We start from the raw sequence: 72,089 nt of genomic DNA on the forward strand, positions 1-72,089 counted from the left end.
ATCCTCTGCAAACAATGAGGAGCTATTATTATTCAAGTCCATCCTTACCTGGTCTTAAAAACACCTTGTGGCAAAATTAATTTACTTTTAAAATTCCAGTTGCTATAACAACTTCGTGCAGTTGTTCATGTGACTTAATGAGATTCCAAAAGAGCTATTTCGTGAAGAAAAAGCCAGATGAATGGAGAGCAACTAAGAGAAGGGTTTTTTTCCAATTACCATATTTAAACATTAATAGGTAGTAGATGAAGATGTTTCCAGTAAAAGGAAAAATACTCTTATATTCAGAACTACTGTATCTAATTTCTATTATACAATCTGTAGAGCCTTCACACTTTGCAGCAAATAGTGACTCAGTTTGTGATAGCTGCATACGGTGAATCAGTTTGATAAACAGTTGATCTTCAGCTTTGTTCCCATTACCCTTCTCCTAAAAGGATAAATGTTCATGGTGATCTGTTCCTTAACAGGACAAATACTGTTGTGTCGAGACCTACTGTCAAGTATGAACCACACAGCAATGTAACGCCAAAGCTGTTTCATGGTCTTAACGATCATCCATTTACCTCCTCTTTATTAATTATACGTTTGCAGAGAGACAGATAAGTAGATAGATCAGAGGTGGTCAGCAGCCCAGAGTGGATGCATAGGGAGAGCAGGTGCAGCCTCATCTCCTGCCTTGCCCAGCCTGCCTGCCTGGAGAAGTGCTGCCAGACACACAGTCCCTCTTCTTACCTGAGAAGCAAAAGATGACGCTGACCCTCCTTATTGCCCATGGGAGGACTGCTTGTGTGACCTCTAATCTTTACCAGACGTCACAAGTCTGACCTGAAGACCTAAAATTCCTCCAGGCTGAAACATGCTCTGTTGCATTATCTGCTATGAAACCAAAACTCTTTAAGCACCTGAGAAATTATTACTAAAAGTTAAAGAAGGCGCTGTATTGATCCCTCATGCACATATGTATAAACACTAAATGCAGGAAAGAACTTATCCTACATTGATGACAAGCATAGAAGTATCAGGACCGATGAACTATATCATACAGAATCTTGTATCTCTTATGACAATCTTTGGGAAATCTCCTACTACAGTCCTTTTTCTAAACAGTGAAACAAAAGATTTCTGGTTAGGCTGTCTACCACTGCAGTCAGTTGTTTGTCCCTGGCTGTGACAGGATAGATACCGATCCTGTCTAGGCAGGACTGAAAGATGCTCAAGTTATGCCTAAGTTATATACCACAGAGGTCATTAACTGTTATCATTATTCTTACCTTTTCTACCACATCAGGTCTGGAACTGAAGGGAAAGGAAAGCTATAGCGTTTTGACATCGATCTGATTTACACAGGAAGAAAACGATATTTTAATACAAATCTCATTCTTTCCAGTTTTATTGCTTCATGTTAACAAAAACAGGCAGAAAAATTCAGAGGAAAAAACAGATAGTTACAAATGAGGCTTCTCTTTTATGTTTGTGAATTATCTCTGAACACTCTGCAGTTAGTTTTAATATATTTATTCTTTAAAAATATTTTGCAAATAATTCGTAAGCTACTGAAGGTTCAAAGAAAACTTACATTTATTTCATATAATCTGGATCTGAAGTATGTGGTTAGCATTGTTTGAATTGGTAAATAATGTGATACTATTTAGATATAAAAAATGAAAATGGTTACAGATGCAAATATTTATATTTATTGGAGCCAAATTTGTGAATATTTGTATTCATTATAATTAATTTAAAATCTGACTGCTAAGAAATACAAATGGAAGTATACTGGTATTTCATGCAAAGCAATTTTAGAATAGATTAATTCAATATTCAACTGAATTGTCTTAGCCAAATAATTTCAGCATTGACTTAGACATAAGTACATTTACCATAAAAACTGGAACAATTTCTCCACAGTTTCTTAAATAATAGTATTTTTAAAAGTTAACATTATAGCAATAATAAACAAATCAAATAAAAGAAGAAATAAACATCAGGCTCATTAGTTGTTTTGTTTATGGCTGTATGAATACATTACAGTTATTTTATCTCTTTTTCTTACCACAAGATTCCACTAACCAAAAGCTAATTTAATCAGTCAAATAATATTATCCAAATGTCATTCATCCAGTTTTGATTTATGTTGCTTTTTAATTCTAAATAGCTTTCTCAGTAATTTGGTTTTCTGGGAATTTATCAGGCTGTTATCTCTGGCCTATAACCTATCCAAATTATTACTTTGATTTTATTCATATTTGGCATACACCATATTCTGACTTTGCATTTTCTCTTTTAACTTCTTTTATTCTAACATTTATTAATCTTCTGCTAGTCTCATGTGCTTTTCTGCTGTAACAGCTGGGAATTTAAGCAATTCTTGATGCTTTGAAATTTGGCACTGATAGTGTGCCAAGCAGGAAAAGATTTTTCATCTGGTTTTGTTGTTGTTTCTGGTTTTTTTTTTCCCTGGTGAAGTTGTTTTCATTTTTTTGCCTCTATGTACTGGTTGGGACAATGTGTATAGTATCACTGCCTAATATTTCATGAATATGTAAGAGAAATCACCACAATGAGCATTAGTAAACAAGATGAGGATAAATACTCAATTTCATTAGGCCATACTCTGATAGTTTTACCCTTGTTGGGTAAGTAGTCAGCGAAAAATAATGTGGTGTCTTAATAATGTGGGAAGCAGCATGCAGGTGTGAAGAATCAGTTGCCAGGCATAAGCCGCAGCTGAAAGACTTAAATAACAACTGACAGCAAATTGAGGAGCATGGGGGCTGGTGGGGGAAATAGATATTGCAGATGGCTTTGCCTGAGCAAAGGTGGAGTGGTGTCTGTTGTCCTTTGGATTTGTTCTTGCTTGTGTTTTGTGCGAATGGTAGGATTTTTTTATTTTTGTTTTCGAACTGGCTGGGACTTTTGGTTGGTTTTGTGGAGATTTATCTAGTTTGAAGTATTGTTAAAGTAGTTGTGGTAGTCTGGAGGTGGAGCTCAGCCTTTAGTCCTGTTACAGGGAATAGCAAATGTTTGTGTTTCTGGGAGTTTTTTGCTGCTTTTTTTTTTTTTTTAGTTTGTTTTCTTTCTTTCCTTCCCTTTTCAGCAATGTTTGGGCAAAGTAGTTTTTCTGTCTGGTGCTCCTGCTGGGTGATATTGCTATGTTTTCTTATGCAGCTGCTGTACTGTATATAGGGTTGGCTGCACAGTCTAGTAGGTGCATGAATTACTGTAGGTAGCTTTGGATCCTGTGGATTTTTATTTTTTTAATGCAATCTGGGGGGGCTAATCCACATAATGATTTAAAAAAAAAAAATGTTTTATGGCAGAACAAAGGACAATGCTTGAGTTCTGATAGGCTTCAAGATAACTCTGTCCTGAGTGTTTTGTGGAAGCCTAATAGATGGACTTCAAATAAATATTACGGTTACAAGCAAGTATTTCATAGTAATGTATGCGGTGCATTATTTAAAACAAACTTAAATATAGCTAGGCTTTTTTTCATCAATTGTACTTAGTGTATAGAAAGATCAATACTGTTTTCAGAGTCCGCTTATTTATTGCCTCTCAGCTCAGTGGCTGAAATGGTCTGTATTAAATTATTTGTCTGCCTTTGTTCATCCTGCTTAGCAGCACGGCGCTCCAAGCGTGACCACCGGATTGGGATGGAAGGCAAAGCAACTAAGTGATCTCCTGTTCATACTGGACTTGTGAGAGCTCAGCCACTGTGAGTAAACACTTACTATGGCCTTGATGTGCTATTGCTGCAAGGTCACATAGGGAGGTCTGCTGAAGGTCTTCAGCTTTGCAGTCTTTCTGCCCTCCGACCATGTCTGGTTGGGCTGCATTAGTCAACTTCTGCAGAGACAACTCTCTCTGGTTTGCAAACTCACTGGTTTGCAAAGCTGCTTGTACCCAAGCTGCGGAACACTGCCAAGGTTTTGGGGGTTCAAAAAGTGGGTGCACAGATATTGATAGAAGTGGTTATAGCATTTAGTTTCTGCTGGGGAGTAGAAAAGTACTTCCTAGAGAAATTCTTATTTCTAAAAATAAATCTATTCATAACTTCATATATCCCTCAGCTAAACTACTATATCTGGCCCATCTTCCCCTTCTGAGAGATGGGAGAATCTTAGAGTGTGATAGTACATCTCCCCTGATCCTTGCCATGATGAGGAATGCTTCTGCCTGCTCTTTGCTTCCCTGGGCTGCAGGCAGGTCAGACAAAACGGCCCGACTCCTTCTGTGCCTGTGAGGTTAGTGGGAGGCAACAAGGAAGAGAAGAAGAAAGCAGCTGGGCTCCTTGGGAGAGTGAGCGGTGAGACTGGGGACCAGAGCACCGTATCTTTCATAGCTCTGTCATTTCTGTAAATATTAACAGTGGGAAGGAAGTCTTCATTTTTTTTACTGAACTGGTTACAGCCCAGATCACTGTGAGCCACAGTACACATACTATTTGGCACATGGAGCTTCAATAGCAGTCTTGATATCACAAGTGCTACTCAGGGAATTACAGGGACAGATGGTTCATCTTCTCCAGGGTTTTTGGTCACTTTAATGGAAATGCTTGGTTGCTACATTAATCGTATAAACAGAAGAAACAAGAATGAGGAGAGTCACTAGACTGACTCAAAAGAAGCTTCCTGAGAGAAGAACCTCTAACTTACCTTGATTTTGGCCTCATTAATGGGACTGGGTAGAAATCATACAATCATATACTGCTATATACAACAGGCAGTACGCCTATTTCCAAAATCTTGTGACCCTAAAGCATGATGTAAGAAACAGGATTATACACAATGAAAAATAAAAAAGCTTTAACAATAGCTGCCTCTTCTTCAGTAGCAGACAGATGTGGGCCAACAGTCTTTCTTTTTCTTCCTGGAGATCATAATGAGATTGGGGGAAGCGGTGATGCTGCTGGTGTTTCTTAAGAAAAATTTTCCACATGGATTAACAGCGCAAACTGGCAAGTGAGAAGCTCATCCTCTTGATTTCCCAATCTGACAATCTCTGTGTCATGCCAGTGGAAACAGATTTCTGTAACATCAATTATGTGCAATGTTAAAACTGAGGTTTTTGAATATGCGTGGTACTTGGCTGGTTAAAAAAGATTTTATTACATTTAAAGATAGACCTTCAGAGATGAATATCTGAGATCTACTTAAAGATTGCACAAGGAACTTAAGCTCTGAGTTAATACTACATCCTGCATGATAACCTTTGCTTGACTGAAAGTGAGGACTGGTGCCTGAACTTCTAGAAATAACGTGGAAATAACAGTGCTAGTCATGAATGAGCACTTTTCTCATTTAGAAATTATAACAAAACCAGATTTCTGATTATTCTTTTTCTTACTTGAGTTTATTATTTATTTTGGAAGTAAAAATAATTAAATCCAGAATAAAATGCTGTAGCATGATGGCTTATATATGGAACAGCTCATGTTAATGTTGGCCTTTGAAGCTTTGAAAAATTGTTCAGCTATATAATCTGTAACTAAATCCTCTCTCTTGTTACTTGTAATGCTTTGTTGGGCTAATGCGTCTGCCTAGTTTGAGACTAGATAGATTGCACCTCAAACATTGTTTATCTGAGAATTTAAGTTGTTGGTAAGAAAATTAATTCTTGATATTATGTGTAGACAGGTTTTCTTAAGTATTTCACCTACTGATCCTTTTTTTTCGTGCCTTTGCCATTTTTGCCAGTAGCACTGTTGTGCTTGTGAATCCGTGCTGTGGTTCAAGTACCACAACAGATATTTTTTTTCAAGGACCATGGCAACGCTGGCTTCCTATTGCAATCCCGTGTTTTGGGAACCAGAAGGCTAAAGTCTTTAGGTTACTCTGCTGTTAGTTTCGCTGACTTTCTTCAGGTAAGGATCTAGCCCTTAATTCACAGAATCGTGCGTTATTTGAATACTTAGCCCCATGTATTCCTCTGTTGCCTTCAGGTCTCTGCTTGGCAACGCACTGCGGTTCTCCTCCTAGTGTGAACCACATGCAAAGTAAAGACTTCATAGGTAAAGTGTTAATAGCGGTTAGTTTGCCCTAAAGTTCACTGCATTTTAAAAACAACTTGTCTTGAAATTAAGTTATTTAGCTCAGTTAAACCGGCATTTTTCTGCTTTGCAATCAGCTTTCCATTAAGGTGCTGACAGTTTTATTTCAGATTCCTTCATCCACTGCCCTTTCTGTGTCACTTCACACCCCCTGTGTTGCTGCTCAGCATTTGAGCTCTACAGAGGTATTCATACAGTTACTTTCTTCAAGGGAAGTATCTCTGGATCCACGTCTTTGTAAGACTATGTCAGCGCAAACAAAGGCAGGGGGGCCTCTGCAAACCTTGGCCTCCGCGTCTGAAGGAGTACTGGCAAAACCAGGAATGAAATCCTGGCTGAGCATATGTTTGTGCTCTCAGGAGTAACTGGACTGTGTACTTTGAAGTGGTGCTACTGGTGCCAAACACAGCATCAAGACAGCTAATGCAGAAATCTCACTACCATCTCTTCCTCGACCTGAGTTGTCATCTGAGAGTGAGATTTTTTTTCTGCAATGTAGAATCCTATAAGCTAACATACTCCAGCTCTCTATTCACAGTTATATACTCAACTTGCTCTTAAAAAGCCGGACATACTGCACAGTTATATTGAAGTGGGGCATCTTGGTCTTGCTAATTTTTTTTTGTTATTATTTTTTCTGTGACTGTTTCTACCCTCTGCCCACAATTTTTCAGCAATATAGGAGTTAAACATCAAATGTTGCACAATAGACATGTATGATAGGCTGTAGGAGGTAAAGAAAAGAAACAAAATAATCAATAGAACAGATGCAGTGGTGTAGTCCACGTTTATTAAGCTTGAGTTCCCTTGAGGTGAATGGATCAAATCAGATTATAAAGATGTTTCAGGATGCATAGACCTAACACTATAGAAAAGGAACTATAAACTATTCCAGCCCCTTGTTTTAGCATATGAATTTAAAGGTTAATGGGCTCTCTCAGGGACTCCCTGAACAGTCTTTTCCTCGGCTCCTGTAGCAGCTGCAGGAATATCATCCTGGCCAAGAGAAATGCTGCACATCTTCCCACCTTGACATCTGGAGACTTGCCTTGGGCAAAGTAACAACCGCTATTGTTAAGAACAGCCTGAAGATCTCTGCATGCAGTGATGAAATGGTACCTCTTTCCCCTACCTGTTTGTGTTTTTGAAACCAGCCTAGCAAGCTAAATTGCAACCATTGATGTCTTCTCTCTTGCCCCTTTGTTATCTGTCTGTTAACTCTTGTGCTATTTTTCCTTTGATCTAATTTTGCATATTAGATGTTTTATTGAAACCCAGCAAGATTAGATCCTTTCTGCTTTTTCCTCCTCTATGAAATCAGTTGTTTTATCTCAAGTTTGTTTCTACGGAATGGTGGCATCCTGCTTTGCTTTCCTTTTGTAGTTGCAAACTTTTGCTGCTTACTTTAGATCTGATACATCTGGCTGAAGAATCAGCTGACTCAGTCTGCTTAACTCTTAGAAAGCTTAATTTTTTTTCCTCACACGCAAGAGAAGGAGTTACGTGCCGGTAAGTGAGCTGAAGTGCACCATGAATTGATCAGAGGAGTTTTGGTGCCAGAGCGAGGCATTGCTCCGCCAGACCGAATGGTGAAAAATGTTCTCAGTGCTGGCAGCATTAGAAAACAATCGGGTTAATTCTTGGTAAGCCCATATTGTGGTTTACTCTGCTTTCTTTTTGTCTTGGTTTGTAACTTGCTTTTCAAACCATTTTTCTATTCTACAGTCTTGTTCCTTGTTTCAAAATTGTCTAACTGATTTCTCTTGATGTTTTTCAGACATCTGCACCCCATTTACTGTTCTCCAATATGGTACTACTTGATGCATTACATGTGTTTAACCAATATAGTACTTAACCAGTAGTACTTATAGAATCCAGGATGGAAATTATCTGTCTTTCAGCTGGAGTATGTAGACCTCTGGATTTTTTTCACCTTAAACATCATAACTCTGACTTTAGTTGGATATCCTGCCTTTGCCTGTGCTCTTCATAGAGTTGCGGGAGTCACAAACATAAATATCATGGGAATTGTCAGGAGACACTGAAAAATGAAGATGAACTGCAGCATAACATACTAGGGAGTATTGCTTTTAAAGTAGTACATTTTTAATCTGAACAAGAACAAAATTCTTTGGCAAAAGTGACCAAAGACAGTGGTGGTAATAACCAATGGGGTAGTTACAGCTTAGTTTAAGTGCTTGTCCTTTGAACAGACTGGACAGATTTAGCATGTTCGCATAGCCACGGTGCAACTTCACAGCAATTTTCTGGCAGTGGGGAAAGTCCTTACTGCAGTGGCATTACTCCTTCATCTGAGGAGTGCTGTGAACTTCCATCCATTTACCAAAAGCTATTGCGGAACTACTGGAAATGTTAGACCAACTGGGATGAAATGGAATTGAATGCCAGAAATATTTAGACAAATATTCCTATTTTTATTTTAAAAATTTTAAGTATGCCTCATTGCTAAGGGAAAACATCAATGCAAAGCTATTTATATTAACAGGAATGTAGTATAGCTGCATGTCAACATTGAAACTTTATCTCAAAATGAAAAATACATAAAATCAGAATACATTCGGCATATTCAGGGATATTTTGACCTGATCTACTAAGACCTATATGTGTGCATCTCATTAAAAGTAAATAATGAAATTAGATGGGCTTTGAGAAAAACAATGATGAAAAAGTTGTTGGTGAAAAATCAAATGGGCACAAGAAACTAGCAGGTCTTGTACTTTACCTGTAGCTGGGATTTGCCTTCATTTCAGAAGTGAAAGCTAGGACCTTCTTTGAACATGGAGAGCTAATGAAGTCCAAAGCACTGAACTTTGTAGGGAAGTTTTATAAAATCCTTTTATTTTTCTACATAAAGCCTGAGCGAGCCTTACCTTGAAATCTCAGCGAATTTTTGTCGACTTTGCATTTTGGGGAGCAAAGACATTTTTCTTTTTCTTCTTTCCTTGCATATGAGAAAGGACAAATTAAAAAGTAAAAGTTTAAATTAAGCTCTCCTTCAAGAATAAGTGATTGCATTTTTCTCCCATCACTATGACAAAAGGTAAGGTCATATCTCTGTTCTTTCCCGCCCCACTCTGAACCCTTCCTATGCATACAAGTATTTTTTTTCAAAATTAAGTGTTGATTTGATCTTAATTCTGCTTTGTTTCCAGATGTGCCAGTTTGGAAGAGCTCTGGTAATGCGAATCTTTCTAGAGTCAGTTCTCCTATGTTAGTTCTCCAGATCCTAAACATTGAATTCTTAAACTCTTCTTTTTGTGCTTATCAAACATGCATTGACTTTATCTACATTCCAATAATAGCCTTCATAGGAAGGGAAATATGGAAGTTATTGAGAATATTTGTGTATTGTTTCTTTACTGCTCATCTATAGTCTGAATCGGAGAATTCAATTACTTGAAGTACTTCTTTAAATGAAAGGCTTTTTTGCAACTACACAGAAACTTGTGCAAAATATTGTTTTTAATCTAGTCTTCATTCACTATCAAAATATATTTTTAATTTCTGGAAAATAAATTAAGAGGAAAGGAGGATAAATTGGAATTGTAAAAATTGTAAAATCATAAATTCCAATTGTATATTGGAAAAAGGAGGATAAATTAAGAGGAAAAGATATATTTAAAATGAAAGTGTGGCTTTATTTTTTACATTTTTTAAAAAGAAATTGGGAGAAAACACTTATTTTTCTCCGAGCATATTAATTTCTAATTAGTTCTAGTAACATGATGTTTTACAGCAGTGAGTGCTAAGCTGCTCCCAGTCAGAAGCTGATTTGGTTAGACTAGTGAGTCCCAAAACGAGGTTAAAAAAACCCCACAACATATGGGACTCGTGAGACTTTTATAAGCAAAGTTGAGGAATAACAGCAAATTTCTCTGTTCCCAAGAAAGATGACATTTTTGTCTTATGTTTTTTTCCAGAAGTCGTATAAAGGTTAGCCCTCAAGGAGCTATAATATATTCGTTTTTGCCTTGTGTGGCATGAGAAGTTTTCTTAGCCACGGAAAACATAAGTTATTCCCTTCTTGCCCATAGCTCTCTGTCAGCTGTTCAGTCTTCTTGGTTCATGCCTAGGTATTGGCCTCAAAGTCATTTAGACCAGAAACCTTAAACTTTGCAAAGTGCTGAAACCAAAGTAGTTAATCCTAATTTCCAACTGTATGGAAAGATTTTATTTCATTCTGGGATGTATAATCCAGTACATACTAATGCCCAGTTTTAATACAGCTTCTACCCTCTCATATAAGCACTGTTAAACTGCACCTTATGGTGTAACTTTTTTGTTGCATCCCACTATGTGTTAAGGAATTGAGGCATAGGGGTTGTGTGCTGTACTTAAGAAATTTGGCAGACAACTGAGGATAAGTTGTTTTATTAAGTTCATATATACTATTCAAAGCACAAGTAAAGAAAACATGATTTTTTTTTTTTTTGTTCTACTTCAGTATTTCATTTACCAAATAACCTCAAGGCAATCTTCCTCTTAATCTAATTTTTTCCATACTTTACAAATGTTAGTATTACAATGATGCAGCTATAGAGTACTACTGTTGACTGTAAGAATGGGAGGAAAATACAACAAATGGAAGCCCTTAACTGAATGCAACAGCAGTTTTCCAAGACTCTTCCAGTCACTGGTAGTTGCTCTGTGGAATATCTTTAGAACTTTCATTTCCAGAATTGCTTTAGTTGTTGAATCATTCTTCCTGAATGAGATGCTTGATTAAATTACTGCATTTCTAATTTCTTAATTCAAGAACAGACTTCTCTTTGCTTTTGTCTTGCCAAGCAAGGTACAGCTTGTTCAGAAGAGGAAGGAATAAGCCGTGCATATTTCACCATACCACTGCAATGTGTGAGAAAGAAACTAATGTTTTGTTTCTCCAAAACAGAATAATTACGCCAAAAGGAATGGCTGCATGCGTTATGTTATGCGAGATCCAGGATTTCATTCTGCTTTCCACACAGACCTAAAGGAAAAAGAATGAAGGAACGGCAGGGTATGGAGAGTCTTCAAAAGACGCCATACTGAAAATTCTTGATGAAACCCTTCTTTAGGCTCATGCATGGATTATCTCGGTCCTTAGGAGCCACTGTGAGTTACTGGGACGGAAAGTCCTTTGTTGTGATCACAGGAGTACTTGAATACAGAGCAGAGGGTCATCAATGTCTGTGAGATCAGTGATATCAGCTTTGCTTTTCCCTTGTTTCCTGGTTGATTACCTGTTTGGAGAAGCAACAAGCTCAAATCAGGATTACAGGGAGAAATATTAGGATGATAAATGCAAAGGTAAACTAATACATATTGAGAAGAAGAAATATTAATTCTCATTTCTAGAAAGCAGGAGGAAGAAAGATGGCTTTGGTCTTCATGATGTAAAAAAATTATGCAGTCAAGACAAGAGCTTTCTTAACTTACAGCACAGGAAAATGAGAGGACAAATCTTGACAAAAAAAGAGTCAGTGGAAACCTTACTGTCTCCTGATGGGCCCCAGGAGAACAATTGTGAAGTTTGCCGTAGGAAACAGGTCAGCAAAGGTCAGGCTGCAGGAGAGACCGCAAGCATGGAGCATCCAAACAGCAGATTCCACTGAGCAGCTTGTCACCAGGAATTGGCGGAATCCAAAGTCAAACACATAAGTATTCATTCACTTCAACAAGCCAAAACGTTTGATTTAACTGAACCAACATTATTTCCCACCGTTGGAGCATCTATACATTTTGAAAGAAAATTAATTTTCTTTCTAAAATAATTTTGAAATAAAACATATACTATGTTTATTTGAGCAGGAAGTTACTTTCTTTAAAATACTTTTTAACTTTTTTTTTTATAAACAGCCCTTCTAACATGTCTCTGCCAGCATGTGGTGTGGGTGCTGGTCTTCTCCAAAGTAACAAGTGATAGAATGAGAGAAACGGCCTCAAGTTGTGCCAGAGGAGATTCAGATTGTATATTGGAAAAAAATTCTTTACTGAAGGAGTGGTCAAGCATTGGAACAGGCTCCCCAGGGATGTGGCGGAGCCCGTTTCCCTGGAGGTGTTCAGAAAATATGTAAATGTGATAATTTTTGACATGGTCTAGTAGGCATGGTGGTGTTGAATTGATGATTGGACTGGATGATCTTGGACGTCTTTTTCAACCTTAATGATCCTATATTGTTGTATGACTTGGACTGGAACTATAAGCAAATAACTCTGCTCGCCAAGACTTAAAGGCAGAGACAGTAATATTTATCTGAGGTAGTCACTGTGAGTCTAGTCAGTATAATCAATGTTATTGGTTCTGTTGAGAAGGTAGCTAAAATAGATTGGATGCTCAGAACTGTATTCCTTTCCCTCATAGGAAGAGGCTTGCAGTTGATTTACTCGGTGAAAAAATGTGATATTCAATTTGACATAATGTATCTTTTTAGCTATTTGTGTTGGATTTTTTGTTGTTTGTTTTTCCAAATTAAGATCGATTTCTACTCCCAAGACTTCAAACGTCAAAATCTGAGATACCAAAGCTTTTTTCACCATGTATTAATGTTGTCACTAAAATAAAAACAGTCCCTGGACTCTACAGCCACCCTGTGTCTTCCCGGGTGTCAGTTTTTCCGTATGGTGGGTGTTTAAATCTTCTCCAACCTCTTCCGTAGTGAAAATGTTTTCTCCACCCCAGGGAGTTAGAGGACCTGCTGGCATTCACTGCAGAAAGCATTCACATGTAGTGCTATAGAGCTGGTAGTCAAGCCCCATTTTTCCTGGGGGTTCTCACACTGTGCGGTCTTATCTGCCCCATGAAGCTGAGTGCTGAGTCTGCTGAACAGACTGCGCTGCCTTGGGATAAAGTACTCCCAAACAGCTCTTTCATTGCCTTCAATGAGTGTTAGTACAGATTCATATTGCTGTGCAATTTTTCTTTCCACAGTGCTTATGTGTGTCTGTTTGTTTAGCCCTTAATTTTACTGAAATAAAATGTAATAGATAAACTGAAAATGTTGGTGACCATAGCATCCACTGCTCACATATATACATGTATGTGTGCAAACAGAGAGGATACTCAGTACTGTATTACTCTGGCACAGTAAATATTAAATTCTTTTTTCTAAAGTGTCATCCACAAACAGAAATGTACTAGATGCTATTGCAAAATTATTTCAGCATTACAAGTTTGAGTTATGCTATAGAAAAGGGAAGAAGTAATTGAGACTTACTGAATGTTTTCTGCCTAATTTTTCTTTCATAAATCTTCCTTATTGCACAAGTAACCACAGAGTATTTGCTTCCACAGCTGTTTCTCATGCATGATGTAATTTGTTTTATTAAGCATTATTTGTTTGCATAGATCAGACTGTTTTTACCGTGGATGCTCATTAAAACATGCCACTGAGGCTGGGAATTTCAAAAGTTCACAGTATTAGCTTAACTCGGCAGCAGTGACCTAAATGATAGAGGCTCTCATTGGTTCACTTTCTGTGTTTATAAACAATATATAGTACAGTGTGTAGACAAAGATAGTCACATTAATACCAAGGACAAGTATAACCAGCTAGTACACCTTTGGGATGAAAATTGTAGACATGACAAAGAAATGTCAGTGAGTATTTCTGACAAATTCATAACTTAAAAAATAACATTTTGCTAGGGATTTTAGGCACAATATACTGTTCCTGCAAGAGTTTATTTACTTTTTTTTCTTGAACACTTACAAAATACAACTTGGTCACGACTACTTTGTGCCATTTTAAGATGACTGGTGGTGTCTAGAATTGTGGTAAATAAACATACCCCACTTTCAAATTGTATTCAATTGCTCATTGTAGAGAAATTGTGATCCCATGCTGCCACGGTTTGACAAGCACAGTATTTATAGGCTGTGAAGAAGAAAACAGGCCCAGGGCATAGTAAATAATGCTATCCATTGGCCTGTCTTAGTGCTTCTGGACTACAAGATGGTCACGTGGGCTTGCTTGAGATGCATTAGTATGGTTAGCGTGCTTGTTAGTCAGCATTAAGAAGGCTATCATGTAAATCTAATTTTGTTGAGATTGTATGAAAATACGGATTTGCCCGTCAAGAGAGAACTTTAAAAATCTGTCAGAGGAAATGGATGAGGAAACAATATAATGTATACAAAGTAAGTGTAAAAAGGCAGATCTTGACCTTTTACTCATCTGGCTTTTTTTTGAAGTATAAGTAAAGGTTACCTAATGGCATTCACAAGTAGGTAGTAGAAATACTTTTTCATGCAGCTCATGATTACCCTGTTTAAGTCGTTACTGCAGCTAATGGTGGGTATAAGGAGGACTGTAGAAAGCATTTCATGTTTTTACAGATAACAAAAGTACCTATGTGATTAAATTTATCTGCGGAAATATTTCCATATCATTCAGACAACAAATCAAATTACACTGATCACTTCTCTTGTGGGTGCGTTATTCCATAACTGCTATTGATGGATGGCTGATATCTTATTCTCTTAAGCTCCCTGGTCCCTTTCCAACTATATTATACCTCTCTTTCAGTCTGAGAGCAATAGTGAAATGCAGTTAAAATTTGTTAAATTTAGTCTCTTGCCCACTCCTAAGAATTCCTTCTTTTTCCACTAACAAGTGAAAATTCTTCTGGGAACTGCTGGTCTGGGAGCTGTTATGGCTGTTGTTCCCAAGCCATGAAATAAGTCTCTCTGATGAGGTATAAGTTTATTAACAGTGAGGGTCAAAGTGTTTCCCTGACTCTCTGGGATGCGGTCACTTGGCTCTGCTGGCTTTAGGATGGTGTAAAGCTACGGGGGGGGGGGGCAGGGCTTTGATGCAAAAATGGCAAGAACGCTCCTCCAGAGCCTCTCTCACCTGCCACTCGCAGAACTAAGTATAGGATGAGCTAGGACACAAGTCTCAGAAATTGTGACAGTGCTGTATCCTTACTTGCTGTCTCTTTGTTAACAAGATAGTTCTAGAAAGCCACAGCTAGAGCAAAAACAAAAATTGATTTTAATGTCGTATAAAGCATATTAATCAAGCAGTTTTCCATCTTCTGAACTTTATATTCTGATTTCTGGTCTAATTTTCTTAAACAGACAGATTTTCCTCACTCTCCCTTGTAGCTTTTCATTCCCAAACACAAAAAAATTTTGTGCTCATCTATCAATCAGCATAAGATACCTTGTGTATCCAAATTGCTGTACTGACAAGATTCAATCTTTTGTGCTACCTTTATATTTCAGCAGTCCCATTAAGGACCTTTCATGATGTGGTGAAGCACGTACTGAGTGTCAAACCATCGCAAGTACATAAAGCCACGTGTGCAAAGGATGATGCTTTACAGTCTTAGAAAAGGTGTCAGGCATCGAGCTGATGCTGCAGTGCTGAGCTCAATGGGCAAGTAAAGAAAAACCTTGAAAACAAAAGACACTCTCTCTCCTGTAAGCTTTTTGCTCTTTGTGAGCTTGTGTTTTGTGTCATTACAGATTCTCTCAGTTGGATCTCTAGGCCTGGAAGGGTGAGCTGAGACTGACATGCCGAACCACCTACTTTTCAGGTGCTTCTTCACTTAATGTAATCCACAAGTCCAATCAGATACTTGACTCTTCACTGACGAATAGAGACAAAAAGTTGACATAAGTATCTAAAAATGGTATGGAAATCTAACTAGAAATCATCTAAACAGCCCTCTGGGAAATGGTGAGAAGCAAAATAGAGCCATGAAGGCCCCCAAGGTAATTTCTACTTGGGCTTTGCCCCTGTATGAGAATATTCTGCTAAATACATAAATAAATAAAAACTCTTCAGGAAAAATAGCTCTTTTAAACCAAGAGCCATACCCCTCCTGAAATGAGAGCATGCTGATAAAGTGATGTTGCATTTCCTAGTGGGTTCAGATGAATAACCAGTCAATCAATCATGCCTGGCTCTTTTCTAAATTTGCAATGTATCTGACTTGAGTTCTTTACCCATAGAATACAATTTTCTGTTTCTCTGTCTGGTCCGATAACAGCTTATGTGATAGACACATAGTGTGCTTGGATAAAATGAAGGGAGAGAGTTGCAGGACGACATCTGAAACCAATTTTTAATAAAAAGTAGCAAGTAAGACTATTCTGGTTAATTGCATAGTGACAGCTCTGTCAAAAAATTAATGTCTAATGGTTAAAGGACACACTAGGAACCTTATGCTCTTGAATCTGCACTGACCTACTTTGCAGTCTCATATGAATTATTAATTTCTTTTTGGCTTTACCGTCATTCAGCAAGCTAACTTTGGAAATGCAGCAATGTAAAACGTTTCTTTGGGTCCGTTTGAGTTTTTAAGAGATTTGGCTGTTAAAGATTTATTTTTCTTCTCTGAGGGGATATACATACTAGTTTTGCACACTCTTACTAGATAAAAGAAGGTATTCACCTTTATGTTTGGAGAATGCTGTGACTGAACTATTCATGTGGCATACTGATATATGAAGGTCCTTGAACCTTTTACATTTTCCCTCTCTTTACACTGTTTTATTTTTAAAAAGAAACCAAAGAAAAGATTGAGACTATTTCTCCAGAGATTTTCTTTGCTTAGGGTACGGTCTTTACCAGTTGCTTCTTAACAACTTTGTCTCTATTATGAGTTTTGTTTTTATTCAGACTTTACCATGTACTTTAATGCTACTTCTTAATTAAGGTCTTTAGTCATCCCCACTAACTTTTTACCTTCTCCGTTAAACGTATGCAGAAGATCCAATACGTTTTCTCTTGCATCTGCAGAATGGCCAACCTGATGCTTTCAAGCAGCGTTCAAAGGTTGTCTGAAGCAGCTGATCTCACCTCAGAAGGTTCAAAACAGGAGATGATATCTCCCTTAATGTTAGTCTTTGTTTTATTCTTATGGAGCTATCTCTTGCAAACCCCTTTGGACAGTCCATAATCCAGGAATATAGTGTGGAATAATATTGTACACACAAAGTTGTAAATCACACTGGCAGCTTCTGCTTGCTTATTTGCTCTTTGCTGGAGTCTGTCCAATACCACTGAAATCTAATGAATCATTTACCAAATCAGGATAAGAGAAGGATCTGGCTTCAGAAAATTCAGACACCTTTGTAATAAAAAAGGTATGATATGACTCCACCCAACCAAAATAAACATATTCCACCCAACATGTTTTTTTCCCTTCTAATTTATTTTTTTTTTCAGATGTGATCTATGTGCCATTATTTGGCTACAGTATCAGTTTGAAAAAGCTCAGCTTTTCATCAATCACAAAAACATGAGATATCTAGTTCTTTAAAATGGGGTGGTCATAGGCGTAAAATATTCTATAGTCCTTTTACTCTGGGCTAGCTAAAATCTGTCCCCCACCCTGTATTCTGTTTTGTCAGTAGTCCTACTCAGAGGTATTTCACTAACTTACCTATTTTTATTATTGTTTAAGGGGAGAAAGTATTTCCAGTTACCAGTTGATAAAATAAGAAGTGAATGGCAGCAATCTACAATTTTATGAAAGAATCTGGTTTTAAAATTTAAATGTAGCCGGCGTCACTTATCTTCGTATAGCTTCTGCCTATGTGGAAAAAAAAAAATCTCTCTTTTTATAACTGCTTGTCAGCTGAATAATAGAATGGGGGGAGCCAACTTGAAAGACATGGCTGATTGGTGCAATTGAAAAGGGCTTTACAATTAGAGTTCTGGCAGAACACAAAAAAGAAATTGTCTGGCCGTGAAGAACGGAGCCTACTTTAGAATTCCCTTTTCTCAGCCAGATAGCATGCATCACTGTTCATGCATTCTCTTGACATTGAATAGAGGACTTCAGAACTACCACCCCAAATTATCCCTTACTGTTTGGTTCTATTTGTGATATTTGTTTGGGGGAGGAAAAAAAAAAATCTCTATTACTGACTGTAATGGCATGTGGCTAAATTCCATTCCATTTATGCACTTAATCTCTTAAGCTCGTTTCCCCTCCCCCCTTCTGTATTGCAACACACATTTTACTTTGATTAACTCTTTTTAGATAATGGAAGAAAAACAAGATTCTTCTCTTATACTCATCTTCCCTCCCTGTCCTTCATTTTGCTTCCTTGTTTTTCCCCCTTCGTTTTATTTTCCCTCTACAAAGGCTTGTGTATGTCAGAAAAGGAAGGAAGCCCTTGCAGGTGTTTTGGATTACAGTGGTAGAACAATAGGGCAGCCTTCAATTAACTCCATACGTATTCACAGGGAATATTTTTTCCCTTGTCTCCAGTGTTATTTAATATTTGAAACCATTGTCTACTATGCAATGTACTTGGTGACGAGAATAGGCTTTCAATTCCATTTGAACTCTTCTGTGCCACACAATTAATGTGCCAGATCTTATTTATTTATTCGTAAATAATGATTCATATGAGCGTCTACGGGCACAAAGGAATAACAGAATACTTAAAATGGTGAGGTGTGTTTCGCTGCCTTGAAGATATTAGTGGGGGAGGGAGGAAAGGTGTTGGTAATGGCATGCATTTGACTCCTTCTTGCATGTAAAATCAACATGCTAAATATTTATTTTATATTTCCATAAATCTTGCAGACTTTAAAGCACTCCTGTCAAGGTAGCTTTCAGCATTTTTACACTATATGTTTTTAAATTGCTGTTATATATAAAGACAACTGAAAGTTTAACAGTGACGTTTCTTTCTGACTGAAATACTTGCTGTTTGTAGTTATACAGCTACTCATAAGAGCTATTTTTATCCTTTCTTTTAAAGAAGTACTGGGAAGTTCAAAACTCCCAAATCCTGGCAGTGGCTAAAGAAGGAGAAAGGAAAGGTCAGACTTTTTTCTCTTCTTTTTTTTAGCACTACCAAACCTGTTTTGTGTAAAAAATTTGTATTCCAATAAAGTAATTTTTTTTAAGGATCGAAAACACTGATGATCCTGGCAAAAATCAGTGGTTTTGTTAAAGGAAATGTCACTGATCTTATGATAAGTACCTTGATTTGGGGTGGGGGGAGACAATTATTTAAAGACTGAAGGGGTATAAAAAAATAAAAATTTTCCCACGAGAGACAGAGAATAGTTTTGGGGTTTTTTTAACAGCTTTCCTCATGAATTCTCATGACTTGCTGCAGCCCTTTAAGAGAGTGTGAGATGGCTGGCATTGTTGGCTATGTTCCCTGATCCTAACATTTCCTATGCAGCAAGGCTGCAAAAGAGGTGTACCAGTACTTGAATATTTAGATTATGCTATGAATATTTTGTGGAAAGCCTTAAAGCTTTAGCATATTTTGAGGGCATGTCTGCATTTTGAATCATGTCAAACAATAAGACAGATTCATCTTTTACAGTTTTGAACTGAGGACAACGTGATTTATCTGGCAAGAGCTTCGTGGAGGAAGGTATTTTATTATGGAGGAGGTTTGGCCTTGATTCAGTGTCACATTGAAGGCTTTCCCAATAAATATGGCTGTATATGAGTTAATAAACGAGAGAAAAAAGTAAGTTGAACTGAGAAGACAAAGGTGTCACACATGAATTTGGTAGCCAAGTTATTTTCACTTGTGCTGTTGCCTGACACTGGAGCGGCTTAACTGAGGTAATCTGTTGGGTCATCTGTTCTTGTACAGACTTTAGTTTTATTTTTCTATCACAATAGTTGATGTCAGTCTAAGATCAACTTCTAGGCTAGCTAAAAAAATGTAACTTTAATTATCTAGTGGCAGCGTCCTTCAATGCGTCAGCTTTATGTTGTTCAACCCCAAACAGCTCTGTGGCAGACTTGCAAATTTTGACCCCAGGATGTTTACTCTAAAGTCTGGATATCCGCTGTTCATTTCCCTCTCCTTCAAATCTAGGTCAGCCCAAAGTGACAGAAATGCAGGCAACAGGAATTGCTACCCACTTTGCAAACTTCGGCCTGAGTGTGTAATGAAGGATGATTGTGCTACCTGGTGTGAGCAAGCGGATTTATCTCAGAGGTATGTTATTTTCCATGGTTCACAGTTGAGATTTCTTTGACTCACTTCAAATTCTGAGTGTTTCCTATCGCTTTGTGCACTATCACTGAGCTGCCTTCACCTTTTCAAGTATGTTTTCTTAATGCAATAGTCTTGTAAAGAAATTATCCCCCAAGAAACTAGAGAAACAGGGAGATACAATAACAAATAAAAATCCAAAGGCAAGTCTAAATCTTCATTCAAACTCGCTGTGAAAGTGACCTTTGCTCTGATCTGGAAGACTGTCTCTTGTCTGTAAATGGTATTTTTCCAAAGTTAAGAGTACTGTTTAACTGTACAAAGGTTTTCACTTAACAGTACCACTTTTATGCTGAAGCTCATAGGAAATTTAAATCCTTCTGCAAAGCTTTAAATCCTTTCACTCCTATGCAGATTTCTTCACAATTTAATCTTTCCTTCCATGGCCAGAATTCAGTTTTCCCTGTTTCTCAGAGTCAGAAATAGTATTTCAGTGACCTTGAGAGGTCAGTTAGACCAATTTCTCTCCCCGCTCAAGTTCAGTTCCTGACAGTGTTTTTGAACTTTTAAAAAAACATCAAATAATGAAGATACTGTAGTTGCCTTAGAAATTCTGTATATCAAGCTATCTATAAAACTATATAGTGGGGGTTTTTTGAAGTCTCTTCCAAATCTCTGCTGTTGCAGTTGGCGCAACTGTGATGATATCTCCTCAAACATTCTCAGCAGGGGGTGGTCCTCGTGGTTCAAAGCCACAGCTCCAAGGAAGCACTGATCTGTCCTGTTCATCTCAATGAAGGGTCCACTCTGGCTATTGAGTGTTAAGTGTCAAATCTACTAATGACTTGAGTTCTGCCAGCCTGGGCAGGAGCATCATGCATTTAGCTTTGGTTGTTAAGTGCTGCTGAGGAATGGTGGTATAAACTAGTGAAAGTTGGTCTTTCTTTCACCTACTAATGTTCTGTAACAAACTTCAGCTGACGAGCTGTTTTCATTTTCATCTTTGGAAAATGAATGAAATAATTCTGTGTCAACAAACAAATATAATTTGGTATATCTATGGATAGAGGCCTAAGACTTGGGGCAAATCCATTTTTTGTGTGTGTTTACTAATAAACCCACCCTCTAGTTTGGGACCTCCCACCAAAAGAAGGATGTGGACCTATTGTAGGGAGGGTCACAGAGATGACCAGATGTTTGGAGCACCTCTCCTATGAAGACAGGCTGAGAGAATTGGGGTTGTTCAGACTCAGAAGAGAAGGCTCTAAGGAGATACTATAGCAGCCTTCCAGTACCTAAAGGAGATCTACAAGAAAGATGGAGAGGCGCTTTTTACAGGTGCATGCATTGATAGGACAATGGTCTCTTCCAACCTAGCCCATTCTGTGATTTGTTACCATAATGCAAATAACTAGTAATTAGCTTCATAATCAAAGTAGATGAGATTCTTGTTTTCTATGAAATTATTTGTTCTTTCAATTCCAGGCAGAGAGCAGTTTCTAATAAATAATTTAGGCTATTTTTGTACCCTCTAAGTATTTATCTGCTCTTTACAAATTCCAGTTCAACACCTTTGAGAAAGTGGTGGGGTTTTTTTCTATCATTAAACAAACAGGTCAGACAACTGATCATGTGAACATTAAGAGCAGCAGAAGGAAAGAATGGAAGTTCTACCTCATAATTTTAGTTTATCACTAAAACCACATCTCAACTCTGTTTATACTTAATACTAAGTGTTAAATCTTGGTGGATTAATACTGATTATAGTCTGAAGTGTTTAAGGAATCTCAACCGAAAGTAGAACTCTGTCTGCCATTAATTTGAATTACTTCCACTTGTGTCAGCACTATTTAAAAGGAATCAATGAAGATTTCTGAAGAAAAAGCCTTGTCATCTACTCCCAAATGGGCTAAACTAATTAAACTGTTGGAGCCAAATCTATGACATGTTTTATATATTGTTACTTTTTATGGATTTGCTGCCGACATTGATTAGATTGAGAAGATGAGCTTTTCTAATAGGACAAAAAGGAGATTTCTTGGGGTTCTTTTGTTTGATTTTTCATGTATTTGTACAAATTAACGTCATAGAGATAAATACGAGAACTGTCCTAGCTAAGCATGCCAAGACCTTCACACCTCCAGAACAAAGCTGTGAGAAGATTTTTTTATTTTATTTTAAATTTAATTCATCCATTCCCAAGAGCATGACCTATGGAAGACAGCTCTTTCAAGAAGTGTGTTAGTGTGGTGAGAAATCAAACCCCTCTTTGAGTCAAGATGTGCTCGCACACCTATCTTTTCCTCCTCCTAAGGACTGTAAGTAACGAAAGAATAAGAGGAAGGAAGAACTCGTAATTCTTTGTCCCAGTCAATAGAGAGGAAAAATATCTCTTAGCTTAGCTGTTGTAAAGCTTTAGGGAGAGATACAGAAAAGTTAATGTTAGTCCAGTGAGGTTAATCTCCCTAGGCTCCTTTCCATAACAAGGAGAGAGAAAAGTAGTCTGGACTTTTGCCTGATGGAGTTGAAATCAGTTCATTCCCTGAAACCCCTGCTGGAGACCTATTTCTCGTCTCAGCCATGCAGGTGAATGTCTGGGAGGGGTGGTGTCATAGTCTTCAACTAACTTTTCAGAATACACACATGTATGCTCCATGTAGGACTGAAACAGCCTGCGGTTGATCCAGGCTTTGGCATAAAGGGTGAAGTGGAGTTTCCATCCAATATCTTATGTGAAGAGCAACCACTATCTTTTGTGACTGATAACTGGCTTTCTATTCACTTAGGACACAGTCTCTACATTGCAACTGCACAGGCTTTGCCTGTAGGTCCTCAGGTGGGGTCTTCATTCCTACCACTCTGCCAGTAGGGCAAAGGGCACCTGGGTGAGTGGCCTCTTGACGTTTGGGCATCCCCAAGTGCAGGGCCAAGCTAGCTGTCCTTGCACATTTCAGCCAGCAATTAATCTTCACTCTTACATAGATTGTGGAGTGCAAGTGTGGCTGATTGAACAGCAACAAGCAATTCCATTATTCTTGCAAAATTTGTATCTGTTTCTAGGTTATAAGAATCACCAGCCATTTGGCAGACACCCAAAATCATATGTTTAAATCCTCATGTCTGTATGGAACATTTTAGAGTGGGAACTTGACCTGTGACTCAGACACTTAGGCAATGCAAACAAATAAAGTTTTGAATAATGATTAATAATTAACTATATAAGAGACTTTGGATCTTATTCCTATTTACAGTAAAGACTGGCCTCAAGTTGCACAAAGATGCTATAGCATAACTGAAAGTAGTCTTATAGCCTGTAAAATATTCCCAGCGAGCTTTCTGAAAATGTTTTTTACCTTTGAATTTTTTTTGGGAAAATAGTATTTGCAGCCTTGGAATTTCTTTCCAAAGATAACAGGAAAGAAGAAAAGAAGAAAAATGAAAAAGAATGTAAATGTCCACTTTAATTATTTCAGTATCTTTTGACTAGATAGGCTTGCACAGTTAATTGCAAAAATGATTAAGACAAATGCTATTAGTCACCATTTAAATCCTTTTCAGAACAGGAGAAATGTTGATAACAGGAATAAGCTTATCCAAGGCCAATGCACTTTACCAATAATAGATTTAGTGACTAAAAGGTAAATGAGGGAGTAAAACAACTGAAGAGCTGTTAGAAAGTTTCAGTTCTCCCAATGCTCAGAAGGAATAGGGTAGTTAGAAGAACATGTGTTGCGATTTTCAGAGCTTTGATCTTCTCTTTTCACAGGGAATGAGTTGTATTTGGAAAAAATGTTTGTTCATTTCCTATTATTGTGCTAACAAAGTGACAGTACCAGCGCAGGCATCTATGCAAACAGTGAAGGAAAAGATATTGTTTCTTAGTGAAGAGAGGACTGAGGAACTAATTTTCCCCCATGTATATTCTGATATTACCTGCGACATGAAATGCTCAGCACTAATGCTGGTGCTCAGGTTCCTTTTGTGGCTCACTGTACAGTGACAGTCAGTCCAGATGATTCTACATACGTGTAATGTCAGAGTGTTTGGGGACAAATTATTGTTATTGGTATTGAAGTCGTGGTTGGCATCTTCGTTAGTAGGGAAAGGCACTGCAATAAAGCTTCTCATGTTTGCTCATCTGGTTCAGGATATTTTAGCTGCAAAATCATTTCTGGGAGGAGGACACTCTCCAAAACTTCCCTGAAGCATCAGGCCCGAGTGAGCAAAGATTAAAGTTCAAGCAACTGTGTCTCCCAAAAGCTTTTTACTACTGTTCTGTTTCTTTCACTGTTTTTTTTCTTCTATGAACGTGTTGGTACGTTTCCAGAACATATCTTTAATATTTTTTGCAGTATTGCCAGTTGTAATTTGGTCATGTTAATTTTCTCCCTAAAGCCAAATGTAAATTGAATTATAGCAAGAAAAAACGATATTTGTAATGTTGTAACTACAGCAGAAACCTGCTTAGGTTTTTTATTTCATTTTTTCTGATTGCTTTCACAGGTTGAACATTCAATGGTGATGTTTGTTGCTATAAAATTTGACTCAAATGGGCCTATGAGCTGTGCAGGCAGCTTTCTACCAACAGGTCCATATTCAAACACTAAAAGAAACAAAACACTAAAGGAATCAGTAGATCGGAGATTAACATAAGGCTTTGAAAACAGTGGGAGCTTGTATGCCTGATTTTGTGTCCTGTGAGTAGGGTTTATTTTAATTAATGTTGATGGCTTTTGGCATTCTCTAAGTAGATCAATAACACCATGCAGCTTTTAACATTATTTCTGGGAAAACTGCTGACGCTTTCAGGCCATTTGGAGGGAGGAGTTTGCGTGTGACCAAGTTGTTTGTCCAATCACCTTAAAGGCAGAAGGATGAAAAACAAGCCAAACTCGACATTTTTGGAGACTGTTGTGTTGTTTGTCTCATAGAGAAAATGAGGTTGACATTTTGAAGTATGCAATGAATGGTATGTAAGTAATGCTGTGCCACTGATTTACTGTGCAATCAGCCAAAGCGATCTGTTTGATTTCACGAACAGTGATTTCTGTAGATGTGAGCAAGGCATGATACAATGTTCTCACAAGCTAATAAGGTTGTGAAGATGGATTAAAAATATTAGGAAATAATTTGTAGCATTGTTAACTTTCTTCCTCAGATCTAAGATGCTAATTTATTAAGTACATGAGCAAGTGTGAGAAAAGCTTCTTTATACATTCCTGCTTGCTCACTTAAGGACTTTCCTTGGGAAAGAAGGTGGAAGGTAGTTAACATGCTGAAAGAGCCGGCCTGAGCCATGGACTTGTTCATGATTGAATGCACCTCCTTTATTCTGTAAGAGTACGGACATAAACAACTTACAACACTGTGCAGCTCGACATGCTAACAAAAACCAGTAGTGACTAATCTAGATCAGTCCCTGCCCACTGCAACAGAAGTTTCTCATGGCAAATTTTGATTTTACTGTGTCAGAGAATAAGAGATAAGGAAATGGAGAATTTTTTTACTGTTTTCCTTCTCATGTACTATTCTACTCAAGGAAATTGACCATACGTTTTGTCACTAAAGTTACTTTTGCTGGGCATTTGTGATGTTTTCTTTTCTACTTCTTTATGATTTTTCTGCTTTCTCCTCTCATGGTGTTTCATGGAATAGTTTGGGTCGGAAGGGACCTTTAAAATCATCTAGTTGCAATCCCCCTGCCATGAGCAGGGACATCCCACTAGATCAGGCTGCCCATGCACAGATTTTTCATCCTGAATAGAAGAGAAAGAAGTAGAAACTGTGTTATCTTTGTTAGAGACATCTCTGTCACAACACTTTCACTTAATCTCTGAAAACCAATACTTTTTCCCTGGCAAATGCCATTTTTCCCTGGCAATTCTAGGCTTGTGATTGTGTGTTTTTGTAGGCCCTCAATTCCAGAAGTGAATTTCCTTGAAGGTTACATGGGAACTGCTGTGAGAAGTCCAGCTGCATCCCCTCAACTCCTTGCTACTACAGCCTTAATTCAAGACTTCAAGCAACACTGTGTTTTGCTCCAGACTGTGCAATTGTAGCGCTTAACTCTTCATTATCACTCTGAGAGTCGCTGACACATCTGAGATTTTAAATCTGTGTTAAAATACTTCCAGCTTGGGTTCTTTTGGTTTTGGTTTTTGTTTTGTTGGTTTTTTTTGTATTAAAATGTGGGGTGTTAGGAAACATTATCATCAGCTTCTTACCTCCAACCAGAGCCTTGTTTGTGAGTAGGAAGTGTGAATGGGTTTGGATTCCAAACACGTGCCCACCCATGTGCGCGGAACTCTTAATTAAGGACTATGCCACCAGCCCCTATATATTCATTTTTCTTAAATATATTCCAGAAAAACCTAGTAGGTTTATAAAGATTATCATACCATTAAATGATAATAGTAGAAAAGAGTTTTTACTGAACCAGAAAACAAGCAAATTAATAGAAGCAGAGAAATGACAGCCTGCTGTGAAACCAATGGTTACAAATTGGTTTCCTCTAGTCACAGTTGCCTTTAACTGCTTTAGATTCTCAGCAGCTTTTCATTAGGAATCTCCATGTGCTCTTTTCAAGAAGAAAATGCATAACCCCTTTATTATTGGAAATGCAGGTAGAATGTGCATAATATCAATTTGAGATTGGTAAATTGGCAAATTGATATTTAATGTCTTTTAGGGGCTAGTTTCTCTACAGGGTTAGGTGGATTTCTGACAACATAGGTATAAACCACAAAGTACAGTTGTTTTTGTGGTATTTATGAGATTTGTGATTAGGGCTGATGAAAAAAATATTTTAAGTATTTTACAAGCTTTTGTTTTGAGTTTTTTTCCATTTCTGTCAGATAAAAACATCTCCAAGAAACACTTATTTTAATAGAAATATTTTTTTAGTGAAAATGTTATAGTCTCAACCATTTCTGTTTTTTTTTTTTTGTCTTGGATTGTCAATATACTCAGAATATTCAGGATGGTGTTTTCCTATGCTTTGTCAAATGAACTCATGTGTTTTTGAAGTTTCCTTGGTTCAGCGTTTCATTTTCAAAATAATCTTTTTTGCTTTTGTCCTTTTCACTAGAACAAGTATTTCTTCCTGATAAACCTCAAGAACTTGTTCTTTAAGTAGGAATCAAATACTATATTTAAAGGTATTTCCTATAATAAATCATCACTAATGCTCAGTGCTGCATATGATTTGTATCCGGTCCAAGTATTGTTCACTGCCATTCAAAGACAGCATTTCTACAAAAAGCATGTAATCCTACATTTCTGGAAATAGCTGTTACTCAGAGATTTTTCCCCAAACTCTGAGGTTTATTTTTGGTTAAACAGCCACAGATTTAGTAGCATACCTAAATAAGATAATCCTGATGTTACAGAAATTGGACAGTAATACTCAGAAGAGAATCTTTCATCCTTAGCAGGATTTATAGTATGGAAATTGCTGAACACTTCATAGTGTGCTAGTTTGTGACGTGGGGTTCAGAAGTACAAAGGAATTACAAAGATATATGATAATACGGGACAATAGTTTAATTTCTGAGGTTGTCTGAGAAACTATAAAGTTAATATCTCATCTCTTCTTCCACCACCTACTAACCCACAAGATCAAAGTGGGTCACGCAGTCCTGGAAATAAGGAATTGCCTAATAGTTATGGACATCATTCCCCAAATTATCTCTATGGAGAGAATAAGACTTGAAGAGATAACAACATATGTGATAGATCAGGCACAGTTCTACATCCTAGTTGGGGCAATTAGGCAAGACCTGAGCTAAGCACAGAGCTCCCCGCACTTTCAGCTGCAGGGGTGACCTACTTTCTGTGGATGGATTCAACTCCTCTATGAACAGAATTCATGCAGAATTCACAATATTTTGACCCAGGACTCCAGCTTATATATAACCACATATATGTTTATCTGCGTAAATCTACTAAAGGAAGCAGCAGCTTCAATCTGACTGTGTATCTTCATCTCAGCACCTGGTGTTCTGAAACCATGTTTAAGTTAATAATTAATCATTTGTGTGAAGTTTCACTCGCTCTCTCACGTTGATTTCAAGGTATTTTGGATCCCAGCCATAGCAGTCAGCCCTAGACAGAAAGGAAATTCAATTCCGGAGAAATCTTAGAGCACAGACCTTGAGTCCAACCACCTTGAGAGACTGTGCAAAAGCACAAATAAATTGATCTTTGTCTGGCTGTATGTTTGCCCCAACTTACCGCTGCTGTATTTTGAACCAACATCATCAGCAATTTTCGGCATCTGCCCCAGCTTGACAGAAACCCAGAAGTGTCATTGAGATTTTACAGTAGAGCTGCTCTAGAGATCTTCATGCTTTCCTGTATTAAGGTCCTTGTTATCTCTTTTAACTTTTATTTACCCCACATGTCACAATGCCCTCCGCTAGGCTAACAGCTCGAAGGACATTTGGAGCCCACAATGCTCTTTTGTAGACTGGCTTCGTAGGAATGTCAGAGCAAATCTTCAAAAAGGAATGTTCAAAGGAGAGGCTGTTAAAGAAGCCTGAGAAATGCAAATCCTATTTAAATAAGGAAATGATGTTCTTCAGTGATCTCAATAACACCAGCTTGAGCAAGCCAGGAATGCAAATGACATCAAAAGATATACAGTCTGTCTTGACTGGCAGTAATACCGTATGTGTCATGGAGAAACTGTAAATGATAATGAACCAGAATGCCTCAAAGTTTTGATGTGAAAGAGACCAGCAGGGTGTGATTTGGTTGAGGATACCATTGGCTCTGGGCCACTGAAATTATTTAGGAAATTACCCATCCTGCCAGAAAGGTTTGTGAATGCAAGAAAAGTAAAGTCAGAAGGGAAAAAATCCCTGACATTTATGCTCATACAGCCACTGTATAAACCGAGTTCATTGTACCATCATGGGTTTTGGGGGTTCGTTTTGTTTTGGGTTTTTTTTTTATATGTCAGCCTGTCTCATTCAGAATAGGCCTTTGAGGGCTGCTGTTGTATTTATCCAGGCTACTGAGCCAGATGCATGAATTCCAACTCCCTCATCAAGAGTGTAGAAAACACTGAATGAGAATGGGAGGAACCAATCAAATAATGTGGGTAGAGCTGGAATTCATCCTAATTTGCTACATACCCTCGCCTAATTGATGAAGAAAGAGTGGCAGAGGATCAATTGGTACAAGAGGATACAAGTGAGATGGCTGAATATCTTTGAGGCAGTTTCCGCATTAGTAATACAAACACCAACAATTACAATTCCTGCTGTTTATTATCTTTCATTACTTATCTATTATAGTTGTACCCATTTCTGAATCAAAGACCTCGTTGTTCTAGGCAGTATACCAGTATGTATCAAAGAAGCAATTCCCATCCAGACATTTTGTTTTCCTGTAATGCACACTATACACAACATTTGATCAAAAGAGGCACCGATGGTTTTGATATACAAGGGCTAAAGGCTTGTTTCACTTGTAATGAAAATGTTGTCACAGGCCATTACATGGGCAAAATCATCTGCACACAGTCGTTGAAAAAAGCAGCATATTAAGTCATATTTCACTACTCAGTTTGTAACCTTTTGTGATGATGCATTGCATCATCAAGGAGTGTGTTATTCTAGTTTTGGGAAAGCAAAATTTTATGGGGAAAAAAATCTTGTTGGTTATGTTTTCATAATGTTTAGGTAGCTGCAACCAAAATAAAGTTTTCACTCTCTTTCGAGTTCACTCTTGTACAAACACTTCAGCAGTAAAGATAAATGATACTAAATATATTTCTTATGCCTTATGAGAAAAATGCAGAAGAAACTTAAAAAATAATGTGATGTATTAGAATTTCAAAGCCTTTGCCTGTATAGTTCAATAATAAGCAAAATACAATATATTTAATGGTTATTTTAAAATCTAATAATGTTTCAAATGGAAAAAAATAATAGTATCAAAGTCCTGAAAGTCTGTCAATTTTCATTGATTTAGAATCTGCTCCTTGTTCTTTGGCTTGATGGTGTACTCTAAACTGGAAGAATGCAGAAATATTCTGCACACTAATTTTGCGATAAATATGCTACTTTTTAACACGACATAATGCAGTAATAGCTATTATGGAGGCATTATGGCTACTATAAGTATCTTTAAAATGATGTGTATCAATTTATTTTAGCAGTAAATCTCAGATTTACTTAGATCTTCACAAGATCGCTTGTGCAGCTTTCCAAGAGGAATGAATATTAAAGAGTTGATATTTCGTACAGTGCCTGCAAAGATTAGAATAGCTTACCAGTGTACATCAAAGATTTATCCACCTTAAGCTCCTACAAGAGAAGAAGCTATTTTTTTTCACACTTACACATGCTACGCATGCATAAGTGAGTAATGTTAAGCTGAGATGAAGGGGAGGTGAGGTATATCTGTTGCCAGCAAAGCCAACATACATATGAGAAAAAGCTATTTTGTAGCATCTAGATGCCGTTTTCACAGTTAACAGATGTAGGTGGAAATATTTCTGTCTTAATGCAAGAATATTTATTTTAATATTCTTTATCTGTCTGCCCTCCTTACCTTAAATATAAAAATAATTACATGATCAGCTGACATTCTCCTTCAGCTGGAAAGAGAATATATTTTCTATAAATTAGTTTTATTTGTCAGTTATTGCATTGTGAAGGGATTTAAATTAAATTCATATTTAACAAACTGTATTTAAAGTGTTACAAAACACAGTCATCTGTAAGGGTATTTAATGTAAAATAAGTGACAGATTTGTTTATGGGTCACTGGCAAGCTTGAGTAAGTAGGTTACTTTCTTGCTGTCGGAAGGGAATGCTGCTTGTAACAAGAGAAACACACTGCTAACAGCAGAGTTGAGACCTTCTGTGTTTTAATAGTTATTTCTTCATCCTGAGGATTTCCCCAACCCTGTTATAAATGGGAAGAGTCAAGCTGAGTCCATGGAGGTGGGGCTGAGAACCAGAGAGCTCTTGCTGACTGGACACTTCCAGAGCTGAGCTCATTGTCAGAGTAGGTATGTTTTTTGATGAAGACACCTGAATTACTCTCTCTTATAGAGACCTTTTTTGTGCTTAGCCCTGAGTCAAAGACTTTAAAGAACAGCAATTTTTCACACTCAAGTTTGATATGATGTACTTATAGTGTCATTCTTCTTGTGCTGAGAGACAACCGAAATTGCAATTCCAAGTGTCTTCATGGGGGTATCAGAAAAATTAAGCATAAATGAGCACTTGACAAATTTCCCCTCAGTTTCTCCACATCAATTCTTTACTAATCTCCTTTGAAAAACACATTGAGAACCATATGGTGTAAATCATGTGTACAAAAAGATTTTATTTACTGAATTTACTATGACAATTCATGGTCCATGCATTCAAATTCTGGATTATGTTTTGGGCAAGCTAAATTTCTATATTGTAAAAACTCAGAAATGCACTAAAGTCCACTGCTACATGTCTTATGGAAAAATTTTACCGGTGATAGCTGTGTAACAACAAGCAACAGCTACTGCTAGAGTCTATTTTCAGATTTACAGTACTGTTGTTAGGCATTAGGTTAATGGAAGTCATGGTGTAGTGTCAGGCCATGATTTGACACAGGGCATGACAAAGAAGATTCTTAGACAAAGGCAGCATTAAAAAACAGGGTGAGAGTGAAAGAGGAAGGACTACATTGTTTGTCTGCATTTAGGAAATTAGGTTTTCATTCCTGGAAAATTGCAATTTTAATAAGGCAACCAAGCACAACATGACAGCCAGTCTCCTCAATATTACAACAGCTTAATCAAAAAAATATTCATAATACATTGTTTTTAAAAAACTATTGGCAATTTGGAACCAAATCTGTTGTGACTCAACTAAAAATCACCAACCTTAAGAGAAAGAAAAATGTTCAATTGCAGCTTTAAGATAATTTAGTGCCACTAAGTTATTGAAAGTATATATAGGCAGAAGCTTCATCCTTATGAAGCATCCTGAAATCTCAAAACTCAACAATATTCAATATTCAGACAAGGATTCAAACAATTATTTTATTCTATTGAATGCTAACCCCTCTGTGTCAGCATTAGAATATTGCTAGCAATATCATGTATTGTGATATGCTTTTGCACATCATACTGATTTCTTAGGATAACTGGGGATGCTTCTGTTTCAGGAAGATTAATTTGCTCTCCATCTACTAGAGATGGAGGTTAGGTATTGAGCTGAGACAAACCCCTGACTTTTAGATTGCTGAACTCATGTCATGAGTCTCAACGTAAGTGGATTTCTCAAAGCTGTCTTTGGGTATAGTTTGCTCTTGTACAAAAAATTCGGAATAAGGTCTGCACACATCATAAAACTTATTTCGATATCTTAGTATACGGAGGTAAATCAAGATCTTAAAATCTGTCAGACTGCCTAAAGGCAAATTTCATCTATAGAATAAAACTGATTTAAGTCAATGAACATTTTTACCATTTCCCTCAATGCAAACACTAAAAGACAGAAGGCACTTGTAGGTAATGATTGCTAATGACAGCAACTGATTGTAGTGTCACTGTATAGCAAATTGTCACTCAATAGGCAAGCCCTGGCAACTGACAATGTGTATTGTTTTATCCCATCCACACTGTGCTGAAGTAAAACGTATTAGTTTGAACTCTCTAATTGCTACTAACCCATTAAGCTACAGTAATATGCTCTATTCTATTTGTCTTTCCATATCAAGAAAATAAGTTGAGTTGGTGTCTTTGACTAAAAATATTCTAATTCATTTCTCCTCTTTCAGATAGTTTACCTTATCATGACATTTATCTTTAAAGGTAGATCTCCTATTTACTGATCTCAGTCATCATTTTAGATATTTCATTTAGTGAAAGAAGTATGAGTCCTAAAAATCTGGATCAAACTAAACATCTGTCTCAATATTACGCAGGTTAATGTGAAGTTGGCCGCTAATATAGCATTATGCTTATGATGCCTGATTGCTGTTTTCTTTTGAAAGATCAAGGTTTACCTAATATTTTAAGGAAAAAACAAGCATTTCCTTAAATGATATCTTCACTGAAATTGCAGAAAGGAGAAAAAGATAATAACATTTCTTAAAAAAAATCTTAATAGAAGTTATAGAATGGCTATGGTGTGGATACATGCCATTTCTAATGTCGAAGTTCACCTCATATGCAAAGACTCTTCAAGAAGTTAAGCTTTTAATAGCGGCACAGTTACATCATGCTATTGCTGGTAGATTTTCCTTTAGCAGTTTATGAGTGTCTCTGATATATTTATCTTAATTTCTTGCTAAGTATTTCTGGCAAATAATTCCTCACATATATATGAGCTGTGGACAGGTTTTTGACCACATTCAGTAGTGGAAACAAAAAAAGGAGAGTCATGCTGCATTGTTCCTCTTATTGACAGATGAGTTACAAGATATCTACTCTGGTCTTTGGATGAGTAAGCATAACTGATGGAAGCATATTGTAGATGCTAACATTTATGAGTTGAAACTAGCAGTTATTGGCTGATATTTTCTTAAAAGTTATCAATTTACATCTCCTTCCAGGAAAAACTGCACACTAAAATATTTGTAGAGCACAGATGCAATGAAGAAATTCATATATAGAAGAAACATACTGATTACTTTCGTGCCTCGTGGCAATGTAAGAACAAGACTAGACAGAAAGATGTATCAAATCACCCTCCCACCTAAAAAAAAACCAAAAAACTATTTCCTTCATCTGAACACTGAAAGAAAAAAAAAAATCCAACTATACTGTGAGTTTTTCAAAGGCACTATACCAATCTTAAAGGTTATTTTCTTGTGTCCTAGTCAATATCAGAGAAGGAAAAAGCAACTAAAACTCTGTGCTCAAACATCTTACTTTGGTTTTGTTATTCAGTCTGTGTCCAAGACTTAAGACCACAGTGATTAATGCCACATTTATTCTGTGATTTTCTGCTGATATTTGTGGCACTGTCAAAAATAAATACAATTCAGCGGGATTTTAATTGAACTGGCTGTAATATGGAACTGGAAGAATTCTCAAGGGAAGAAAGATGCACAGCTTTAAGGGAAAGCAAGGAGAAGAGGACAGAAGCTCTTACACCAAGTGCCTGCATAGCCTTAATAAAAACCTTCTGTGTAACAATAGAACTGATCTTTCATAGGAAAACCCTATGTACCACTACCTTTTAAGCAGCCTTTGCCTTTTTCCACTTAGCAAGCCTTGTCTTTCCCACCTTCCTTTTATTCACCATTCCTCATGCCTCTCACTTGGCTTTCACCTCTCATATTCACAGCAGTGTTTGCAGATGTGTCCTTCACATATCAGATTGTATTCATTATTGGAAGTAACCTTCCAGCATTCTCCCGAGTGCTACAGCAGAAATGCAGGAATTCATTACAAAACAAAAGCAAAGACCCAAGTGTGAAAAGAAAGTGATGTCCTTTCTTCCTGCTTTGTCTCTCTTTTTCTCACTTTTTTTTTCCATTTTTTAGCTAGCAGTTTTTTTGTATGAGTATTCCTGATAAAGTGACTTAAATGAAGAGACGTGGAGACTCTCTTAGTAACGTTTTGTTTAGTCTGACTTGACCTTTTTGAAAGAGGTTTGTGCTACCCAGGGCACGAAAACAGATCCTATTTAAATCAGGACCAAAAAACCCCAACCCACCACATTAAAAATTCACTTTACAATTATCACTAAGCCAGATGGTTTAGTCTTGATGTCTTGGCACCTTTCTGCTCATTTATATTCCTCACTCCCCTATTCAAACCCCATTGTAATTGCTAGTATCTTTTTACTTATCAGGAGAGAAGGTTCATTTGTAACATCCTCACACAAGAGAGTAACAAGCAGAATATTAGAGCATGAGCCTGCGTGTCTGCATTGGAATTAGAAGTATACAGCAATGTTTTGACTATGTGGGTTTCATAGAGTACATTTGAAGCAGCTCAGATGGAAAATGTTAATTATCATGACACCCATAAATAACATCAAACATTAGGATTTCCACGTTAAATAAGTAACCATGTATAGCGAGGAAAGCATCTGATAGTATATACTGAGTAGCACAGACTACCCTTTATACTGATGTCAGGTGGAGTGAGGACTGGGTGGAAGGGTTCAGGTGCTGCTGACACGTTGTTGTCATAACTGTAGATCTGAATTTTTCTCTGCTCAGGGAAAGTGTACAAGATGCATAATTGCTCATTCCTCATTCACCTCCTCCAGTGAAATGGAGCGTTTGAAGTTTCTGCCCTCAGCAGTCCATGCCCTGCTAACCACTCCTGTCCTATGCTAGACTTGATGCAACATCTTTTTTTTTTTTTTTAATGTTATCACTTAAATCCAAGAAAAAGCAGACATGTGAGCTAAGGCCTTCATGTATTTTATCCACAGATAAGAGATGAGCAAATGTTAGTGAGAGATAGTCCACACACAGACTTGCACAGCTCTATTTAAGATAATGATGCTTACATACTCTTTCATTCCATAAAAAATACTTCCTTCTTCTTCAGTTTAAGTGTAGCTACAATCACGTGATACTTGGGCAGATGAGAATACCAACTTCCTGCATAATCTCCTGTGCTGATTTGCCTAGATATGCTGATATCTCAAATTAAACCTGTATAACTCCAAATACACACAAGCCTCAAAATTAATGTTAAAGCCAAGTAAAATGAAAAGTTAAATTGTTCTGGAATCCAGATTAAAATTAGTTATATCATTTGCACCTGTCAATTTAAGGAAACAAATTAAACTGATATAATTTAAGCTTAAATCAGAATGAGAATTTCCACACATGGTTTTACAGTGAATTAATTAAAGGTCTGTCTGCATGGGAAATTTGACCAGAATAGCTTTCTTGTCAGAATGTGTCTCTTTGTAGCTACTGTTATTTCAGAAATGCCTGTTTGGCTTAGATTCTTGTTTTTTGTTTGTTTGTTTGTTTTCTTGTTCATTTTAATGCGTTCTTAAATAAGCAGATCTGTGCTTCAAGTTATCTAGAAATACCTTATTTTAGAGGAAAAGATTCCCAAGTAGACAAAACCCTTAATGCATATAAAACCACACTGTCACTTAATTCAGGGTGTAATCCGAGGCCTGGGGAGTTTTTAGCTTTTATATCTATCTTCCACATCCAGACTTTGAGCATGGAAAAATATTTCAATTGTGATTCAAATTCCTTTGACAGAGAAGAAAGCGTAATTTATCATGCTGTGCTGGCTGATTTACTGTACATGTAAGCTCTACTTATCACTTTGAATAACACTGATGGATTTAATTCCAGACCACATGAATGAGCCAGTATTTTTCTCTTTCCAGTTCAGTTGTGCAATACTGTCATATGACAGGTGTGCTAAACTTGTAAGGCAAACTGCAGGGTATCACAAGGTCTAGGAAAATCTAGCCAAAATCTTAGAGCCATTCCTTTGGGAAGAAAATTGTTGTAGTAGATTCTATGTATATTTTTGGAGGCTTTTTGGATACAAATAGTCTCAAGAAATTTGTATTTGAATGTCAAGATTTCAAACAGCTGAGAGTGGCTGCAAACCAACTGTGATGGAATGTCACACTAAAGATGGCAGTCAGAAATGATTGGCCGATATCAAGAACCACCTCTTCAAATGATGGTAGTCAGGGTAAGATGCTGAATGTATTTCCAATGAATCACAGTTTTTAACAGATGAGCTTAATGAAGAGTGAGTGAAAGTAATGTTTCATGAAATACATTGTTCTGTTTCTGGGAGTAGGTAGTAGGGGAAGACTACAGACGAGTGTAGGAATGAGGCAAATGTATGATTTTCCAAGAGGGTGTCTTGGGTATATGTTAGTAATCATCTAACACGCAGCTTGCTGCTTAGGGCCTTCCTGAACCAGAAATGATTTCTTAGGATTAAATTGCCTTCATTGGATACTTATTCCTCAAATGTGTCTACCTGAATCCGTGTTATCCTTTGACATTCATAACCTGCAGGAAGGAGTGCCCAATCTTTAGTAAACTTTGCATGAGGAATCACCTTCTTTGTTTTGAACCCACCACCTTCTAGTTCACCTACTACCACCCAGTTCTTGTGTTAGAGAAGAGGTTCCAGAGCTCTGCTTTATCCCTCGTGGCTGCAGTACATATTCATCCAAAATAGGGATACTTGTTTGGATCTAGTCAGTTTAGAGTAAAATTCAGAATAATATCATAACTATCAATTTACCTTCCTAACTTCATGAGAAATAGTTAAAAAAAAATCATTTAGCTGCATAAATGCCTTATTCATTTAAGGTTTCTAGCAAAAGCATTCCCTATTGAGTTAAAGGTTTGCATCTGTGCCTGATGTAGGATCACTTTGGCTTGGCTGACTTTGTAAGTGCTTGTTTAGCAGAGGCTATCATCTTTTCTTGGTTCGAGAAACTAAAAAGACTTCTCTCTCCTCCCCGCCCTCAGCAAAACAATGCATAAAGAAAAATTGCTGCATTTTAAAAAAGGTCCCAGTCCAGAGACAGTAGGAGGATATCACTCTAGGGAGAAAGTATTCTATGTAGGTCTGTTCATGGGGCAGTACCCTCTGGGCTCCACACTGTCTGATGGAAAGTAGTAAATCCTCTTATGGCTGTTGTCTGGATTGCACTGTCCTGTTCCTTTTATTGCCTTAGTAAGACCTTTCCTTGGGACATTTTGTCTGACATGGCAGGGACAAGAGTAGCCAGCCTCTTTCTTTGAGCTGTTTAAGCAAGGAAAGGAGCAAGTTTAGAAAGTCTTGTGTAGGTAGATGCGATCTCAGATTGCTCACTGCTCTTAACATGCTGTTTCAGTAACTGGAGTTATTCTTTGTTGTTTTTCCTTTATTTTCCAACCAGATCAGTGAGTTTATCTGCCTCAACCCACAGCCAAAGAATCAGTATTGATGACACAAAAAAGGACAAAGAGGACAAAATGGGGTCAGGCAGAAGGCACCTGATGGATCCCAGGCTGCCTGGAGCGCAGAGGTCCTCCAGACATTTTATTGCATTTTGAAAGCACATTCTAAACTTTTTTAGACATCACATTAACACTTCTAAATCTTTCTGGAGCCAAGTGCACCTTTTAGCAAGCATATGGCCTTGGGTTAAAGACTTGCTGGAAAAGACACTATACTTCAGGAAATATCAGTCCAGTTGTTATTTACATTCAGAGTTAAAAAATTGTGTCTTTTTTTTCTAGCTCAGACTCTTCTGACTTCAAATTTCAAAAGTGAAATCTCATTCCACCTATTTCTGCTACATAAGAAACAGCCACAGCCTCATACCCCTCGTTTTGTAGATGTATCGATAATCAACTTAGCAGTTCTTGCATAAATGATTAGCAAACTCCTTCAAGTACTCTCTTTCATTATACAATCATCTTTCCAGAACTCATAGCATCTTTGTGGCTCCTTTCTGAACCACCTAAGCTTACATTATTTTTGTTACATTATTGCAATGCAGTTATGCATTTTAGCCACTGCATTGCAATATCTTCACGAGCATGTGTAAACGTCACATGCCTATTGGATAGTCTGTCTTCACACATACACCAAAGCTGTTCTGCTCTGTTAGCTACAGCATCACACAGAGACCTCATGTTAAGCTGCTTTGATACTACAGCTGGAGTTTTTCAGTGCCCACTAGTTTGCATTCATGACCTGCCTAGTTCTTTCACAAAGATGTATCTTTTCATGTGTTTCAAATAAAAACAACTTCTCACTGAATTATCAGATTTGTTAATAGAAATTAATCATCCTCATTGTTTACTATGTCACCCATTCCTGTCATCTGTAAATTTTACTAGCAATGACTATACTCTCTCAAGACTACAGATAAGGATGTTGTGTAGCATTTGGTCAAGAACAGATTGCACTGGGATGAGCTCCATACTATGATGATTCATTATTCCATTTTTTTTAGATCTGTCAATTAAGTAAGATTTAATTAAAGAAAGTTTTTAATTAGAGCTAGGTGGCGAATGATATTTCCATATTACAAATTTTTCAGTATTTCACGTTTGCTTTTCCTTTCTTTAAATAGACCAAGATGCTGGGGGCGGGGAGAGGTGTGGGCATGGGCAGAAAAAGAAAAAGGAAAAAGGGAGATGAAAACTAGGTGAATAAATGTGTTCTAGTTTCAAAGCCTGGATAGTTTTTATACCTACATGGATTATGATTATTATTATTATTTTAAAAATATTTCCTCTGATTTTCTGAACAACAGCCCCCAAAATGCCTCAAAACAGAGTATTCTAATTCAAAATAGTGAAATATATGAAAAAGCAGAGATAACATCAAAGTATAAAAATAACTAATCAAAAGCATCTCCCACACACAAAAGCTGTAGTTTTGGCAAGCTGTCACTTGCCAAACTGTTAGTTTTAATCCAGATAAGAGATCTTCACTGATTTTTGTATAGTGATAATTTTACTATCTGAATGTCACACAGTAGTACATAAAATGCCTGAGATACATCAAGGACATAGACATTCAGTGAATGAATCAGATACCTGATGTGTCATTTATAACTTGTAGTTCAGGACAGCAATCTATTCAGCCTGCTTTTCCAAATCTTCCAAGATCCCCTGAAACATACTCCTTGCCCAACTTGTGCCATTTTGTATGCAAACATCCAACAATATTTTGCCTAAATTGACAAAAAAACCCACAAAACTCTAGTGATTTCTGTCCAGACTAACTTTCTTGGGCTGTACTGAACTCATATCAAAATAGTAGTGTCTTCTGGACAGCTTCTTGGGGGAAGTCTAAACAGCTATTCTTGTCACGAAGATAGAAGAGAGGTAGAAATAACACTGTTTCTGCACCTGTTCAGGCTTACTTGAATTTCTTTATATTTTTTATATTACATATGTCTACCTGTCTATAGATAGATGTAGATATTATACACAGAGATATTATATATCTTTAACACTAAATAAAAAGAGGTAGTAAGTGTGATTCGTGGACCTCCCATCATCTCTCTACACTGCTTATTTTTTAGTTCACTCCTCAGTGGTTTTTAACTTCCTCCCATATCCAGGTATGGCAATGGTGATAATTCACTCCAGAGCATGCTCTCCAAAGACGATGTGGATGAGACAGCCTCCCTCAACCATGGCTCACTCCACCACACACAGTCTTCTATCTCAGCTGGCTTTGATCATGAAACTGCCTCAGATGTCCTTTGCCATGGCCTGAAATACATAACAGACCTCACTGCAGAACCAAAACCAAGTGATGCTTTCTTGTTTTGCCTACTGTCAGGTGCCCAAGAAGACTCTTACAAGGCAAGAGGAATTCCTGTCCTGACTCAATGCAATAAGGATTTTTACATCCTTGAAAAGCAGAATTATGCCATTTGCCCTCAGAAGGCTACTGGAGATCTCTCTTTTTCCATCTTTTACTTTGAGCTTCAGGTGTTTATTTTTCAACAGATTTTTCTTTAACATTCCCAGAGTAAACGTGGGGAGTTTGAGATTCCTACTGATAAGAATTTAACTCCTTCTCATACAAGATGTAGCCGTACCTGTGCCTTGATTTACAGAGCTAAGGCCCTAAATTTCAGTCATATTAGTCCTGAACAGCACTTCTAAATCCTGTTTTGAATTACAGCCCAGCTATTGTACCAATACTTACCTTTGACAACCACACTTACCAGTACCATAAAAAACTCCAATATCTAGTTTGTCTGACAAGGTCTATTTTCTACCAATAAAACCCCACTCACTTTTGTCTACATTGATTGTGATACTCTAAACCTTTGTGTATCCCATACCAATTTTCTTGTGATTATAACCAAGATTAGTGCTGGGATTAGAATTCTAATGTTACTTAGTCACTTTTCTTAAACTAGTTTAACATTTCTGTGTAGACAAAGTCTAGAACAATTTATATCAGTGTAAGTCAGTTGTAGCTAGATTTAAAAATTAATTCCAAAACTTTCACAACTTTGCATAAATCAAAATATTTTGCTTTCTATCATTGCATTTCTCTCAGAAATGAAAAACACTCTCCATCCATAAGAAACCTATTCTTGCATGCAAATTCATCCAAGGGGAAAGTTTATTATTTCAAACAGATCCACAAAGCAGGAGAGAATGGCTCTGACCCAAACATGAGCAAATCAGAATGTGCTGGTACATGCTGGGGACACACTGGACATCTTCAAGTGCAATTTAATCCATAGTTTTGAGATATTGTGGGCAGCACAAGAGAAATCCTCAAAAATTTGCTTTGAAATGGTTAAAATTCAATGACAGAATTTGTTGCCTTAGAGTTAATAGCATAATACCAGGATTTATTTAGTTTAGTTTAGTGAAACTGAAAGAAACTCACCCCCATCACCTAAACTGTCTACTGTCTAGATACTGTGCTGTCCCAGGACAGCAGTGTGAGGACTTTGTAGCTGTTAATTGTATTTATCCTCAAAATATGCCTATTTTAGATATTTAGAGATAGGGAGATACTAATACCCTTATTCTACAGATGATTAAATAAAGTGTGGGGAGACCTATTTCATATTCCCTAATAGAATTCCTGTCTAGTAATCTATAATATGTCTACTGTAAACACTATAGAATTTATGCCGCATGCCTTCACGCAAGTTTATGGATCTTACTTGACTCTCAATATTCTATCAGGACAGTCTCAGGCAGGAAGCATTCATCATCAGGAAACTGGGATAACTCTCAACTACAACCAAGGAAGTGAAATGATAATTTGTTGAGCTGTATAAGAACCAGTAGAAGTCAAAGTTTCTGCCTGATGCAACTTTCTAGGAATTATTTATTCATCATCTCAATGGATAGAAACAAGGGAAATCCTGTTCCTCCTAGCAAAAATCTTTGCCAAAAAGTAAATCTTCAGAGTTTTTTAGAGGGATGGATAATTTCTGGCATTCTTAATGTTTCCCAGGTAAACTCTGACTTCTGGTTACCTTAGTATAGTTAAAGGGCTAAACCTCAGAAAATGCCCTCAGAAATGTAATATGCTAAAGATTGTTGAGAAAACTTGAATCTGGACAAAGTCTAGCTGCACTACATGACGTTTTTCACAAACTGATTTACAGCATTAACAGGTATTTTGAGTCTCCTTGTAGACAAGAAGCTCAATATAGCTCAAACATAATACGTTACAATAATTTTTGCAAAAAAAAAAAAAAAGAAAGGACAGAGAGACAAAGAAATGTATCTCTGATCCAACAAGTAGTGCCAGGTGCAATGGTTGGCAGAAGAACACCTTGTCACCTCATTCCATGTCTGATGCACATGACTTCTTAGCCTGTGTTGGATGACAGAAGGGCCACGGCTGTGTACCAGTGCTTCATGTAAGCAGCGTCTCAGCCATAAGTGGGGCAGAATACAAATGAGATGCTGTCTGGTGCACTTTGTCTAGCCCTAGATACCTGCTGTTGTGGAATGCTGCTGTCACTTCACTGAATATCTAATTGCCTATGGATTAATAGAAAATGTGGCAGAGAACAAGGAGTTCCCATCAACAGAAATGTTGAAGAAAAGGAATCTGACCTGAAAAATCTACCTGAAGGACTAGTCAGAAAAGCCTGGCAGACAGTTACCAGACAGTGTTGTCCTCTCAGATATGTTTTTATTATTTCCTTTGCCATTAGTGTTAGATACTTTTGTAGACTATTTCTTCCATTTTACATGATCATCTATTGAAATAATAACACTGAATTTGTGAAACCACAATTATTTCCATGGTAACTGGTAACTGTCAGACAGAGAGGCACTTTAAGGACAGTAGCGCAAGAGTGATAAAATCAGAAATTTTAGTCTGTTCAGTGAATTCCAAGCTATTGGAGAGGACAGATACTGCCAGGCAAGCCAACACAGACAGCCCTGCAGTAATCAAACCTGCTTGTAATGAAAGTAAGTGTAATGATCTCCAAACATCCACAGTAAATGAACACTTCATTTGTTACATCCTTCAAATAATAATAAAAAAAAAAAAAAAGACAACAAAACCCAAACAAAACCACCCTGAAACAACAGCAGCAAGCCTTAACAAGGCAAGTTTTGGGTTCCAGTCCATCAAAATGCAAGTATGGGAAAATTACCCTTCTGTACTTATGTCTTGTACCAATCAACAACAATTCAGTTGAAGACAGATTTAAGCAAAGTCAACTGACTTTCTGTCCATTCCAGAATGAATTCTGATCATTTAGCAAGAAACACCACACCAGGATTTGACAAAATACATTTGAATGTCATACACATAATACTGAAAGGCCAAGTTTGTTTTTTTTTTTATTTTTTCCTTCTTCTGTTTTGTTTTGGGTTTTGGTTTTTTTTTATATATATGGTCTCTTTAATGTTGCTCACTATTGCAACCATTAGAAAAATAAACATGAAATAAACCACCAATGTGCCTGGATGTCAGCAAAAGCCTGAGAAACACACATCTTCAGGAAAGCTTTGTAGCCACTTAAATCCTGAAAGTATGCACTTGAGGGAAGTGTGATTCACTCATTCACTCAGTTATACATAAAATCAATTATCAGACTCAGATTTGCAAGAATGCTATCTTATTTCTTCATTTCATGCAAGTGTTAGCTCCAACTTCAGGTCCCCCTGCACCTTAGGAGTGATAGTGGTCTAAACTACCCAAAGCCAAAAATGTGATCTATGGTTTATCTACTAGTGCCTTTCAAGTGTTATGTAAACCATGCAATGGTCCTTGCTGTTGTTGAGCTTCAGGGCTGTCAGTATGGTTTGTTTTGTTTTTTCTTTCCTGTAATCTGCCAAAAAACTGCCTATTAATTACACCTGAAGTACTATGCTAGCTGTGCTAAGAGCAAATGCTTTTATCTGGAACCTAACTGCTTGTGTACCTTCTGTGTGGCCTTTGTGCTGTGTGACAAGCAGCGCAAAAAAGACACAAAAACTACCTCAGTAATCAAGATCTTCAGCAGGTGTAAGAAAGTGTCTTAGCTGAAGTTATGCTAGTTTACACCAGAGGAGGAGAGAGCCTTTTGACCTTTACATTTTTATTAGCAGATTTCTGTCATCCCAGTGTAATATAGAGGCTCTTCTTCCATCCCTTTGTCTTCCAGGAAATGTCTGAAATAAGCATTGTGCTCTCTGGAGACAGAGAAAAGACTTTTCATCATCCAAAGCCCTGTCAGGTAACTGATTATCTGAGTGTATATGCTTACGCTAACTTGCCTCCATCACTCACAGCAAACATGAGGACAAATGTTCATCACAATTCACTGCACTTTCCTGCTTACAACTGTGGGTATCTCTGAATGTGGATGATATTTCCAGATTAACTGTACTCCAATACACATAGCTAAGCCTTGCTAATACAAGGTGATATTTGGAATGCTTGGAATCCTATTTCCACCTAGCATCTTATGATGTTTCAGATTTTTAATTTCTCTGTCTTTGATATCAGCTAAAAGAATATATAATTGTCTTTCCAGGCAGGACTGTATAACCTGGATCACCTTTTCCCCAAGATTTTCAGCTTAACTTCATTTGGCTTTTTGACTTCTCACTGATGAACTTGCAAAATGTGTTCCCTCGATTTAAAAAACAAATAGCATTACAACTCTAATTCTTGTTTCCTTTGAGTAACATCTCCTCAGTTAAATGATGTGCAAAGTACCATTTGTTATTTTAAAAGCATGGCTTTTCATAAGGCTCCTGTCATAAATAGGACATTTAGTATTGGATTCATTGTTAAACCAGACGGCATGCAGAGCTGGCAGCATTTTGCAGCAAGGCACACAGCCTGTTTCATCAATGAGTTCACAAACAATCAATAAAATCTTGGGAAGAAAAGCACTCCTTCTTGCCCAAATGGCAACAGAGATTCATCACAGGAGTTTTATCTGTGGATATGACTACACTTCTTTCATCTCAAGCAGCTACTAAAACAAAAACTCTTTCAAAGAGTCACATTGGCAGGTGATGACAGTGAAAGTTGAAAGGGTTGTTAGGAAGGTTTTATTTTGACTGCACTACACTGAGAGATAGGAGCTATGCTTTAAACAACTCATCCTGAGAAACGTCTTGGTGTGTCCAATTAATGGCAACACAAGATTCCACAGAAAATGTAATTATAATGACAGATTCTTAACAGCTGCAACAAGAACTGTTTTCGGTAAGGTTTTCCTCTCAGATGTATTCTTTGTATGCCCAGTTTCTTATGGGGCTTCTTTTTCAAAAGAGCCGTAGCTTATTTCTGCATCCATTATTCTGTTTTTTATTTTAAGTAGTTTCAGATCAGTTGACATTCCTCTTGAAAGCATCAGCATCTGACACATCTTTCACCTCTTAAATCTTCAGACTTATCTGTATTTCATACTTGTTCCTATTCACAAGATATAAATAAGCAAAACACCTTAGAAAAAGCAAACTAGTGTCATCTTTAAAACTCTGAAGCCACTCAGCTCTCTGAAGCGTTTTGTTAGGGTGACAGTAGAGATAACAGATAAGTGTGGGTTCAACCCAACTACCACAACCAGGTTCACCGACCAGTCACTGGGAAACCTGCAGTCACATCTGCCATCCTGAGAGCTGAAGCCCTGAGAAGGAGAACCCACCTACAGTCAAGAAGTAACCACAGGACCATGTCCTCGTTATTGTGGTCAGAAAATCAAGCTGCAGATAGCAACAAGGATGGTGCAGCCAAAAGGAGCAGTAGAAATCATGACTGTCATCTCTCCTTGGCAAGATGGGGTTTCCTTAAGGTTGGACTCATCAGCAACTGGTGATTTATCTTATGAATAGAAATGATATGCAGTAAGATTTTGCAAGGAGGCATCCAGTCTTGCATGATGTCTTTATTTCAGAGTTCAGATGAAAGACCCGAGGGCTGGTGGAGATCTGGCTCAAAATGTGCACGGAAGCAGATCACAAAGAAAAGCTGAAAATGCTGTAATTCAAATATCCTTGTTGGAAGGCACAAAGACATAATTTGGATAACTTTAAAGGAAATGCACTGCATTGAATTAGCAAATTCTACAAATGTAGAAATGCTTGGAAAATTGCCATGGAGTCCCTCCTGGTTAGGTTCGGGTTTTTGGTTTTTTTTTTTTAGCAAAAAGATATTAAAAAATTGTGGATGGAAAACTAATTATTCTTTCAGCTAGAAGTTTCCCCATTTTAAATTTTAAAAGATGTTTTCAGTAGGTGTTTCTAACAAAGAGGGTTCCTTCACTTCAGTTTTGAATTAGATGTTTTTCTTGTGTTTTCTGGTTTAATCAGAAAAGGTGGAATGAATTTTTAAGTTTAAACTAAATATAAATTTAAATTTCTTCTAAAAGCCATTCAAACTACTTTTTCACATTTTGACTAGAGGCTGATAGGTTTGATAGGAATTACAGTTCTCTAAAAACTATCACATACCAGTTTTGGCAGAATCTTTTTTCCTTTGCTGGCAACAGATTCTGACTGCCACTTATAGCACTGGGACTCCTTGTGCATTTTTACAAACTCTTACCACTGACGTGCTATTATTACTTATGTGAATCACTTAGCTTACTTCTACTGTATTATCTTCTTAGTAAAATAGCAATAATTTCCTAGGTTAGAGAAGATTTCTGAAGAATACTTATTAGGTACTTAGAACCCAGAGAGCATGATTTCTCCAATACTAGCATAAAATTTACGCAATTATATTTGTTTCTTGACATCATTCTTGATACACTCCTTACTAGCACGGACAAGAATCAGACCTTTACAGTGGTAAACAGTACAGTATTTTTTTATTTAATTCACTCCCAAACCTCCCAATTACAGCCAGTGTTTGTGTTCCTAATATTTGAGCCTAAAGCAGTGCATATTCATCCATATGTATTTGGGCTTTTAAGTCTACACAAACTCGGTGCATTTTAATGTTTGTGACTCATATAAAACAAGCTTGGTTTAATTTTATTTTGATTCCAACACAGGTTTAGGATAGCCCCAAAGGAGAATTCGTATAAAAGTGACAAATCTTTAACCATGCTTAAGAGCATTTTTCCTTCCGTTTTCGTACATGTTGGTACAGTGTAATTACAATCCTCCCTTCCTGGAGGATAAATCAGAAGATCATGTCAGTACAATTGGAAGCAGTCAGGCATCTTCCACAGATTGATATGTTTTGCTCCACTCACTCTTGTTCCCCTGCTGCTTTCCTACTTTTATCTCCATTTTTTCTTATTGTGATTGCTTCACACCATACACTGCGAGTGAGTGATGTCAATGGCATGCTTCATGCATAGAAAGCTTGCAGCAGTCAGTGAAACACAACTCAACAACAAGCCTAAGGTTTTTCTCCATACCCTATCTGATGAAAAACAAAATAGTCGAATTAGCCACTCTTTGAATCTTGAAGTGCCAGAAGTAAAATTGGTGTTTGCCTGAAGACAAACCAGTACGTGTCAGATAATCACGAGTCACCAAGTTACCGTAGAGTACAAAATTACTGGTATACAGGTACCTTTGGAAAGTGACCCATATTCTGTGTTGGTATAGATGAATTACAAAATAACACTAATTAGCTAATGATCATGTACAACATGTGCAGATTAGCAAATCAGAAGAAATACACCAGCAATCCTTGTTCATCATTATTGTGGGTAAAGTTTATTCAGTAGTAATGAAGTAGATGAATATTGACTTTTAAATTCAATAGCCAGCAATTTGATCAGTGTTTTTCCCTGTATTTTCCATATTTTTTAGTTTCTTGACGCTTTTTTTTTAATTTCTCATTCTTTGTTTTACACTCATAATTATTAATGATCAGACAGCTCGCTGTGACTAACTAAAAGGTGGTAGTAAGAGAATGACAAGTATTGTCAAAGGTATGGAACATTTCAAGCAGTTCAGTAGGGCAGTATGTTTTATCATGGAAAATAGGAGACGAATAAATTGCTGAAGATCTTTAGAATCACAATGTACAAAGTGTATGGTATAGGAAATTATTTTTTATTTCTCATCCAAGGCAAGCCTTAGGGTGCTTCAAATGAAGGTAGTGTACAGTTTCAAAATGAAAAAAGAAGCCGAGTTTCCAGACCGCATGGGGTTGAGATGAAAAAGTCTCTGTTTCTGGGAAGTTTACAGATTAGAGTCACAAGGAACAAGGTGGAGTAAATCAGTCATTGTTAAATACAAAGACCCAGGGAGGTCTGTCACAATTTGCTTGCAGGTTCTTCTACCTTCTGTCTAGAATTGATAACTGTCATAGGACAAATCCTGAGTCAGATGAAGCTTTGACCTTACTCAGCAGACCCATCTTATGCTCTTTTGCATAGATAGTGTGTTACTAAACCTTTTATTATGATTCATTAGATAGACAGAAATTGTAACGACATTGGGTTAGAAATGTGCTAGAGACTTTGTGATCATTGGCCCATTGTATTTCTCCTGTCTGCAGTTACCAGGCCAAACTTCCCTCTTTCAGAAGCTGAGCAGAAGTGTCAAAAATAATTTTTTCCTGACTATGAAGACCAGTAAAGTTCCCATTCAATTTAAATACGTGTTAAGCAGCCCTGGAACATACGAAAGATATACCCTTCTTAGTAGGCTTGCCATGGAGGATGGTTAAACATCACTGAATACAACAAATTTAGCGAAAATGGAAAATAGCAGGTGTATATATTATCTTTTTACTGAACATAATTGCACAGCTGCTTCACAGCAGATTGTAGAAGTGGCTCCTTCAGAGGCACTGAGGCTGGAAACAGCAGGAAAGTGGTTTTTAAGATAAAGTCAAGATAAATAACCTTTATTGAAAAGTTGCTGCAAGCAAAAAGACGGAAAGAGAAACGAGATATGACAAGTTCAGATCATGCAACTTTGTGAGAAGTTGAATTGGTTTTCTATGTCATTTTGTGGACATGTGAGTGTATCTTTGTGAACAGATAGAGGATGCAAGAGAAAACACTACCTGGAATTATCCAACATCTATTGAAAACAAAATCAAGATAAATTGATTCCTCTGCAATGGGAAACCTATGCTAGAACTATTAATGTATATGTAACTGACTGTAGTTTCTAAGATTATTAACAGCGAAGTGCACCTTTTTTAACAATCTGAATATGTGCGTATATATATAAAAGTATGTTTTTAAGTTTTTTAAAAAACGGTGATTAGAAAGCTAAATGTAAATCAAAATCATAACACTCGATGAGTCTTATAAACCACACAGGAGAGATAAAATCCTAAGTACTTATAATCACTCAGTTACTAGTGTCTTACTTCAAAATTTATGCATTTCCATGAACCTGTTGCAGACAAAGTTAATATGGTAGATTACATTTTTCTGTGTCCACCAGTCTGTTAAGATTCAAGTACTATGAATATCTTGAAAAATTTAATTTCCCAACCTGTGCTAACTTACTTGCTAAATTTGCTCAGTAATATAATGAAATTGAATAAAAGATCACCCACCTATGTTAATTCTAAACAGCATATCAGCGCCAGACTAGAGCAGCTTCAATGTTGATTTATTTCTGTTAAGATAATGAAATTGGAAAGTCTAGAAATGATAGCAAGTTGTTTATAGCAAGTTCGTCTCTGTAAAATAATTGCATCCGATTTCCCATAAACATAAAAGAGAGACATTCTGCTGCAGCTGGTTGAAAGGATGGTTTGATTAAAGAGTTTAGATAATGTTTATAACTTCAGAAGAACTTCAAAAGACTATCAGGAAAATCAGGGAATTTTAAAGACAGAATACAATTTCCAAATTTAAAACTATTGTTTTTCCTCAGATATCTAACTCAGATTATATACTAGAAGCCTGTAATAAACCTCCCACAAAGAAATAATAACACACTACACATATTATGGTTGTTCAACACCTCATTTAAATACAATTACTGGCCCTTTGCCAAAAGCCAGGAAGCATCTCTTTCCATAGCAACAGTTAGAGAAAGGTCAGGATAATATTTCTGCAGGAAAGCCAGCTCTTAAGAAGGATTCTGGATTACATTGTGGATTACACGCTTTTGAAATATTGTACTTCCAAGTTAAAATTCACCTGGATCATCCCTCCTCTTGGGATTAATTCTTTAGGTTTGCAAATCCCACACCTGGGTTCTTATACACTATTCTTTCCCAGTATTTAGTGAGAATAGAGTTGCTCCAACTGCTACTTAGCAAGAGTGTAAATGTGAAGCAGCAAATGTTCCTTGCTAAATCATTTAGAGCATAGCTCAGGATATATTTAATTAAAAGCAATGAACTGAGCTAATCCACCTTGTTCATTTTATTGGCTTTGCTCTAGTAAGCAGCCTTTTAGATACCAGAATATTGAAAGGACAATGTGTTTTTGTTTTTTACCTTATTTATCTTTTAAAAATTTATGTACTACTGTTTGTATATTAGTATAAAAGCTAATAGATTCTTTCCTAGAGTTGTTTTCCATTCTGCTAGGACCTACTTAGCTATTGTCTATTACTGGTAAAGTAATAGCACCTGGTTTTGAGGATGAGGCTTGCAAAAACACGCAGATGAGTCACTTTGATCATGTGAATGATTTCATTCAACTTCTGCTAAATGCTTTGAATCACAGCCTCCCTAAGAATCATAATCCAGAGAGAACAACGCTATTAGTTCAATAAAACTGTTAAAATGGATCAAGCAGCAGGCCTAATTGAAAGCTTTTAGAAAGTCAACGTTCCTCTTAGCAACTCAATAGTTTGTGAAGAGTGATTTGAATACTTAGTTTTTTCAAAAAGTCCCTCAAGAAAGGCAAAAATTGCAAATCTTCATTGGATTCCATGTAAACACATGGAAAATTGTTATTTTGTGAAGTTGGTATGCTCTGAAGGCTGTGATTGTAGTCTTCTTGGACTTCAGTAAAGCCTTTGACACAGTTTCTCACAGCATTCTCCTTACAAAACTGCCATCCTCTGGCCTGGACAGGCGCACACTCTCCTGGGCTGAAAAATGGTTGCATGGCTGGGCCCAGAGAGTTGTGGTAAATGGAGGCCGGTCACAAGTGGTGTCCCCCAGGGCTCAGTGCTGCGTCCAGCCCTGTTCAATGTCTTTATCAGTGACCTGGATGAGGTGATCAAATGCACCCTAAGTAAGTTTGCAGACAACACTAAGCTGAGTGGAAGTGTCAGTCTTCTGGAGGGTAGGGAGGCTCTCCAAAGGGATCTGAACAGGCTGCACCGCTGGGCTGAGACCGATGGCATGAGGTTCAACAAGGCCAAATGCCGGGTCCTGCACTTGGGGCACAACAACCCTATGCAGTGCTATAGACTGGGGGAAGAGTGGCTGGAAAGCTGCATGGAGGAGAAGGACCTGGGGGTCTTGATTGACAGCCGACTGAACATGAGCCAGCAGTGTGCCCAGGTGGCCAAGAAGGCCAATGGCATCTTGGCTTGTATCAGAAACGGTGTGACCAGCAGGTCCAGGGAGGCTATTCTGCCCCTGCACTTGGCACTGATGAGGCTGCACCTCGAATCCTGTGTTCAGTTCTGGTCCCCTTGCTACAAGAAGGATGTTGAGGCTCTGGAGTGTGTCCAGAGAAAAGCAACGAAGCTGGTGAGGGGGCTGGAGACCAAGTCTTACGAGTAGCAGCTGAGGGAACTGGGGTCGTTTAGCTTGGAGAAGAGGAGGCTGAGGGGAGACCTTATTACTCTCTACAACTACCTGAAAGGAGGTTGTAGAGAGGAGGGAGCTGGGCTCTTCTCCAGAGTGACAGGGGACAGGACAAGGGGGAATGGCCTCAAGCTGCACCAGGGGAGGTTCAGACTGGACATCAGAAAAAAAATTTCACAGAAAGGGTCATTGGGCACTGGCAGAAGCTGCCCAGGGAGGTGGTTGAGTCACCTTCCCTGGAATTATTTAAAAGACAGGTAGAGGAGGTGCTCAGGGGCATGGTTTAGTGGCTGGTAAGAATGATTGGACTCCAAGAGGTCTTTTTTAACCTGGTGATTTAACTTGAGGGGGTTAGTATTAATGGAATCAAGAACATAAAAATATGTGTATTTGATTTATTGGGAAAATGCTTGCATGCAAAAGCCTGCAACCTGTTATCATGAAGATTATCCTGAATTTTCACACTTAACCAGTACCTGAAGGGAGCATACAAAATAGCTGGGGAGGGACTGAAAATAAATGCATGTAGTTATAGGACTAGAGGCAATGGCTATAAATTGGAGAGGGGCAGATTTAGACTAGATATAAGGAGGAAATTCTTCACAATGTGGGTGGTGAGGCACTGGAACAGGCTGCCCAGGGAAGGGGTGGATGCACCATCCTTGGAGGTGTTCAAGGCCATGTTGGATGGGGCCTTGGGCAGCCTGATCTAGTGGGATATCCCTGCCCATGCTGGGAGGATGGGACTGGGTGATCTTTAAGGTCCCTTCCAACTCAAACCATACTGTGATTCTGTGATCCAGGAACATCCATTAGATTGGACTTGTCTCGGTTGGATTGTAATGGATAGCTGGTTTATCAAGGGATTATAAACATCGCAGTCGTAATCCTCGGGGGCTGGAGAAAGCCAGAATTTTGTGATAGGTTTTAGCAGGAAGTTCTAAAATAAGCTTTGTTTAATTATTATTTTTCCTTTCTATTATAGTTTTCTGATTGCATTTTGTAAGTTCTCCTGTCCCTTTCTCTCCATTTGCCACAGCATGGATTTCATGATGCTAACTTTTCTCACAGATGCCTTGCCCTTGGTTCAAAAGTTTCCTGGGGTAGGGGAAATGTTATTATAGCATGTAAAAATGACTGCTTGATAGAGCAAGAAGTTATTTGATTCTAAATACAGATCCTGAATCAATTCCATAATTATGAAGAATGATAATCTGAGAGGTTAGATTCAATTTTAAATTAATACCAAAATCTCCAACTCAAAACTTTAATCAGTTCTGTCTAGCAGCTTATGAAAATCTGGATGTGCTTTTAACTTCATTGGCAATGAATGGCACTCAGTATCTCCCAGTCTAGTGTGAGTCCATAATACTGAAATCATCTGAAAAACCTCCCTTTGCTTCCAGTGGCATTTGAATGAGGCTGAGTGTAAGATTCAAAATGAATAATACTTGACAGTCCTTGTGATTGACAGCTTTTCTCTACGAAAAGAGAAAACTTAGAGTAGATTAATTCAGATCTCAGCAAAATATGGGCAAAAATAGTTCAAATCTGTCCTTTAAAAGATATCTAATGTTTATGCAACACATTAAACAAATCAGCAAGCCTTAACAGCAGCAAGTTCAAATCAATGAGTGTTTTATTCTAGGTTGCTGGTCTAAGACCACACTGCTGGATCCAGAGCCAATACTGCTGCCTCAGGCTTTCTTGCTTCCACACCTGTAGAAGAAACATAATCCAAAGCAAGGTGGTTCCACTAAACCTAAAAGATTTGCATACCACCATCTCATTGGAAAGGAATTTATGCCAGCAGAGGAACACTTCCTTACCACACAGTAGAGCAAAGTGTATTGCAACAATCCATTTTGACAAGAATGTTAATGTCCATTGTGCCCTCTCCTAGAAATCTGTGCCATCAAAAGTAACTTTTATACTGTATTAATTAATCTAATTTTTCTTACCAAATTTACCAAACTCAGGTGTTTTACACAGACTTATCTTGAAATTTGTCACAGCTTTGTCACTTGAACTTGCAATGTCTCGCTTTGAGAAAATTTTAGTTTTAATGACATTGTAACATTAATTCTGAAGTAAGGATTATGTAGCCAATCCCAGTAATTATGCCAAGCCCTCCTGCTGCCCTACCAAGAAAAAAAGATCGGAAAAAAAGAAAGAAGAAATACAGATTTATCTGTCAAACAACAGAGTTAAATATTATAAATATTACTATTGTTAATTCACAAAGCTCAACATTTAATTTATACACAGACAAAGAGCCATAAGTCTCGTTTGGTGAACGTAAAGAAAAAGAGTTAGCGCCTTGTTCTGCAATTAGTTACATATCTGTTTCTGATTTTGATACAGTTTTAATGAGAATGGTTATAGCACAAACCTCTTGGTTAAGGTACATGAAATTAATGTCCTGTCATCCAGAAAACTGTGTGCATTCTCTAGTATCTGCTACAGACACTATTCATCTAACACTGTGTTTGGCTTGGTTTTCTACAATTTTCACATGAGGACAGTCCAGCAAAAAGTCTGATCCTAGATAAAATCAAGTCTACAGGCACCTTATAACAAGTCTCATCATCTCTCTCTTATGTCCTATCCAACCTTGTAGTCTCTGTAGAAGTGCTAGGGATGACAATAATCTGCTGACTTCATTAGTCAGTCCTTTTTCAGTATTACCAAAGCTGAGCTGTACAGCTGAAATGAGAGGGTTTGGGCAATAATGCCTGGGTAAAGAATGATAGAATCATATAATCATAGAATGGGTTGGGTTGGGAAGGAACTTAAAGATCATCTAGTTCCAACCCCCTACTGTGGGCAGAGACAATTCCCACTTAGACTAGGCTGCTTAAAACCCTAATCAGCATGGTCAATCCTTCTTATGTCAACTGCTAGTGCATAGGGACAAACTTGGAAATAGATATAAAGGCTAAGCCTTCATCTGCAATTTAGTTCAGGGCAATAGGAGAGGGTCTACAGAATGGAGCATCTGATCCTGAGGAGTAGGTATCCTTGCTGTGTGCAACTGAATTTTACTGTGGGTCCTAGTTTTCTGAATTCAGCACCCATTATTGTTGCAGTACAGTAGGTGCCTTCTGGAGCACATAATCTGAAAGCAGTCCTGTTTACACACTCATTGCAGATGAAAGCATGTCAAGAAGGGGTGATCAAGAGATTTGCTTCAAAAGTATCCTTCTAACTTGGACTACGTTGATGGAGACACCCTCAAAAGGACCATGCGCAGATACCCCGGCAGAGTCTGCTCTGCATGGCACAAAGAAAGTGTTGAGAGTGTCTTTGGTGTGGACTACAAACTAAAGCATCCTCAAAACTTTCATAATCTTTGTCTGGATTCAGTGTCCAGATCTGTTATCAATTTAGTTCCTCTGCTGTCACCAGAAGTCAGTTAAAAAGTCAAAAGGAACGCTAAGGTAATTAAAACTCTGGAAGTACATCCCTAGCTGAGTAGAGACTAGGGTTTGTTTGGTCCTTACATTTGACTTAATATTAAATTCATGCTACTGTGTTGTTCTGAGTAAGAACTACAAAAGGAAAAAGAGCTAAAAGGAAGAAAGCCTTTTATTCCTTATTTTACTGTCTGTGAAATGAGAAAATAATTACTTTTTCTCTACCTTGTAACATCTATGGTGACACAAGCATGTGTTATTCTATATAGGCCCTAGAAAAAAACTGCACACTAGTGCTAGTAAGAATTCTTATTCCTACCAGTCCAGGTTGAATCAATAAATGATGAAGGAAAGCATAGATCAATTAAATTCATCTAAAATCAACTTAATTGACTCCAACTGATTTAGCAGTGTTAAGAGTATGCTTTTGTTTCATTAGGAATGGTCCATGAGTTCTTAGTCAACAAAATGTGCTTTATTCTGTTTTCAAATACTTCACAAAGCTGAACTATCCAGAATTTCTGGTATTTCTTTGTTATATATTTCTTATTTGAGGAGAACAATAGATTTATCTAATATTTTCCCTGTGGAAAGATGTTCAGTTTTATTAAAACATTAATTAAAACACCCTATTGTAAAATGGGTTTCTAATTACTAGCTTGTTTTGAAGATAAAGAAAATTGTAAGTAACGTAACTTATTTCATTATATGATCGGTATAGGAGAGTGACAGATATGCAGGATATGGGAATGCAGCAAAGTAAAACCACCATAAGTTATGGGTTACAGAAGTGTATGTATTGTTATTATTAAAGTTTCATCGATGATTCATTTTTAACAACTTGTCCCTTTCCTCCTCTAATAGAGAGCTGTTAATCTAATACAGGCAGTAAGTCCTGGATTTTTTTCCGGTTCCTTTACTCAGTATTCATATTTCTATGATGGTTATTTGTTTTTTGCAGCTATGGTTAAGAAACTCACTTGCTGGCAAAATTATCAAAGACTCCAACAGGTCCTCCATTTTTGTTTAATTTCAATAAATTGGGAAAATTACCTAGGTCCACCATAAACAAGGATTTGGCAATTTATCAATTAAATATCTTGGGTATTAATTTTCTATAATCAGATTTTGAGGTCTTTGGACAAAAATTGTTTCTTTTTGTATTGGCTCACACAAGAACAGCTGAGATAAATATAACCTTCATTGTATAAGTCTTTCAGTAAAGTTCAACTTACATTTCAACTTTAAAATTAAAGACCAACAAATTTGATGATTGTTGAAAGCGAATTTTTCAGGTGAAAATCTGATAGCCACGTAGTCAGACCTCAGCAGGGATAGAGTAAAACCTCTGAGGACATTGAGGACTGGAAGTCTCTGAATTCTGCCATGGTTTCCTACATCAGTATTTGAACAGTAAGTAATTATCCAGTGGGGAATCTGAGTAAAAAACTGGTTTCTTTCTGTCATCTTGCTAAAGTCTGAGCTAATACAACTGTGTACGTCAACTCATCTCAGACCATCTCTTACTGGGTTAGTTATTTTGTGGTTTCAATGGAAAGTGTTGAGCACACCCACAATCCATAACACCATAAAACATACATAACTAGTGTCTTATAAAACAGATAATCAAAGTTTATTAGTGGATTTAACTGGCTTTAGGAAGATTGCAGTACTCACTGCTAAAAGGGTTCTGAATTACATTTCCATAGTTTAATCCTCACATAGCTAAGTAGTTGCAAATAATGAATAACCACTCTATAACAGGTACAAATTTGCTGACATCCAAGCAGGATAAGCTATGACATAGAAACATGCAACAATTAAGTTTTACCAGTCTGTGGATTCCTCTTCCTTTTTCTGTATTTGTTCTCTGCATATGTCACATGCTGATAGCTTACTAACTGCCTGCAAATTCCCTAGGTGATGCAGTGACTTCAGGCTTCCAATTTTGTGACAAATTAAATAGAGATTCTCTATAAACATAGTTCTCTCACAAGGTCAGATTGTGTCCCTCTCCTTTCCAAATTCTCCTGTTGTTGCATCTTTAGCAGTTTTCAGTCTTTATCAAGCATTAGCATGACTCCGCTCTTTATTCACTTCTACTTTCATTACCTTTCAGTCCTTGGATCCCTCCTCAAGTGAGAGATACCCTTTTTTGATTTTAGAAGGAACTCATCAGGACCTAGTGTAGCCATCAACTTACCATCGTTGCCTTTGGTTTCTATCTCACTCTTGTTTGCACGCTTCCTTGCAGCATTTTCCTTAATGCAAAAATCATTCTGTTTCCAGGTTCATTCATATTTCACTCTCACACAGTCCATAGTACTTAGCTAGTCTGAATAAACACAAAGCTATGTTTAGACAGACAAACCACCTTTTGTGTCACACTCTGCCATAAAAGTGAAATGGTGCTGAATTGCATACCCTGCCAGGGGCTACAAAAGAATAAACTCATCCAGGGCTCTGAATCAGTCAGGATTCAAAAGAACCCCCCAGAAGAGTAGATGTTGCATAAGCCCCTCAGACCTGGCTGGAAGACTGAATAGATTCATGACTATTTTTTTCTTCTATGCTAATTCACTTGCCAAAAATACTATTGTGAGTTTTAATCAAATCCAGGAAATAGTTTTGTATGAGAGGAGCAGTTTTGCCAGCCGTAGAACCAATTCATCACAAACCGTTTGCTTCAACAAGTTCCATCTGTCAACCAGTCCACATAAGTCAGCAACAAACCTTGTTCTTCATCTACTGTTCTCCAAAGTTAACTGTTTGATTTGTTTCTGTAATTTTTGAGGGCAAGATTTTCAGTTTTAATTACAGTGAGAAATACTCCTTCAATAAGGTGAAATAGAACTCCATAAGTTTAAAAAAATATTTCTTTGCACTGAGTGAGATATTTCACTATACTTCAGATTGTTTCTAAGTGAGACATTGATCTTTAAGCAAAGTCAGTTATGATTCATAAACGAACAAAAGTATTAGATTTTATACTACAGAGAGACAAGTATATAGCAAAAGATTCAAGAGGGCCTTATACACTTTTTACCTGTTTGGGGTTGATATTCCATTGCCATTTACTGTCTGCCATTTACCTCTGCTAGACCTAGCCAAGTATCTCCCTTCCTCTCTTCTCCCCTCCTTTCCTTTCTTCAGCCTCATAGATTACCAGGACTTCTTTATCTGCTTAAGGTTTTAATAAAAAACTTTATTTGCATCTTCCTAAATACAGCACATTCCTATTGAGAAAGGAAAAGAAAGTCATAAACTGTACAAAGTCAAGAAAGGAATATTAATGGAAGATTTTTTTATCAAGTTATGAGCTAGTTATTTTCCAAACACTTTGTGTATTCAGTACCTGTCAAGCAGGTCAGACTTATGCATCCTCCTGCTGGTGCAGTGTTGTTTGAGGCTAGCTGAACTGCCCCAGTGTTATTCCTTGCCTGAAACACCTGCAACCTTTGTTCTTCTGCTGTGAAAAGTGCAAATACCTTGCTTATCTGGGATGATAATGACATTGTCTATGTGTCGATGTCCATCAGATCACATTATAAATCTCTGAGCAACTGTCCTAATGAATTGAAATAAATTTTCCCCTTTAAAATTTGTAATCATAATAGGCAAAATTATGTTTTCCCTTAACTACATAGGGTTGTTTTACACATTTCAGGGTTTATTTCAGTCTATTTTAGAAAAGAAGATGAGACATGCTTTCATTGCACGAACAAAACCTAGTCCAGCTAGAACCCAGGGAATAAAGTTCACATTTGGAGGAGACATAGCAGAAGCAAGGCTGGTCTCAGATATAAGTTAAAACAGTTTGATTCAGATTGTGCCTAGAGGGTAGATATGCAGTGGAGAAAGCAATGTCTAAATACTCATGTACTGAAATAAATAGTGTGAGTGACTCAAGAATTTTCATGCCTTTTGAGCTAATACTGTATTAAACGCCCAGAAAAACTTCTTGTGGGGCAGTACATTGATGGGGAGACAAACTTTGAATGATACACCGGGTGTGAGCTTACTCTGATTTCAGTAAAGTTCTCGTAGTTTGGCCCTCCTGGACACAATGGAAGGGGGATGAGGGATGGGGATTGGGCAAGGACAGGGACAGGGGAAGGAGGTAGTGTTGGTTTGTATTTAAGCACCTGGCTTTGTTGTATGATGATAAACTATCATATTCCAGAGTGGTCTTTCGGGATTTCAGTTGTGTAAGTCTGTCATGTTTCCTTCCACTCTGTCTATCCTTGGGTAAAAAAGAGAAGCATTTAGCAGAGCTCTTTCTAAAAGCCACTGAGGCTTTTATCACTGCTGGCTACTAAGCAGGGTTGAAAAGTTCTTCAAGGTGCATCTGAACCTGCACCACAATGCACAAATGTGAAATTGCTATAGAGAAAAGAAAGGCAGGTTAAGAACAGGGATTCCTTCTCTGAGGTGAACTAGATACACAACACAGACCTCACTGATTCTTTGATATGTTTTATAAATTATTTTACTTTTAATTATGATATATTTTAATTATAATTTATTAATTAATTAATAAATAATTAATAATTGATTGTTTTTATTAATTATACTATATTTTTATATTATAACATCATGCAATATTTATTTTAGGTGGTGATGATGATGATGATTATTAATATTATGATGACTATGAAAGTTGCTTAGATGAGCTTTTCCACAACTTCTCTTAAGTTTGTAAATGGTTAAAAAGTTATAAAAAGATTTGTCTGGAAGTTAGTATAGCTTGCAAAGGAAGTACCTTGGTTGTTCTCATTTTTTTCCTGGAAAGATATTCTGTGGTGCCTTTTTTAGCTACAGCATAGCTCGAGCAGTATTTCTCAGCCTGTTATAATTAAAGGATTATTTAATCTCTGGAAAAGAAAATTAAAAATCCATGTAGTAACTTCAGTATTATCATAATGTGGGGCTATTTACTAGTAAGAATTTTTTTTTAAAACAAAGAGTTAAACTATAATGTTAATTTATTGTTTATATTTTTCATCATATTGTTTTGTTTCCTGGCTTGCATGAGTGGGAAAGCATCTATTTAAAAATACATACATTTTCTTCTGTTTTGTTGTCTATTTTCTGACATTTTACTGACTACAGGTGCTTTTTGGACCACAGGTTGAGAAACACTGACAGAATGTTTCACAGTGTCATGGAGACTTCACTCACCCACAGCCTCTGACCATTTTGATTATTGTTTATTATTTCTCTCATGATGACATTTAGATACTATAACACAAGGCCCTATTCTAATATATAAAAAGAGAGGGATTTCTGGGTACATCTACTGCAACTTCAACAGGCAAAGAGAAATAAATTTACATAAATTTTCAAAAATAATAATATCTTAGAAGAGTAATAGAAAGCACAATAATAGAAGCAGAGTGAGATTAAATCAGTTGCTGAAAGCCGCTGAAAGCACATCTGACTTCCAAAACCAGGAATATTCAAAGCTACCAGGGCTGGGTGGACCCACAGCCAGGCGAGCTTCAAAACTGGGAGCTAATATTTCCACCAGTGCGGTATCACAGTTAATACGCCTCAATGAGTAGCTCACTGTTTCAGGCCAATATAACTGTTTTGCTTTGGAATCTCAAGCTAATATATCTATCCAGCACTGCACTATTCATTGTGGACATTCAGCCTTGGTTTGGCGTTAACCCAAGGATTTCTTCATGTCACAACATTTTCTGCAATATAGACGAGACGAAGGAAGCCTGAAAAAGCTCTATAAATTTGAATGTAGGGGGCTGAGTTTTAGTCTGCTGTCTTAACCACAAACCCACCCATCTTATGGTGACCTGCTTGGCTCATTTCATCAGCTGCTCAGTGTAGGACACAACTTGTATCAGATCACATGATAGTTCCTTACCACAGTTTCTGTATGTAACACTAGAGAAAAGAGTAAGGGAAGAAAAACACCTTGTGGCTTTGCTCAGTTCCTTGCATAAAGATTTGTAAACAAAGGGGAAAAGTACACATATTTTACAAAAACAAGCAAGGAAAGTATAAAAACAAAACAGAGGACAGCATGTTTTCAAGGATTTTGATCTAATAGTCATCTTCTGTCCATAAATGTCTCAGCAACTTTAAGAATATATTTAAAAGCCAACGTAGTGCTATAAATGTAGGATGTAAATGTAAGGAAGTAGTAATGAAATCTCTGGCAAGACTTCACTTATACTGTGCTCAGTACTACTTACCACATCATAAAAAAATAGTTTCTTAAAAATGTGGTGAGGAGGAAAGAGAGCTGATCCTAGTAATAAAAGTTATGAGCTGTGAAAGCAAGAACAGAAAAGCTCTCATTCTGGTACAATCACTGAAAAGACAAATAACAGACACAAACGTTAAGTGATGAAAGTTAGTTCACACAAAGTATTTTAGACTGATAAATGCAGGAAAATTTGAGGCATTGCTCCATTTTTACTAATTTTTTCTTTATTTATTTACTATGATAAATAACACAACTGTCTGCTTTAAACTCAGAGATTTTTACTGATGAATATTTCTACAGACTACAGAGAGTTTGTGTGTCAGTTCTGCTTCCCACCTGTTCACTGGAGCTTAAGTACAGCTTCAGATGATACAGAAACACTAAGTCGATGAATGCTGGATTGCAAGTAAGAAAATCACTGCAAAATATAAAATCGCATCATTCACGGTAAGTGCAGAACACTGACACTACCAGTAAAGGCGACTCCTGAGAGAGGAGCATGAACTGAAGTCCAGTTTTCTCTTTCCTTCTATAAAAGTTATGTTGGAGACAGACGTAACAATTTTTCTATAAAATACATGCAAGAGGCCAAATCTTGCAGTCATTGACATTGGCATGATTGGGTCCATTTTCATTCTTTCTCTTTGATTATCTTGCAACAAGATAAGAACACCTGAAAAAGCTTTTCTAAAACAAGATGCAAATGGAGAACATATTTTTAGTTTAGAAAAAAGTTAACCTTGACTTATTTTGCTTAGAGATTTTATTCATCCATCTGATGGTAGTGAAAAAGATAGAAAATCAGGCAACTTAGACATTAAAGAGTGTTAGGCCAAATATCACTACTGTAGGAAGGAATCAAGTACTGCACCTTCCCCTTCTTCACATCTTTTTCCTCTCTCCATTTTCAGTGATGTTTGTGTCTCAGTATCTCAGAATTTCATAGGTATTGATGTTCACACCCTGTAGCAAGAGGAAACCTTCTATTACAATGCAGCCAAGCTAATGCCTGGTTGGAAACAAGCTCTTGCTGACCATTAGGAATGCCTAAGCAGCATGTCCAAGGTCACATGGAAAAACTAAACAAAAAAGTCAAACTTAGCCTTTTAACACTCCAAACTTGTGTCCTTGTAAGTCATTTGCTGGAAATGGAGTACGTGCACTGCAGTATTTTTCCACTAGACCTATGATCTTAGACTTATGATGTGTTAAACTCCATTCTAAAGGCTAGATATTTCCAGTGACTATGTGCAAAAAATAATAGCACTCTCATAGTCTTGTATCCCATATTTCATATTCAGTAGAAACCCATGGTCTGTATGTTAAGTGTAGCATACGCCCTAGCAACCATTTTTAATCAAATTTTAAGGGCAGGAGATGATTTCTCACACAGAAAGAAATAGATGTTAAATCAATACCAGCCATTTCAATCCCTCTTGCAGAGTACACAAATATGCATCTTGCACAGGTGGAGATGGAATATCAAGCAAAAAGTAGCATCATGAGCAATATATAGAAGAAAAAGAGTCATGATAAGCTACTTATTGAAAATACCATGAAACTGAAAATAAAATACAGAAAAAATATGAAGCTAAAATGCACTGACAGCAGTGGCAAAACATGAGAAACACTTACTGTGTAAAAATAAAAGGGTGGAAATTTTGTTTTCCTATTTGTTTTGAAAACAGAATTATTGAAACCATCACAAGAGAAGTATGGTGAGAGCCTTATTGTGTTATAATTAGTGCTAAACAAAAATGCTTTTTATTTGCCGCATGATGGGTTTTACTGAAAAAAAACCAACTCTAGATTTCCAAATAATGTTATAATTATCAGCAGAAAGTGAAATGCTAAGCAGATGAAAACTGTCATATAGAAGCCTGGCCCTATCCCCCTGACAATGTAAATTGGTTTAGCTGCACACAAGGTTTCCAGGATGTGTCTCATATTCCCTTGCCTCTTTCTTGTCCCTGAATAGAATAGCATTCACAAAAAAACCCATCACAATTGATGATGATTTTCACCTTTAAACACATAAAAGCCTAAAAAAAATCCAAACCTTTGCTGCTGCATTCCCTGAGGTTATTCCAATAACAACATCCTTACCTCTTTTCTCTTCAGCTCAAATCCTGCCCTGATTTTAGTTAACAGGGAGAGATTCTGCCCCTGCTTGTTCTAATCTTTAGATCAGCTCTTTTAGTATGATAATTCCTGTAAGGAAGAGAACAGTGCTTTTTGATTTTTTGTCATAGATTTCACGACAGTATGATTTCTGTGCGTAGATCTGTGTGTGTAACTGAGTAAATGTATCAAAAGCAACCTGGGATCTGTCTCCTGATTTATCTGTCAGGTTGCTTTTGATGGCCATATATCCTCAACACCTAACCTGGCCAGTCCCCTACAGGAGGAGCACAGCAGCATACAGACTAGGGATTGTACAAGATGTTGTGCAAATAAAGACATGTGAGTCAATGAATGGATTTTCATTCGTGTCAGTGGGCTTTTGATTCTGCCTGAAAATAGAGGGGGAGAGAGGGAGTGGGCAGAGATGAATTTTCTTACTTGCAGATTTTAGCTGTTGGAAAGAAAGTGCAATTTTTCGAGAACAGAAGGTGTGGATACTACTTCAGAAGTACAGCCATGAGAAAGAAATATACAGTGAAACATTTATGTTAGGATATCTCATACAAATGATACATGTGGGTCCAGTGTCTGAGAGTCACCGTATGTTTAATTATGTGGGAAATGCACGTGAATTAACTTCTTATAGATCAGTGACAAACGATCAGCACATGTCATATAAATTAAGACTGTGACAACATCGTCTTTATATATGAGCAGTCTTCCTTAATGTGGAAAGTAGTATTTCATGTTACTCTTCCAAATAGATTAATGCATCAGTTTATATAGTATAGACAGATCTAGTACACGATTCCCTGTTGCCTTCTGTCAATGAACCATCTTCTGTCAATGAACCATCTTCTGTCACGTTCATGTTCCACTCAGTGGCAGGCGTATAAATGCATGTACTCACTGAAAACACACAGTAGTTACTTTAAATAGCTTACAGTCTCAAGTACCTACTGTTTCATACTATCTAAAGATGATCCATCTGAAATGAGAAAGGTCTGAAATGCCACCATTACTGTCTTTCCTACGGACTGGAAATGCTGTTGTACTTTACAATGCTTTGTAAATGGCAAGATTTTTAATGACAATACTTAAACCCCATTTTTGTGATTGTCTCCACTTCACAGACTTTCACTGCCAAATTATGAAAGCTATTTCGTGTATTCAAGACGGATTTTTCCCTGCATGATCATAGAAGTCCCCGGATACAAAAGCAATATCTACCTCAGTGTCATCATTTTCTATAACTTTACTATATACATACATGCTGTTGAAGAAGAGAGCTAAAATTCACAGAGCTGTCAAGTAAGGTATCCATTAAGACAGTAAGATGCCAGTGTTCAAACTTCAATGTTACAACAACAAATCTCAAAGGAATTCAGTTTGTTAATTAGAAACAAGAGAAGAATTAGTGCACGATGCGTGAGGGTGAGGGAGAGTAAAAGAATATGGAGCAATATCACAGTAAAATACAAGGCACAGATTGAGGTAATACAAGGAATCTGAATTCCTCAATTAAGACTTGTCAACAAGATTTTTAGCATATGATATGCAGTTTTAATTAAAATATGTTCCTGAATCAGAGAACAAAGCCAAAGGCCCAGTTTTTTATTTTGTTTTTAGAACAGAGATCTTATCTTCTGCAGCATTTCATGTGCTTCTAATTAAATATGGGTTTATGACTTTAAAGTACCTGGAAACACAGCATGACTTTTAGGATTCATCCTGTGATCAACTCAGACCAGTACAGTCAAAGACTGAGATTCTGGCCTCTGATTCAGTCAGAGGTAACCTTAATATGTTCAGAGGGATGTGGGTAAGGTGTTAGGAGGAAAAAAGCTTAGCTTGTGCTCTGTGTGCAAAAAATGTTAATATACCTCATAGTAAAAAAGAAATGTGTCTCCTTGTGGTGTAAACAAATTCAATAAAACTTTTATTCTGTTTGCTTATGGTAACAGGATTTGATTCTATGTGGAGCTAAAGATTTCTGCCAAAAGTACTGTTCCAATCTGATGGTTATTTTTTTCTATGTCTTTCAAATCTATTTATTGGCAACCCTCACTGGACTTTTTTCCCATCCAATCACATAATTTGAAATAAATACATTTCAAGTAAGTTAAGTCTCTTAAAAGTTAAGTCTCTTAAAATAGACAAGTAGGCTGGTTGGGAATGTTATTCCCAATCTTGACACAGTGAATGAATGTCAGAACCTGGTTTGCCATGTTTTTATAAGAAGAGAGTGTGGAAACATTGATAGAGTGCATTCAGTTAGGGCTCTCTTGATGCTGTTACTATGGGTAGCTAACTTCTTGAAGGTCAGCTACTCTTAGAATCTTCACAAGATGAAGAGTTGTGGTGCTAAAATTAAAAAAAAAAAAAAAAACAACAAAGCAATGTTTGCGGTAACTGAAGATGCATATGCATAAAATATAAAATTCAGGAACTTACATCCTGACACAAAACCTTCCATGACAGACGCACCTGGCGATAGTGCTGGTTGCTTAGAAATAAGACTTGTGCCCACTTGGAACCAAAATCTGGTGTGTATATGATATGCTTCCAGAATAATCAGACATATATGAGTTTCTTGCAGTGGCAGTGTGTTGATATTATTGGTCAGTGTGATGCGTGGCTGTTAAGACAGTTTAGAAATTGTTTCTATTTTTTCAGAACTAGCATAAACAGTTTCTAAGTGTACGTGGCTTTAAAATTAAACTGTCTTCATTTTTGATACTGGTGAGACATATAGTGCATGACTGTTAAATTTATTTATTTTTTTTTGCACAGAAATGGCCACTATTTGTGAATCTCAGAACCTTAAAATAAAAAAAATAACAATTAAAAAAATTAAAAATACCAAGGCTAACCTCAATACATGCACCACATTTACTCTCATGGAACATGCTGATATGCTTCTCTGGCTGTAATCCCATTATGGACAGAAAAGACAACTAAAAATACTGTTCAGCTAAGAAGAGCCCTTGTACAAATCATCAAGTTACACCATCACAAGAGGAGAATCAGCCTTGATGCCCATTGCAGGTTATTTTCATTGATTCTTGTATTTTAATCACATTTCAGGTGCTGTTTCTGTGAAATTATTTCAGAAACCATTGAATTAAATTGTATTACACTGAAGAGGACTCATTTTGTTTCATTGCAATTGCACTCAGAAAACAATTTCTGTATCTTAGAAAGGTAGAAGTATTTTCTGATGTGATCTAGTCTAAATGGTTCTTTTGAATGTTCCTTTGGAAAGAGAGTCTAGAAATCTGTTTGGAGAATCAGAATCCATCAAAGTCTCTCTCCTGTGAAATTGTTATTTCTCCTCGAAGTTCTCCATCTTCAGTGAAAATATTTCGATTTAACTTTATTAAGAAGTAACCCACAACCACTAACACTGCCAAAATAAATTTCAGTTTTGATACTACAAATTCAGTTTGCAATATTGTTAATTAGGCAAAAATTTTGTAAAGGGAACAGAATATACTCTAATAGGGGCTACCCAAACATGTTAGGACCTTGTTCTACCCACAGAGTCACAAATCCGCAGTGGGTTGTGGCTTGAACAACAAATACAAAAGTCTCTGCAATTTGTACTGAGTCACTTTCCAGAATGCAGACTAAGATCTTTAAAGTAAAATAATTAGAAATAAATTAACCAAATACAAAGGAGACCTCAGTAAAAACAGTACAAATCCCTGAGCTTTGATCATTATGGATTTACAAAACTAAATTTATAGTTACCTTCCTGAGTCTCTCTTATGCACTTCCAGCTGACATCTGAGTTACACGCTTAGTGCTTATGGACTAGGAGTGAACGTACGGACTCACATTCAGGCATTTGTCAGAACAGAAGTATTAGGCCTCAAAGACAGATCTGTTCTGGGACTGATATTTAATTTAAAGTAAAGATGGTTGAAGAAAGTGAAAAGTTTTTTCATGCATTTGTCCCCAAATTTTTTTCTGGTAGTAGGGTAGTTTATGATCTTTAGTTCTTTTGGAAATCTATCCCCTGATCACAGAACTGTTTAAGATGACAACTGTGAGTGGTCAAGATTTAACCTATAAAACTCCTTGCCATAAGCTATATTTACTAAGTCTGTACTTATTGTCCATTGAAATGTTAGTTTTAACCACTTTCACACTTATCCTAAAATATGGAATGAGTTAGGAACATGAGCATGGTCTGTTTACTTAATGTAGTCATTAGGTAAAACATATAAGGGGATTAGTCTGAAATATCCCGATGACTTGCAATTATCTTTTTGTGCTAAGTCCCATAGAAAATGTCTTTGCAAATTTTCCCTTTGGTTTCTCTTTCAGTTTCTGAGTCCATCTCTTCAAATGGTACAGGTGATCATCAAAGGAAAGGAAATTATGAAAATGTCTCAGTCAAGCAGAGGTCCACACTTTTCAGTACTTCATGCAAAATGCTAAAATCCTCTGCATTTTCTTCATCTGAGACCATACAAACACACATAATTACATTACGTGGATGTGACAATGGAAAATTAATTTTAACTGATGTGCTCTGAGCCACACAATGATAGAGTAGCCTAATTTTTCTATGAAGTATCCCTATGGCAAGACTTACATTGCCCAGAAAGAAAAGAGGTTTAAAATAGTTCAAAAATTTTCAATCACCTTTATCTGCTACTTCTCTTCCCTGAGACATTTCATGTCCCTAAAGGTTATTCCAAATCATATAATCTAATGTTAAGAGTTTAATGTCTTTATTCAGGAAATAGAAATTATATCACATGATTTGTATGCCCAATTGTAAGTCCAAAGCACAGTTCTAGTGTTCTATGTTAAATCATCAGTAACAAACACACAAGGAAGTAAGAGGACAACATCTAGAACAAAAATTCATCCTGTAAATTACAAAAACAAAATTCATGAACTCTGTAAGCTGATTGCAAATATTCTATGAGCAAAAGGAAACTTTGTCAAGTCTTATTTGGCATTAATATTGCATAAAATCTTGCTTTGAATATTCTTTAAAATTTTCCTCTCCACTTTTGTGTCTTACCACAGAATTGTTTTCCTAGGCTTTAAGACAAAATCATTTATTTTCTATTATGTTTTAATAAAAAATTTAAAATAATCAAGGTCAGCACTTCAAAATTACAACATGTAAAGGACAAGTCAAATGTTCTATGCATGTTTTTCCTTCTTTAAGTTTTTCTGTGGTGGTTCTGAAATGCTTGCAGAGTCTTGTAGCATTTAAGAATATCTTTTATTTTGTTTAACAAAATAGCACATAAGCTCTTATTCACGATGATTTATCACTATGATAACAATAAATGTTGATTTTCTTTTCTCAAGTTGTTGATTTTTTTGTTGTTGTTAGTGACAAAAAAAAGACAGCATTAACAGAAGCAGAAGGGAAAAAATAATGAGATACGCATTTAAGATGCTTTTGAAGTTATGAAAGGGTTTTTTTGGTGTTAACACTACTGAGTCATTGTCTACTGCTTCTTAGGAAAGTATTTCTCTGAAGTACGAATCAAATATACGAAAGAAGTTAAATATTCTAGTGGAGTTTGTGTCAGTTTAGATTTAGCTGTGTAATTTTTTTTATGTGCAGGCACATGGACTTTACTACTTTACTCGCTTAGCTGACACAGTTAGTCCAGTACTCATTTCACTAGAGGGGAGCATTTGTCTGTCATTTCCTGAAATATTTAACGCAAGAGGAATTCCTAGCACACCTATATTTGTCTCCTTTGTTTTGTTTGGGGGTAAAGGGGAGGGCTGGCTTGTAGGTAGGATCTCATGAATCACTCTGAGAACTGCACAGCAAAGTCAAATATACGCGTATTTCCCAACCTTATTGCTACTACAATAAATATCTTTCTATACATCATAGCAATGATTCACTTGTGCACACATGCAACTTCAACCTTTTGACCATAGTTACACCCCAGGTACCGAAGAAACTGTAAAGTGGGGCAACAAGGTGTATGGAGTTCATATAAATATCATTTAGGAGGTTTATTATCTTTCCCCTTGACGATTCAGTGGAGAATAAACATCATGCACCTGTGAGCCACTCACAGCACATCACCTGTGAGGCAGTTTGTGTTACTTGAAGGAGTGACTCTGGAAGCTATGGGCAAACTGCGTGTATTGAAACTTTAAGATGAGTAGATAGCTAAAGCTGTAGTCTGAAACAGTTTCAGCTACTGTCCCAAACATCATTTCATGGTACAGTGTAGGAAAGATGACTTCTCCACAAACTCAGTCTTAAAAGACATGAAGCTTTTGCAGTTCAACTGAAAGACCATGGGCAACTGAAACTGTTGAGCAGCTCTGAAGAAAATTTGTGAAATGTTTTCCCCTGTAGCCTATCACACCCCCACTGCCTATGACTGTAAGCATATATGAATACAGGAAATCTCTACACTATACATTTATTGTTTGCTGCAGTCCCTTTCCTAATGGTTTTTCAGTGCATTTTTGCCAGGGATACGACAGGTCATGTTCTCCACTTTAAAAATCATATTTAGGTTAAAACCTAATACCACTTTCAAAGAAAAGCAAAGGAGTTATTACGGTAGTGGTTATCCCAAATGTTTAAGAATAAAAGAAACATGTTCATATAAAACCGCTGTTGTGCTCATGCCCTTCAAAAGACCATAGATGACTATCATAATACTTAAAAAAAGAGCACATGAAGAGAAAAAGACAGAAAAAGAAAACTACAATCACATTCATTTAATTATGAAGTTTCATTACTAAAAAGAGCATGAATTCAATATGTACATTACTGCCAGATCTGATTCTTTCAATTGTCTTAACACATGATGTTTATTTCTTTTCCATTAGACATTTAAAAGCAAGGACTTTAATCCGAACTAGATACCTTGGCTTCCTGTAGAGCTAAGAGAGGAAGATGAAGATGAATAGACAATCATTCAGCCCACCTTCCTTCCCCATTTGTCTGGAGAATTATTCTCAAGGGAACCTAATGCTTTGCTTGTGGAGAGAGTATAGACAAAGCAGAATAGATATCTAATTTTTAAGTGACTACATTTTGACAGTTATAGAAATAGTTGGGAAGGTCTTTCACTGTGATTAACTCTTAGCTGCAGTGTCTGTTGCACTGTAAATATTGGGAAAAATCACACTGCAGAATTCCTTTTTCCTTTTTCCATTAGACTATATGGAAAGGTACTACTTGCCTAAAGTAATAAAAACATAGTACAACAAAATCAAGATCTATGGCCTAAGGAAGTACCATCTTTCTCAAAGCAGCATTTCCCAATTTCTAGCACACATGGAACATTTGAAATTTGACATCTTTTGGTATTTTACCAATGTCTCCTCAGGCAGGATGAAAAAGTGTTTAAAAAATAGTGGAAAGTCTCATGACACAAAACTCTTTATTTTAATTTAACAATTATATGAAAAATTTAAGGTTTGGATATTTTTTCTAAAACAGAGAGTTTTGGAACAGCTCTTGAAGAACACCTCCCCTCCAATCTTTCTTTGGTGGCAATTAAGTAAAAAAAAAACATGAAAGAAGAATTACCATCTTCTGGTTTTGTAAACATTATTAATTTAATTTCAGTAACTTGATGTTTATGCAGGAAAAGTGAAATGTTTGAACCTCAGCAGATTACAAAAGTGTTTTTATCTTGCATTCCTGGTTTATCTGGGGTTTCCATCTGCATTTCTTGTTCCTGACATTTATGTAGCTGTTGAAACTTATCTAATTGACCATAGTTATGCTAAGGGTACTTCCTGTAGCAGTATTCAGTAAAATACGAAAATTGAGCTTACTGTAGTGACTACACTTCAGCTGTTTTTCAAATTGTATTTATAATTTCTGTTTGCCAGGAAAAAATTATTATTGCAAGCTTTCTCTTGTTGGCCACTGGTCAAAGAAACGATGAGTGAATCACAATAGCGATATTTACGCTGGAGAATTGTAAAAAGCACAACATATAGTTTCCTCCAGTTAAACCCATCTCATAAATACTAATCAGCTTGAATGCACCTGAAGGACTTTAAAATTTTTGTCATGCTAGGTGCCATAGCTAGATTATGACTTAAGGTAGCAACAACAAATAGTATTAGTTGCTGTGTGGCTTTCTTCACAGGTTTGAGTGAAATCAAATTCTCAAAGAAGTTATCTTAGATAACATTGTCCCTTTTCATGACCTGACTGAATGAAGCATTGCCTCAAGCGCTAAAGGCATTGCCCACACCAAGGCACGTAGGAGGAATTTCCCTTACCGGAATATGTCTGGCCCACAAAACTAAGCAGTCATTTGGAGACAGACCACCAGCTTTCAGTGTAACTTCTGTTAAGGGTTGTACCCACAACAGTAGACTCTCCTCTCTTTCTTAACTTCAGCTCTTGGTGTGTACATTACAGATCATACCAGTGGATTAAGGGATTTGTGGGGTTACACAGTAGTGCAACAGATAGGAGAGGAAAGGGCCTTGCTGCAGAAGCAGTCAATTTTGTGAACGTTATGCCTGGTGTTCTACTTTCAGTAGTGCCTTTGCCCAAGGACTGAAGATTTCCTTTCAGATTTTGACCACTGATAGGAATAATCAGTCAAATAACTGAGCAAATCCTAAAAGGAGATAGAAAAAAACATGTTTTGGAAATAAATCAGTTGTAATCATCTTTAAGAAACAGGACATTCACAATTCTTTCACTTGAAACTAGTGTAGCTTTGGAGGATTACACACTTTGATCTCCATCTGAATTCCTCAGAGAAGTAGAGGCCTCTTTAGAATTGGTC

The 72,089-nt window shown here is 37.0% G+C and overlaps 1 long non-coding RNA gene across 2 annotated transcripts; it reads left to right on the top strand.

The window, feature by feature from the left end:
- The first annotated feature begins 18,778 nt into the window (after positions 1-18,778).
- Positions 18,779-44,128, top strand: LOC128851281 (uncharacterized). 2 transcript variants are annotated; one of them, XR_008448601.1, is made up of 4 exons: positions 18,779-18,846; positions 19,365-19,415; positions 19,872-19,994; positions 44,057-44,128. It is a non-coding gene; the product is annotated as an uncharacterized LOC128851281 (long non-coding RNA). The 2 variants fall into 2 exon arrangements; XR_008448600.1 differs by lacking the exon at positions 44,057-44,128 and adding an exon at positions 25,903-26,856.
- The last annotated feature ends 27,961 nt before the right edge of the window (positions 44,129-72,089 follow it).

Source organism: Cuculus canorus, chromosome 2, assembly GCF_017976375.1.
Source record: "Cuculus canorus isolate bCucCan1 chromosome 2, bCucCan1.pri, whole genome shotgun sequence".
Lineage (NCBI taxonomy): Eukaryota > Metazoa > Chordata > Aves > Cuculiformes > Cuculidae > Cuculus > Cuculus canorus.